The following is a 66687-nucleotide window of genomic DNA, read 5'->3' as shown; positions in this document are numbered from 1 at the left end:
GCCTCAGACACGTCCTGAGTGCAGTTAAAGCATCGCCATCAGCCCCCGGAGAACGGCGGCGGGGGGGGGGCTGCGCTGGCGGGGAGCGGACGGGCCCAAGCGCCCCGCTTGGCGCTTGAAGCCGGGTGGGGGACCGGGTCTAACCCCCCGCCCCAGGGGGCGGGCAGCGCGCAGAGGTCCCGAGCCCCGTGCCAGCCCTCGCGGGGAGGAGGGCAAAGGGTCTGCGCTTTGCCCACGGCAGTTTGGGACCTGGCTGAGGTGCCCCTCGGCCCCTCCACGCTGCAGATGCAGGGCCCAGGCTCGGCTCCCTCTGCCTGCGCTTGCGCTGCGCCCCCAGGAGCTCCTTTGCTTTCACCTGCCCGGGCAGTTCCTCCCAGAAAGAAATGCCTCCTGCTGGAGCCGTTTCGGAGCCAGGCTGCAGCCCCGGGCCAGAGGGCTCTTCGCAGCCTTGTCTTTAATGAGCCTTTTCCTCAGCATCCCATCCTTCCTGCCCAGGGGAGCTTCTCTGCCAGAGGGAGGGGGAGAGACTGGGGGGCAGCTGCCCTCCCTTCCCCTGAGCCCTTCTCTAAGGATCACCTTTCATTTCACCTCCTCTTTGCCTCCATCCCCTACGTCTTCACCTTACGTGGGCTCAGAGAGATCCAAGAGCTCTGCTGAATTCCCCAGGGGCAAGGTCCGGGGGAAACCCAGCCTTCTTGTCCACCAAGTCACTTTCCTCGGGCACTTGAAAAATGGGCTTGCCGGTCACAGATTCCTAGCCCTGCCCTTGCCTACGTCACTCCTCCCTCAGAAGAGGAGACAAACCTCACTCACCGGCAACCACCAAGAAGGTATCTGGGAGCTGACCCATCACTCCACCACCTTTCCGACCAAGGCGTATCCCCTCGGCATCAGCCCTTGCAACATCACCCCCAAAGGACTGCCCATTCCCCCATCCTAGCGTGAAAACTGCAAGCCAGGGACCCAGCTTCCCACGTTACACCACGGCCAGGGGGGGACTGGGGCCAAGGTCAGCCCATCGCAAGAACCGATGGGGGGGTATGGCCATAGGCCTTGTCAAGCTATCTTGGTCACTTACGGTTCCAGGAGATCTCCAAGTCGGCTAACGAAGGAAAGAGCTTTCCAACAGTCATACAGTCCCGCAAGGGATCTGCATCGGGACCGTGACCTTGAAACCAGAAGGATATCAAAACTGGACGATGCTCAGGAAGTCCAGAGAAAAACAAGCCTTAAAATACAATGGCAAATAGGGAATCCACCATGCAAGGGACCCTAGGGGAGGAAATTGTGGAGACACCTTCAAATCTCGGTGATGAAGCCTGCGAGGATGTTCATTTGGGGAAGCTCTGTGACCCCTGCTACGCGGGAAGCGAGACTAGCTGATCGCAGTGACAGAAACACATGCATCAGGCTGAGAAAGAGCTGCTGCCCCTGAAGCGTGGAGACAAACTCTCTAACTCGCAGAGAGTTCCAAAGCAGGTCTGTTTAGCACGGCGCTGGGTGCAAGGGGGGGTCGCTCCTCCTAGCTGGCACACGGGTCACATTCTACAACTCTATGTATTACCTCAAAACATGCATATTCATGAGCGTCTGCAATTAGTTCCGAGAATAGCTGGGGATATTATAATTGTTTCTCAGAAAGTATTATAACACGTTTCCTCCTCTTGGCGCGCGCGTGCTGTCATCTGGTGGTCGTCCTTTGGGGACTTTCGGAGGAAGGCTCAGAGTCTTCTTCATCGTGTACTTTCTCATCCAAGCTCTTCCTACTGTCTCAAACATTTCAAGGCTGCTTCTGCTCCCTTATCCTGTGCTGGGTCTAGCTAGCTAATTGCTGCTCACTACTAAGCTATGCTAAATTCACTCTTTACTCCCCAGATCAAGCCTGGAGCCAGCAATACGCTGCTTTCCCTCAGGAAAAAGTACAGTGAATTTGGGTACCCGCCTCAGCAGTGCAAACCTCAGCACTGCAGCTGGCAGGCAGAGCTCCCCCGAGCCGCCTGCAGCCAAGCTCCTGCCTCAGCAGCCCCCCAGGGAAGGGCCATCTGGACACATTTCCCGAGCAGCACCGGCAGCCCAGCCTCTCTCTTTTTGGTCACCTCTATTTCACAGCTGTCACCAGCTTCCAGTTTGCTCCTCGCTCTTGGGAATCTTTAACCCTCCTCCCACAGGAGAGACCCCTCTGGAAAGCGTTCTCGGGGCTGCAGAGGAAAGGGACGGTGTGCTTTGTGTTTCTTTCATCACCTGGGATTCTGCAGGTACAAGCAGGCGAGATGCCTCGGGCTGGACAGAAGTGAGCACGAGTGACTTCAGGAGCTGTGCAGCCCCAGGAATGGAGACCTGGAAATCCCGACAGCCGGAGCCTGCTTCAAGGACTTCAAACAGCCCCGAGACAACAGAGCACACCAAAGCCCGCCTGCAGGATCTGTCCTCCAGCACATCAGCGCTTGCCACCTCGCGCTGGGTAACGCCCAAGCAAAGGGCGCGGCCCGCACCTCCCCAAGACAGCCCCACACAACACACTCCTGCTGCCCGAGGAGCGGCGGGACGTCCCCGGGCGGTATGAAGCGCCTGCAGGTGACAGAACAGGCTTTGTCCCAGCTCCCTTACGTTTTCATCTGCCGGATGAGGAAACTCACGCCGTAGCCCAGCCCCCCCGAGGGGCGCTTGCGTGTCCCCCAGCAGGTAGGTCAGCTTGCAACCCAATTCTGGAAGGAGAAAGTCAGTTTTTCCACCGACCGGCAGCCTCAGCTGCGCCCTCGGTAACCGTGCAGGATAAGGAGGCCCAATTTCTGCTCCTAAAGCATAAGCATTCTTGGCTTCCCAGCCCAAAGCCCTGCCCTAACACCCACGTCGCACCCAGGTAAATTCCTCTAACGCCCGTGCCACACGACAGCCCGACGGCCTCGTGCCGCCACGCGCCAGGGGAGGTTTTACAAACGCTTGTTTACAACACGACTCGCCCCAGAGCCCAGCAAACTCACGGGGATGAAGCCTGCGCCGCGCCAATTCCTTCTGCTTCAGCAAGGCTGCGTGTAGAAAGGCTCTGGCTGTTCCCAAGACGCCAAGAACCTCTCTGCCAGGCAGCCCGACTTACCTGCCCAGTAAAGGAGCTGCTGTAGGACGGCACTGCCGTGCTCTGCCATGCTCCCTTCACCCCTTCTTGCCCATTTCGCAATCGCCCAGCAGCAGGGCCCGGCACCACCACGCCCAGTAGAAGCTCCCTGCTGAACCAGCTAGGGACAACACACGTTGCTGAAGACTCTGCAGTCCTCCTCACCTGAAGAAGAATCTCTTCCCGAGCACGTCAACTGATGCGCTCTGCACGCATATTTAACAAAATTCTTTATTTACATTTCAAAATGAGAGAAAACCCAAAAAAGGTAAGATGCCAATGATGAAGTAATTTCAGGAGAACGTCAAGAGCGCGGATCTGGCCTGCAGAGAGGACTGGGGCAGTGGGGGAACCGGCTGGAGATGGAACGGCATGGAGCCAGCACAGGCCTAAGCACCGGCAAAGGAACGCTGAAACGCAGAAGAAACAGGTCCGAAACGCTGGACGGTCATTCCCGACTCATCCTACAACAGCAAGACCGTGCAGTGACACTGGGTGCCGCCTCAGCGGTTTTCACGGGAGCGCTACTTGCTGCACGCATCAGCTCACCCTGAGCCAGAGAACGCGGGCGTCCTCCTGGGTCTCCATGCCGGGCCTCTGCACCCGCCTCCGAACCCAAACCCACCAGCGCCTCTTTCTCCCGGCTGATTTTAAAGGGTCTGGACAAGTAACTGACTCAGCTGGCTGAAGCTGGGCAAGGCAGATGCCCTCCTTGTCTCCAGCAGCTGAGAGGCAGCAGGCTGCAGAAAGGCAGTTCCTAAAACCTGGCTGGGAAGTCAGCGAGGTGGCACCGGCCTCGTCCCTAGAAGGGAAAAGCTGCCGGTCTCAAGCTGGATCTTGGCCAGAGATCATGTGCTCCAAGCAGAAATGATGAACAAGCCTGGGCCTGAGGACAGCCCTAAAGGGGACCCCACCCATCAGCACGGGTCTGCCCATCTGCAAGAAAGCCTGGGAACAAGGTGGTCCCTCTCTTCAAAAGCCTATCGACGCCACCAGAAGTACCAGGGAAACGAAAGAACAATTACATCCCCTGTTGTCACTTCATCAAGCAGGAGGAGCTCCCCAGAGTCTGGAGTGCCACAGATCTGAAAGACTCTGTTATGGAAGCGGGGACAAAGTGTCTTCGTGGGCAATTCCAGACCTCTCTGGAAATCATCGAATGGAAGGCCAAAAACGGTGGGGATTTGCTGGCGCTTCACTGAGCTGAGTCAGCTCTCTACAGACTCAAAGGACTGCGAAACTAAGTCAAGAGAAAAGGAAAGGAGCAGAGCAGCCCAGAGGCTGATTGCACTGGCGGCCTGCGAAGACACACTTACCCCATTTCTGTTTCACTGCTCTACATTTCCCCGCACTGGGAGATCACAACTGGCAGCTTGGGTTTGTTGTTTGGACCCGTCGGCACATTCTGAGGACAGACAAACGTATAGCGTTAAACCTCATAAAAGCTCGGCAAATCCCGCGAGTGACAGGTACTCCAAGACCGGCTGAGAGAGAGATGCCTACAGCATCAGGAACCGGGAAATCCAGACACAGCTCCGAGTCACACAGAAGCACCATCACGCATTTGGGCAACGGATCCAGCCATAAGCTGCTGCACTCTCTCTGCGGGCAGAGGTTTGGGATACAGACCAGACCCCGATCCCTCCAAGGGGAGGGAAGGCACAGAGCTAAAGCCAGAGAGCTCCTCCTGAGATACAGCAGGCATCACGTCGCTTGAGGCTGCTCTGGCCTAAAGCTTGAAAGTTACTAATTACAGCTGCAACACGCGAAGCAAACTTGCCTTTGTACGGCCTTTGCGGAATCCAAACACCAGACAGTCCCACAGCAACCCTCATTCTGAACCTCTCCTTCTGCTGGACTCAGCTGCTCCTTTCTGAGTCTCTTACTTATTTCCCTCAACTCGCCCCTCGCTGCAGTGACGCACAAGGCAGGCACACCGCAACCCTGCCATCGGTGCTCCTGGCAAAGAGGGTCAGCAACACGTGCATCACACCGCGCCGTACCCTTCCTTGCACGGGACCTTTTCTCAACACCGGACGGGGGTCAGCTCTGTGCTCGCCCCGCTTCCCAGACCGAGGGTGGAGGCCCTTGCGCACATTAGCCAGGCGCGGGCCAGGGAGTTAAGTTTCGCCCGTCTCGAACTCACCGCTGTTTGTTACATCTCCTCATCTACTCAGACACCAAGTCACGACGCTGGAAGCCCTTCAGGAGATGACTTTCATTTTTCTTATCAAACACGCTGATCACGGATCAGCAGAACTGATCATTCAGCATCCACGGAATAATCCCGGGCAACGGCACAGAAGTGATCTGCTTCACACCCTCGTCTGGGTTGCTGACGGAACAGCTTTTCAATTCAGCTTCCCCAACAAATGCAAAGCGTCGCAAATAAAGCCACAGGAACACAATCCCCGCTCAAAGACCAACCAGCAACCACGACAGCACAGCATTTCTAAAGTCAATCTATAGGACAGCATTTGCCTCAACGCCTTTCCTGCCATTTTATAACAACGACAACCGGTAATACCAGTTATCAACGCTGCTGTTCCCTGGTACCCTGTAAACAGACAGCGGCAGAGAACAGAACCACCCTTGTCAATCCTCTGTACCACTTGCCCAAGGGGACGTTCGCGGAGAAATGGGCAAATTCAACTTACTTCCATTTTTCTCATGACCAACAGCCCATCGACGATTTTACTTAGAATGAGAAAATTCTTCCATCTCAATACGGCCGGATTTACCTTTGCTCCCCGCCACTCATCACAGGTACATGCACTTTTGTTCCCGCTGGAAAGTCTGGTGCAGTGTAAAGCTACTGGCCACGTCAGGGCTGGCTTCTGAGCTCTAAACGGGCAAAGGAAACGATCCCTCTTAAAACGTGCTCCACAAGCGAGGGGCGAAGAACAAGCAGTCCCCGGCTGTTTCTTCGAGCAGCTGCGCCACAGGCAGTGTCCCTCAGCCGGGACGCCAGGCTGCCGCTGCCGGTACTCACCGAACACGACGGGTTTCCCATCCAACCAGTCACATTTGGAGCACGTAACGAAAAACTGACAGCCGTTGGTACTGGGACCACTGTTTGCCTGGGGGGAGAATGGCAAAATACCAACAGTGTACAATCAAAGACTTGCCAAAACCGAAGGCAGACGCGCCTCACGTAGGAAAAAGCTGTTGCTCTAGACCCAGCCTAGCTTCTTTTTAGCTTGTGGCTACACAAACCACGGGCAGCAGATACGCATCCGCAGGAGAGCACCCCGGGCTGGGACGCGGCACGCCACCCAGTCTGGTCATGCCGCTCTCACCAACTTCCCACCGTACTTCTACGCAGGCACGTTCAGCACAAGATCGCGCTGAAATCTGGGCTCTAGGGCACGCTCCTGAAAAAAGGCCAAACTTTTTGGTGGCGAGTCCTTCCTGGCTGCAGTATTGTCCCGGGGAAAACTGAAGAGACAGAAACCAGGGCAGAAAAAAAAAAGCAGCTTTCTGCTAGTTGGAAGGTTTCCTCAGGACAAACCAACCCAAACGTGTCTGTTCTGACGACCAGGATGAGAAAGGCAACGATCCCAGCGGCACAGGGCTCACGGAACAGCGCGATGCGGACGGCAAATTGAATTCACGCCTGAGCGCAGCACCCGGAGCGTGCGCGCTCTGCTAAGAACACGGCTCTGCCACGCTTAAGTCCATTCCGGTTTTTCAAAGCTCTTTGGACACCCAGGAGATACTAAAGCCCGTTTCTGGGCCGGCAAGTGAACTGGGCACGTTTTGCAGCTGCAGGGCTGCACGGGACACAGTCCCGTGGCATTTTTACTTATCGCTAGCCAGCTGCGGAAGGACCCAGCTGGGAGGGACCACGGCTTGGCCCGGCAGAGCGACTCCGGAGCCACGCCGCTTTCACACAAAGCTGCCGAGACCAGCGCGGGATCCCTCGTCCCACGCCACGGCACACTGCTCGCTTAGCTGTGTCGTGACACCTCTTTCTGGGCCGTGCTTGGAACGGGAGGAGTAACTAATGCACATGGCGAATGCTCTAAGCAAGTGCTTTAAGGGCAGGGCAGCTGAAAGAGCTGGGCGAGAAGCAGCTGCGGACAGGAACGCTGCAGCACCGGCTCCGCTTGCTGTCTGTGGCCAAAGTCAGGGTACTGTTCCTACCAGGCAACGGGCAACGCTTGCAGTTTTTCCTACAGCGTGGAACAGGAAGCCTATGTTAGCAAAGGCACCCTGGGAACGCTGCTACGGCTTCGGAACGCCCCACCTCTTTGCCTCCCCCTTGCTGAGGTCAGTGCTCGGTAACAGCATCGGGGAGGAAGAAAACCCCACCGCTTGCCACCCTACACAAACCGCAAGAGCCACCAAGCTCTTCTCAAAGCTCATCGAGCAAAGCCTGCCCCAGCCCTCCAACGGGGGAAAAGAAAGGATGCTGCAGGATCATCATCGGGACTTCGCTGTTCCTCCACGCATTAACCCACGAGCAGCCTTCTGACGAGCACTTACACAGCCGGTCTTTCAGCCCTTGGGTCCAGCGGTGGAGATGTCTGTTGCCTGGCAAATACCCGATACACCCAGGAAAAGGGCACAGAGAAAGTACCTAAAGCTTTTCCGTCTTACAACGGCAGTGTTTTCTACTCACCATAGAGAGCAGCCCAGGAGCAGAGTGTTTCAGCTTGAAGTTTTCGTCGGCAAAAGGACCCCTGTATATACTGGCTACTCCGGTGCCGTCTCCCTGGGTGACAGAGGTGCCCCGTCAGCCTCAGCGCTTGTTCTGAGCCAGCGCTACCCAACGGTTCAGTTTATTAAAACACAAATTTAAAAGCCCCACGCAAAAGGACAGGGCTCAACTCTGCCCCAAATGGATGCTCCCCTGCCCTCCATACGCACCAGGAGCCAACACATTCAATGTCTGGTGCAAGCCCTAATGCTTGAGCAGCTCCAGGGGAAGGAATAAAGCCCGCGGGGGCATCGGAGCAGCATCGCAATTAGCGACCACCTAAAGTCTGCTGCGGCTGAGCCGCCCGCCGTGCGGTCACTCCCCTCAGTGACTTTCAGACAACCAAGTTTTAGGAAGTTTGGATTAAAAAAGCTTCATCACGCCCCCTCACGTTTTGAAACACTTCCAGAAATGAAATCATTTTACTGGGTCCTAGGACAGCCAAGAGACCCCGCGGTCCTCCAGCCTTCCCCACACACTCTGCTTCTCCCCAACTCAGAGCACGACCACCACTGCCGGCACAAACTCTGTCCTCTTTTGGCACAATTCACTGACAAAATTGCACAGAAACGATCTCTTGCACCACATGCTTCTCGGTTCTCTACTTAAGGTCTCTCTCCGCAAAGCAAACTCGCAGGGTTTCTTGTTCGGGGGGACAGGAGAAGGCGGGGAAGGACAACAGGGTAAAAAAAAAAAAATCTTTGCCAATTTGAAAAGCCTCGAGCTGTACTGCCACGGGGCTTTTTAGAGAGGAACTCTTTGGGGGAGGAGAGGGTATGTGCACACAAGACTCACGATTCCTTTCCAAGTACATTACAGCCTGCTGCAGTGAGATGGCAGCAAAGCTACAAGGAAACCTCCAGTGACTACTGGGGACCTCAAAAGAGAGCCAACAGAGCCCCCAAATCAGCACGCACCCTTGGAAACAGTGCCTATTACACCACGCAGGAGAAGCCCCAAAGGAATACAGAGGTACATACGTTTACAAAGTCACCTCCTTGGATCATGAAATCCTTTATTACCCTAAACAAGGAAAAGAATACTTAGTTCTCAGCAGACAAATGCCTCAAGAAGAATACTACGTGGTAAAAAGGAGTTTGGCCTCGCAGCAGCACCACGGAAGTTATCAGGGCCTACGAACGCTACAGTCTCAAGTCTACCACAAATATTAACTACTGGTTGCTATCAGGTGATTTGGGAGCCACTGCTCTTCGACCAGGGACAGCGATTAGGTGACAGATGCCAGAAAATGATCTCTGACCTGGCCCACCAGGAACGGGGGATCCCTCCCAGTGACCCCAGCGTACACGTCTGACAGCGCCCCCAAATCCCCCACAGCTACAGAAGGACAATTAGCTGCCACCCACAAAGGCCTCCCAGACCAGTAACGCCTTGAAGGCGCGTCTCAAAACCCCAGCTGGCTCAGGCTGCTATTTAGGTGCCTGAACAAAAGCAGGGGAATTACCTGTGGAAAGTGCTTCCTTTATAACCCACAGGGACACCATCTTTCCTGCAAGGAAATAAACAGGAACATCACTGCGACTCACTGGACAGCCCACGCAAAACCCTCCCAGGGATCCGGAGCCCCAAAGGGCTGCCCTGTACCTCAGCAGCTGCCTTGATACACAACCAAGCGCTGCAGCCTGGCTCTCAGCTGGTGCTCTCGGAGGCACAGGGAAACCTCCGGTGGGCCCTGCACATGAACTGACGTCGTTCCCTACAACCTCCACACCATCACCTTGACGGGATCCCGCGGCAAGCTGCAGCACGGGCGGCTGCAAGTTGCAGACAGGCCGTTCTAGAGCGACCTGAGCACGAACACAGTCATGCCCAAATGGCAAAGTCTGCCACCTCCGCGACTCACCGACGAGCCCGGCACAACTTCATCCCAGCAGGTTTCTCTCCCTCTTTCCTTTTGTACTGGGACAGTGAGAGAAAATCCCAAGTGACCCTTCTTCCTACTTGCCCAGCCCTCTTTCTCGCAGTAGCCTACTTAAAAAGACCCACTAGAACCCACTCACCTGAATTCCCCCGTACAAAACTGCCTGGAAAACAAAAAAGAGAGCAGAGCGTGAGGCACATCCGTCGGCCCGTGGCAAAATAACCGGGCGGCGAGGAGAGCCCTACCGTGACCTTAAGGCAGCCCCCTTCATAGATGCACCGGGCCTATCGGAAGCTCCACCGAGGGAGCAGAGAGGGACCGGAGGCCTTCACCTTCCAGCCAGACGGGCTCCCCCGGGGATCAGCATGCTGCACCGTCACATCTCTCTGGCAACGCAGAGAGGAGCAAAGCAGGTGCAGCAGTTCGCGGGGGCAGGCAGTCACTCTGCCACCAGAGACGTTCCTGCACCGAAAACCCTTCGCAGGCCGGCTCCAGGCTGAGCCGCAGGAACGCCGGCCGCTCCTCACCTGAAGTTCTCTGCCGTTTTGGGGACAACGTCGGCGAACAGCTCCATCTTCATGCGGCCGACCTCCTGGGCAAGACGGCGGCCACATGAGCCTTCTGGGCCCCACTCGCACCCACCGGCCTCCCCACCGCTGCACCCAGGCAACTCCCGCCAAGTCAGCCTCCTGCTGCAACCCCAGCCCTGCAAGCCCCCTCCCGATGCAGCCCTGCACCTCCACACCCCTCCCCCGCAGCACTGCCCCAAGCCCCTGCCCACGCGCCCCTGCAACCCCACAGCCCCCGCTGAACCCCGACGCGCCCCTCCAACCACTTGCGCCCCTCACAGCCCCACGACGGACCCTGCGACCGCCCCCTCCCAGCGCACCCCCACCCTTGCGCTCCTACACTCCCAACGAGACCCAACAGCCCCCCCCGCACCCCGGCCAACCCCCTCCCGCACCACCAACAAAAAGACCCCGCCCTGCACCCCTGGCCGCTCCCCTCCCCTCCCCAACAAGCCCCCCCCGCCCTCCCGCTGCACCCCCGCAACACCCCACCGCACCCCCGCCGGCCCCTCCCGCTGCACCCGCGGCCCCCGGCCCCGCCGCGCGGCTCCCGAGAGCCCCAGGGGCCGGGGCCGGGGCCGGGGCCGGGGCCGGGGCCGGGGCGGCGGCGCCCTCGCCCACCTGCCCGCCGATGGCGACATCGAAGAAGACCACGGGGTTGTTGGGGTTGGACGCCAGCACCGCCATCGCGGCCGCCTCTCCCGGCAGCGGCCGCGGCAGCGGGAGGCGGGGCGCGCACGCGCCTTCCCTCGGCTGCCCTCCCTGCCTGCCGGCGGGCAGCGGCGGGGGCTGGCGGCCCCGCAGCCGGGGCTCTGTGGCCCCGGCCCGCCCCGGAGTCGACCCGCCAGGCCGGGCGGCGCCGGGAGGGTGCCAGGGGCCTGCGGAGGGCTTGAGGAGATTGGCGTTCCCCTGGGCTTTGTCCCTCGTGGGCAGCTCTCGGCTCCCTTCTTGGCAGGGCCGGGCTGCTGCCCTCTGGCCCTTGGCGCCGGCCCCGCCGGGGGAGACCCCAGCCTGCTGCCTCCAGGATGGCTCCTGCCCCCGGGGCTTTCCTGGGCAGCTTGGCAGGGCCGGGCTTCAGCAGGGGGCAGGGCCTGGCCTTCAAGCACGTCTCCTCCTGCCTTAGTGCGGGCCTGCTGCAGCGCAGAGGGTAGACAGGCCAGCTCCAGTGCCCCACGGGAGACTTCAGGGAGCGCTGGCGAGCGGCACTGCTGCGGCCATCACCAGATTGAGGATTTGGGGCTACTGCTTAGCGACCCCCTTGCTCTTCCCACCTTGCCTTGAAGAGCAAGAATTCTAATTGGCGAATAGCAGTAGGAGAGACGAATGATTATGCTGGGAAAGTAAGTCTCAAAGGGAATAAATGATCAAATACGAAATACAATCTCTATTGCCAATGCTGCTAGCACGCCCCTGTAAAATCCCAGACCGAAGGTCTTCATTAACCAATGCTCTGTTCGTAGTTAGAAACAAGGACAGTCTGTTGTAGTCCAAGATGTCTGCCAGACAGGATTTATTACGGTACCCGCTGTGTGTAATCCTTGAATCATGACCAAAGCAGCTGCGAGCCCCCGGAGACCCAGCAGGAGCATCGACACCGTTCGAGGCCGTCTGCCCCCAAGCCCAACGGGACGCAGCGGAAACGAAGGAAGAGCGACAGCAGGGAACTGCAGCCTCCGGCAGCCTTCAGCAGAGGTGGCTCCAGGGCAGCAGCCAGGGGGTTGTGGGTGCTCCAGAAGGAAGCCCGAGCGGTCCGGACTGTCCCAAACGGCACGTCATGGTGACCGGGTTGCCCCGACAGGTACACGGAGGAGTCGTGAAAGGCACAGCAAAGGAGACGGGGTGCAGGAGAAAGTGCAGCAAGGGAGATGGGGTGCAGGAGAAAGCACACAGCGGGGCCTGGAGATGCAGCCAAAGGCACAGCAAGGAGTTGGGGGAGCCCGAAAGGCACACCGCGGGGCCTTGGGCTGCTCAGAAAGGCGTCCTTAGGGGCTTTATCGTCCTGAATGGCAGTGCAATTGCCGTGGAGATCACTGAAATTCACACCTGGGGGGCTGGGGCACCCTGAAAAGCACAGCCGCGGGCGGCAGGAGCAGCTAAAGGCTAAGTGAGACGTGCAGGGGAAGCCCAAAAAGCCGAGCAAGGGTCTCGGAGCAGCCCAAAATATACCCTGGGGGCCTGGGGTAGCCCTCTGGCAGACAGACAGAAGGCTCTACGGTGTACCAAAGGGCACCCCCACACACCCAGGGGTTTTGGGCGCACTGAAAGGCACGTTGAGGGGCGCGGGGAGACCCAGCATCACACCCAGGGGTGCAGCGTGTGCCCAAATCCATGCGCAGGGGGGCTGGGCACACCAGTCGCTTCCCCTTGGCCCCGTGGGCTGTGTGTGTGCAGAGAGGCTCTGAGCGTGCGGGCCCCTCTGCCCCGCCCAGCCCCCAGAGCCTTATGATGTCACTCAGCCGTTCATGACGTCAGCGCACAGGTCCACTAGACCTGGGGCGCTGGCACAGTCCCTGCACACACCGTACCTGCTGGAGCTGCTGGTGCTGTGCCAGTGGCTCTGGCGGTGCTGGTGCTGCCAGTGCAGCCAGTGCTGTTGCTGCTGGTGGAGCTGGTGGAAGCGGTGCTGCCGGTGCCGGCGGTGCTGGTGCTGGTGTCACTGGTGGAGCTGGTGCTGGCGGTGGAGCTCAGCCCGTAGGCAGCTGCCCGTGCCCTGCCGATCCTCGGGGCTCGGCTCCGCCGCTCGCAGCCGGCCCCCGGCAGCGCCCGCCGAGTCCTGCCGGCCCCTGCTGCCCGGGGAGAGGGGAGGCGAGGCCGTGCAGTGCCCGTTCCCACGGGGCCATGAAGAGCATCTGGCGGTTCCTGCGGCGCAGGACGGCGCGGGTGGTGCCCGAGCCCTCCGGGAGCCGTCGTGCCGATGAGCTCCGGCCGCACGGCCGGGACCAGCTGCACCCTGCGGCCGCCACCATCGACTGCGCCCCGTTGCGGCCGGTGCAGGAGCCCGACACTGGCCGCTGGGGCAAGGAGTCTGCCCTCTGTAAGGCGCCACCAGACCAAGAAGCCGTCGAGGAGAGCAACAGCTCTGGGGGGGCGGTACGTAAACCCAAACATTTTAAATTGCCGTCCTCCTCGTAGGACGGCGCTACACGCCAGCGTGAAATCAGACCTTTCCTCGAGTCATGTCCGATGCAGAGTTGTTGACAACTCTTTTCTAAGCTGACGTCAAGCTGGTGGGAGTCCTGGTTCTCGGAAATGCTGCCCCTCTCCCCTCTTCTGAGCTGCTTTCCTAAGTTCTGCCAATCTGTGCTCTTTATCTCTGAACAGACAGGGTCGGGTTCATCCCCTTCCCACCCGAGCCCTGGAAGCCATCAGCCGTCAGATATCGTTGATGCGGAAGTGCGTCAAATAATTGTCCGATTGCTCAGCGTGCGTGAGCACATGTCTCTGGTGCAAGAAACCAACCAGAGCTTGTCTCAGCAGCTGAGCAGAGCTGAAAGAGAAGTGGAAGAACTGAGAAAAGCCCTCTCGGAAAAGACATTGGCTTTACACGTAACACAAAGAGAATTACTTCAGGTCCAGAATCAAGCAAAGGAGCAGCATGCTGTACTCCTTGAGACAGACCAGGAGACGAAAGACACCATCGAGGAGGCAGAAGAGCTGCAGGAGGAACTGGCCAAGCTGAGAAGTGAAAACCTTTTCCTCCGTCGGCAGCTGGGAGAGGCGCAGGAGACCGCCCAAGCACAAGCGGTGAGTGATGCCTTAGGAAGCGAGGCCGTCAGAGTAGAAGAAGGGGTGAGGTGAGCACTGCCCCCTTTTGATGGAATTGCAAAGGTTTTGGCAAGCCCTGAGACGCGCTTAGACATCTGTATGTACGCGTATGCACTGACTGGCTTTACCCCGCTTCCTACTTAAACGCCCTTAAGATTCCTAAAATATTTCAGAAAAAGGTCTGTTATTTGTGGGAGCATACCCAAGATAATAGAAGCCAAATCTGATGGCTCCACTCTTGTCTCTAAAACTCGGGGTCTCTGAAAATACTGGCAGTAGGGCTGGCAGGCCAGGAAGCCCAGACCACCTTCTTGCCGAGGAGATGTGCTGCAGTTTGCTACCTGGTAAATGGCAAAAGCTTGTGTTTTCCGTGGCATCACTTCTGCCGTGTTCTTGCACTAATCAGTGGGTTGGGTTCTGAAGTGTGCAGGATCAAATGAGGTGCAGAAAAGGATTATTATTGCTAATTCCTGATAAAGTGTCTGGTAGCCATTGGAGAGGTGGTGCTTCTCATGGGCTTTGACACCAAGACGTGCAGAAGTGCTTTGAGTAGAAGCATGGAAACCTTTTGTTCCTGTGACTCAGACAGGGAGGGATCAAAGGGATCCGTATCAGATCCTGGCCTATACATTCAGAAGGTTTTTAATCCATGTCCAAATTCAGTCCGAGATTTCAAAGCTGCAGCAAAAGCTAAAGGATTCAGAACACCAACTCCTGCTGGCAGAGGCCCATGTTTCAGACAAGAAACTTCTGGAGGGCGAACTGAAGGGGACCCGAGCAAATGAAGCTTGTGCGCAGCAAGAACTTCACGAGGAGCGGCTGAACAGGTACCCAGAGCTGGGGAAGGGCTGTGCTGGGTGCGGAGGGGAGGCGTGTGCCAGCAAATGCTGCTGGGCCAGCCTGCAGCTCCCTGCTGCAGCTCCACGGCTGGCCCTAGGCGGGCTCAAGGAGTCAGGGCAGCACGGGTTTTACCTCCTTTGTGTCCTTTGGACCTGCCAGTGTCCCTGGCAGAGCTCCCCACATCCCCTCTGTGTCAGATTTGAAAGAGCTTTGGAGGCTTCAGCTGCCTCAGAAGGTGAGTGGCCCCTCCTGCCAGCCCAGTGATTTGGTTTACCCTCCAGCTGCCGGCAGGGCCCTTTCTTGTGCCGCTGGCATTGAGGATCCCGGACACAGCACGCACCTTTCACGTGCCACTGGGAGGTGGGGACAGCCAGGACGTCCTGATTTCTTTCTGCCCTCGCTGTTGCCCAGGGCAGGTGCAGAGCAGCGTGGTGTTGGGTTTAGATCCCAGCCAGCCTTAAATTCACGGAGGCAGGCCTCCACGTCAGTGTCTCACTGTCAGCCCAACGTGCTTTTAGGAAGCCCCTGGAGCAGCAGGTGGAGGAGCTGCAGCAGCAGCTCCAGCATTTGGGGGACGGAGACGTCGCTGGCCAAGACCCAGACGGAGCTGCCAGCCAAGACCGACTGGAGCGAGGTGAGCTGCCGCACAGACGGGTCCTCCTCAGCCGGGGAGATGCCGTGCTGGCGGCTGACTCCGTTTCTAAAGACTGTGTTTAAAGACTGAAGCTAATGGGACGGAGGAGTGACATTTTCAAACTCTGTCGGGGCCCACGGTGGGATTTAGAGATCAGCTTGGTGCCCAGGCTTTTTGGAAGCGTGTCTTCACACAAGAGGTGATGAGCCGTAGAGGACCGCTGCTGCCCAGGACTGCGTGACTCACGTCCCAGGCTATGGGGCAGGAGGGAGCTCGAGCTGTTTCTCTGCTGGTGTAGCCGGGATCCCCACGATCCGCGCCAGATGGGCAAGGGAAGGCAGAGGGGCTCTGCAGCTCCGCTCCCTGCCTGCTGGAGACCCAGCCCAGTGGACTCGGTGACGGCCTGCGGGTGCCATGGAGGGTGACGGACCGTCTGAGGAGGCTCTGGGGTAGATGAGGGCCGCCAGCTCCTTGGCTGGAGGAGGAGTATCCCAGACTTGGTCCAAGCGAAAGGCACCGACTGTCGCCCTGCGCTGCCTCACAGAGAGGCTGGGAGGAGCGTTGGGGCCGTGCGGGTGGCGGAGGCTCAGATGGAGTTTGCAGAATGACTCAGGAGAGGAACTTTGTTTTGTTTTCAGCTCCCCATCACGAGAACCACCAGGCTCTCTCAGCACCCTGCAGGCCACGCGAGACGTGAAGCCTGAAGGAGAAGCCGCAAGCCAAGACTCATCCTCAGGCTTGTCCCCCTCGCAAGCTTCTGAGATTGGGTACTTGAACGTAGCTTTGCCCGGAGAGACCACAGCCTCCAGCTGCAGGAGAGCCAGAGCATCAGCACTCGTTTGTAAATATAGGAGTGTTTTTAACAGTGGCGTGTTTTGGAGAGCATTACTGTCTGTGAATTGTTCAAGGAAGAGTCCTCTACTACCAGCCTACATTTGGACAGTACAGAATTGTTTGGATTACCAAGTGCAATGCCTGTTACCTAGTAGTCAGAGCGGGGAAATATTTGAAAGCTGGGTTAAAACAGGTCGGTCGTTTGACTGCTTGTTGCTTTTATCTTAGGAGAGCAAAAGTTTTCCAAAACTGAAATTTCAATTACATGTGCTTTACCAGAAGTTCTTTCCTTTTACATCTGACCGCTTGGAGGAATTACAGGGGATGGATGTTAACCTGACAGAAGATTCTACAGTGATTCCCTTTTCTAATCACCCTGATGGCGCAGCTGCACGGGGAAAGAGGTTTGTGAAATCTTGGCTTTTGGGCTCTTGGGGCAATCGCCAAATCGGCTGACCTGGCGATTTCTGTCATATAGTTCAACCACAGGATTCGACAGCTTTTTTGCAACTCGCCCAAGCGTCAGGGTGTGCGTGCGTCACCCCAGATCCCCCCGGAGGCTGGCATTTGTAGATAAACTCCGTAAAATGGAAGAGGGGTGGAAGGGGGTGAAGCCACCGGATCTCCCCCTGAACCCCAGTTCCTTGTCCAGTCCAAAATTACAAGGTTTGGAAACGAAACTGGGAGAAGTTGCCTTCCAGCACGTGCCCACTTTTCTGTGCTCCCCTCTATCTGTACTCGGACCCAGTCGTTCCCCTTTGCTCCTGCTCTTCCCCCTTCCACTTTGCTTCGTGCAAGCCTGCGGAGGGGAGCGGGAGGTACCCGAGCACTGAGGGAGGGGACGAGAACGTGCGGAGAAGGAAGATGGGGGGCAAAAGGAGGGGCTCCGAGCGCAAGGATGACGGGTCCAGGGGCCAGAAGGGAGATGGAGGGGGCGAGGGAAATGGAATAGGCACAGCAGCAAGGAGGGGACCTGGACATCCAGAGGAGCAAAGAGGGGAGATCCTGAACGCTCGCTAGGAGTGACGGAGGGGCCTCAAGGCCCCTTCCCCAGCCGGGGGCAATCCCAACCACAGCCCTGGAGCCACGGGGCAGAGCGGCCGCGCGGGCGGCCCCCGCCTGCGGCCCCGCTCCCAGGGCTGGGTGCAGCCCCGGCGCTCCCGGCTGCCGGGAGAGAAGCGGGAGTCAGCAGGCGGGAGCCCGGCAGCGTTAATCCCCGCGGCGGGGCGGGGCGGGGCGGGGCGGGGAGGCCGGGGGGGGGGACGTGGCGGAGCTGCCTCAGACACGTCCTGAGTGCAGTTAAAGCATCGCCATCAGCCCCCGGAGAACGGCGGCGGGGGGGGGGCTGCGCTGGCGGGGAGCGGACGGGCCCAAGCGCCCCGCTTGGCGCTTGAAGCCGGGTGGGGGACCGGGTCTAACCCCCCGCCCCAGGGGGCGGGCAGCGCGCAGAGGTCCCGAGCCCCGTGCCAGCCCTCGCGGGGAGGAGGGCAAAGGGTCTGCGCTTTGCCCACGGCAGTTTGGGACCTGGCTGAGGTGCCCCTCGGCCCCTCCACGCTGCAGATGCAGGGCCCAGGCTCGGCTCCCTCTGCCTGCGCTTGCGCTGCGCCCCCAGGAGCTCCTTTGCTTTCACCTGCCCGGGCAGTTCCTCCCAGAAAGAAATGCCTCCTGCTGGAGCCGTTTCGGAGCCAGGCTGCAGCCCCGGGCCAGAGGGCTCTTCGCAGCCTTGTCTTTAATGAGCCTTTTCCTCAGCATCCCATCCTTCCTGCCCAGGGGAGCTTCTCTGCCAGAGGGAGGGGGAGAGACTGGGGGGCAGCTGCCCTCCCTTCCCCTGAGCCCTTCTCTAAGGATCACCTTTCATTTCACCTCCTCTTTGCCTCCATCCCCTACGTCTTCACCTTACGTGGGCTCAGAGAGATCCAAGAGCTCTGCTGAATTCCCCAGGGGCAAGGTCCGGGGGAAACCCAGCCTTCTTGTCCACCAAGTCACTTTCCTCGGGCACTTGAAAAATGGGCTTGCCGGTCACAGATTCCTAGCCCTGCCCTTGCCTACGTCACTCCTCCCTCAGAAGAGGAGACAAACCTCACTCACCGGCAACCACCAAGAAGGTATCTGGGAGCTGACCCATCACTCCACCACCTTTCCGACCAAGGCGTATCCCCTCGGCATCAGCCCTTGCAACATCACCCCCAAAGGACTGCCCATTCCCCCATCCTAGCGTGAAAACTGGAAGCCAGGGACCCAGCTTCCCACGTTACACCACGGCCAGGGGGGGACTGGGGCCAAGGTCAGCCCATCGCAAGAACCGATGGGGGGGTATGGCCATAGGCCTTGTCAAGCTATCTTGGTCACTTACGGTTCCAGGAGATCTCCAAGTCGGCTAACGAAGGAAAGAGCTTTCCAACAGTCATACAGTCCCGCAAGGGATCTGCATCGGGACCGTGACCTTGAAACCAGAAGGATATCAAAACTGGACGATGCTCAGGAAGTCCAGAGAAAAACAAGCCTTAAAATACAATGGCAAATAGGGAATCCACCATGCAAGGGACCCTAGGGGAGGAAATTGTGGAGACACCTTCAAATCTCGGTGATGAAGCCTGCGAGGATGTTCATTTGGGGAAGCTCTGTGACCCCTGCTACGCGGGAAGCGAGACTAGCTGATCGCAGTGACAGAAACACATGCATCAGGCTGAGAAAGAGCTGCTGCCCCTGAAGCGTGGAGACAAACTCTCTAACTCGCAGAGAGTTCCAAAGCAGGTCTGTTTAGCACGGCGCTGGGTGCAAGGGGGGGTCGCTCCTCCTAGCTGGCACACGGGTCACATTCTACAACTCTATGTATTACCTCAAAACATGCATATTCATGAGCGTCTGCAATTAGTTCCGAGAATAGCTGGGGATATTATAATTGTTTCTCAGAAAGTATTATAACACGTTTCCTCCTCTTGGCGCGCGCGTGCTGTCATCTGGTGGTCGTCCTTTGGGGACTTTCGGAGGAAGGCTCAGAGTCTTCTTCATCGTGTACTTTCTCATCCAAGCTCTTCCTACTGTCTCAAACATTTCAAGGCTGCTTCTGCTCCCTTATCCTGTGCTGGGTCTAGCTAGCTAATTGCTGCTCACTACTAAGCTATGCTAAATTCACTCTTTACTCCCCAGATCAAGCCTGGAGCCAGCAATACGCTGCTTTCCCTCAGGAAAAAGTACAGTGAATTTGGGTACCCGCCTCAGCAGTGCAAACCTCAGCACTGCAGCTGGCAGGCAGAGCTCCCCCGAGCCGCCTGCAGCCAAGCTCCTGCCTCAGCAGCCCCCCAGGGAAGGGCCATCTGGACACATTTCCCGAGCAGCACCGGCAGCCCAGCCTCTCTCTTTTTGGTCACCTCTATTTCACAGCTGTCACCAGCTTCCAGTTTGCTCCTCGCTCTTGGGAATCTTTAACCCTCCTCCCACAGGAGAGACCCCTCTGGAAAGCGTTCTCGGGGCTGCAGAGGAAAGGGACGGTGTGCTTTGTGTTTCTTTCATCACCTGGGATTCTGCAGGTACAAGCAGGCGAGATGCCTCGGGCTGGACAGAAGTGAGCACGAGTGACTTCAGGAGCTGTGCAGCCCCAGGAATGGAGACCTGGAAATCCCGACAGCCGGAGCCTGCTTCAAGGACTTCAAACAGCCCCGAGACAACAGAGCACACCAAAGCCCGCCTGCAGGATCTGTCCTCCAGCACATCAGCGCTTGCCACCTCGCGCTGGGTAACGCCCAAGCAAAGGGCGCGGCCCGCACCTCCCCAAGACAGCCCCACACAACACACTCCTGCTGCCCGAGGAGCGGCGGGACGTCCCCGGGCGGTATGAAGCGCCTGCAGGTGACAGAACAGGCTTTGTCCCAGCTCCCTTACGTTTTCATCTGCCGGATGAGGAAACTCACGCCGTAGCCCAGCCCCCCCGAGGGGCGCTTGCGTGTCCCCCAGCAGGTAGGTCAGCTTGCAACCCAATTCTGGAAGGAGAAAGTCAGTTTTTCCACCGACCGGCAGCCTCAGCTGCGCCCTCGGTAACCGTGCAGGATAAGGAGGCCCAATTTCTGCTCCTAAAGCATAAGCATTCTTGGCTTCCCAGCCCAAAGCCCTGCCCTAACACCCACGTCGCACCCAGGTAAATTCCTCTAACGCCCGTGCCACACGACAGCCCGACGGCCTCGTGCCGCCACGCGCCAGGGGAGGTTTTACAAACGCTTGTTTACAACACGACTCGCCCCAGAGCCCAGCAAACTCACGGGGATGAAGCCTGCGCCGCGCCAATTCCTTCTGCTTCAGCAAGGCTGCGTGTAGAAAGGCTCTGGCTGTTCCCAAGACGCCAAGAACCTCTCTGCCAGGCAGCCCGACTTACCTGCCCAGTAAAGGAGCTGCTGTAGGACGGCACTGCCGTGCTCTGCCATGCTCCCTTCACCCCTTCTTGCCCATTTCGCAATCGCCCAGCAGCAGGGCCCCGCACCACCACGCCCAGTAGAAGCTCCCTGCTGAACCAGCTAGGGACAACACACGTTGCTGAAGACTCTGCAGTCCTCCTCACCTGAAGAAGAATCTCTTCCCGAGCACGTCAACTGATGCGCTCTGCACGCATATTTAACAAAATTCTTTATTTACATTTCAAAATGAGAGAAAACCCAAAAAAGGTAAGATGCCAATGATGAAGTAATTTCAGGAGAACGTCAAGAGCGCGGATCTGGCCTGCAGAGAGGACTGGGGCAGTGGGGGAACCGGCTGGAGATGGAACGGCATGGAGCCAGCACAGGCCTAAGCACCGGCAAAGGAACGCTGAAACGCAGAAGAAACAGGTCCGAAACGCTGGACGGTCATTCCCGACTCATCCTACAACAGCAAGACCGTGCAGTGACACTGGGTGCCGCCTCAGCGGTTTTCACGGGAGCGCTACTTGCTGCACGCATCAGCTCACCCTGAGCCAGAGAACGCGGGCGTCCTCCTGGGTCTCCATGCCGGGCCTCTGCACCCGCCTCCGAACCCAAACCCACCAGCGCCTCTTTCTCCCGGCTGATTTTAAAGGGTCTGGACAAGTAACTGACTCAGCTGGCTGAAGCTGGGCAAGGCAGATGCCCTCCTTGTCTCCAGCAGCTGAGAGGCAGCAGGCTGCAGAAAGGCAGTTCCTAAAACCTGGCTGGGAAGTCAGCGAGGTGGCACCGGCCTCGTCCCTAGAAGGGAAAAGCTGCCGGTCTCAAGCTGGATCTTGGCCAGAGATCATGTGCTCCAAGCAGAAATGATGAACAAGCCTGGGCCTGAGGACAGCCCTATAGGGGACCCCACCCATCAGCACGGGTCTGCCCATCTGCAAGAAAGCCTGGGAACAAGGTGGTCCCTCTCTTCAAAAGCCTATCGACGCCACCAGAAGTACCAGGGAAACGAAAGAACAATTACATCCCCTGTTGTCACTTCATCAAGCAGGAGGAGCTCCCCAGAGTCTGGAGTGCCACAGATCTGAAAGACTCTGTTATGGAAGCGGGGACAAAGTGTCTTCGTGGGCAATTCCAGACCTCTCTGGAAATCATCGAATGGAAGGCCAAAAACGGTGGGGATTTGCTGGCGCTTCACTGAGCTGAGTCAGCTCTCTACAGACTCAAAGGACTGCGAAACTAAGTCAAGAGAAAAGGAAAGGAGCAGAGCAGCCCAGAGGCTGATTGCACTGGCGGCCTGCGAAGACACACTTACCCCATTTCTGTTTCACTGCTCTACATTTCCCCGCACTGGGAGATCACAACTGGCAGCTTGGGTTTGTTGTTTGGACCCGTCGGCACATTCTGAGGACAGACAAACGTATAGCGTTAAACCTCATAAAAGCTCGGCAAATCCCGCGAGTGACAGGTACTCCAAGACCGGCTGAGAGAGAGATGCCTACAGCATCAGGAACTGGGAAATCCAGACACAGCTCCGAGTCACACAGAAGCACCATCACGCATTTGGGCAACGGATCCAGCCATAAGCTGCTGCACTCTCTCTGCGGGCAGAGGTTTGGGATACAGACCAGACCCCGATCCCTCCAAGGGGAGGGAAGGCACAGAGCTAAAGCCAGAGAGCTCCTCCTGAGATACAGCAGGCATCACGTCGCTTGAGGCTGCTCTGGCCTAAAGCTTGAAAGTTACTAATTACAGCTGCAACACGCGAAGCAAACTTGCCTTTGTACGGCCTTTGCGGAATCCAAACACCAGACAGTCCCACAGCAACCCTCATTCTGAACCTCTCCTTCTGCTGGACTCAGCTGCTCCTTTCTGAGTCTCTTACTTATTTCCCTCAACTCGCCCCTCGCTGCAGTGACGCACAAGGCAGGCACACCGCAACCCTGCCATCGGTGCTCCTGGCAAAGAGGGTCAGCAACACGTGCATCACACCGCGCCGTACCCTTCCTTGCACGGGACCTTTTCTCAACACCGGACGGGGGTCAGCTCTGTGCTCGCCCCGCTTCCCAGACCGAGGGTGGAGGCCCTTGCGCACATTAGCCAGGCGCGGGCCAGGGAGTTAAGTTTCGCCCGTCTCGAACTCACCGCTGTTTGTTACATCTCCTCATCTACTCAGACACCAAGTCACGACGCTGGAAGCCCTTCAGGAGATGACTTTCATTTTTCTTATCAAACACGCTGATCACGGATCAGCAGAACTGATCATTCAGCATCCACGGAATAATCCCGGGCAACGGCACAGAAGTGATCTGCTTCACACCCTCGTCTGGGTTGCTGACGGAACAGCTTTTCAATTCAGCTTCCCCAACAAATGCAAAGCGTCGCACATAAAGCCACAGGAACACAATCCCCGCTCAAAGACCAACCAGCAACCACGACAGCACAGCATTTCTAAAGTCAATCTATAGCACAGCATTTGCCTCAACGCCTTTCCTGCCATTTTATAACAACGACAACCGGTAATACCAGTTATCAACGCTGCTGTTCCCTGGTACCCTGTAAACAGACAGCGGCAGAGAACAGAACCACCCTTGTCAATCCTCTGTACCACTTGCCCAAGGGGACGTTCGCGGAGAAATGGGCAAATTCAACTTACTTCCATTTTTCTCATGACCAACAGCCCATCGACGATTTTACTTAGAATGAGAAAATTCTTCCATCTCAATACGGCCGGATTTACCTTTGCTCCCCGCCACTCATCACAGGTACATGCACTTTTGTTCCCGCTGGAAAGTCTGGTGCAGTGTAAAGCTACTGGCCACGTCAGGGCTGGCTTCCGAGCTCTAAACCGGCAAAGGAAACGATCCCTCTTAAAACGTGCTCCACAAGCGAGGGGCGAAGAACAAGCAGTCCCCGGCTGTTTCTTCGAGCAGCTGCGCCACAGGCAGTGTCCCTCAGCCGGGACGCCAGGCTGCCGCTGCCGGTACTCACCGAACACGACGGGTTTCCCATCCAACCAGTCACATTTGGAGCACGTAACGAAAAACTGACAGCCGTTGGTACTGGGACCACTGTTTGCCTGGGGGGAGAATGGCAAAATACCAACAGTGTACAATCAAAGACTTGCCAAAACCGAAGGCAGACGCGCCTCACGTAGGAAAAAGCTGTTGCTCTAGACCCAGCCTAGCTTCTTTTTAGCTTGTGGCTACACAAACCACGGGCAGCAGATACGCATCCGCAGGAGAGCACCCCGGGCTGGGACGCGGCACGCCACCCAGTCTGGTCATGCCGCTCTCACCAACTTCCCACCGTACTTCTACGCAGGCACGTTCAGCACAAGATCGCGCTGAAATCTGGGCTCTAGGGCACGCTCCTGAAAAAAGGCCAAACTTTTTGGTGGCGAGTCCTTCCTGGCTGCAGTATTGTCCCGGGGAAAACTGAAGAGACAGAAACCAGGGCAGAAAAAAAAAAGCAGCTTTCTGCTAGTTGGAAGGTTTCCTCAGGACAAACCAACCCAAACGTGTCTGTTCTGACGACCAGGATGAGAAAGGCAACGATCCCAGCGGCACAGGGCTCACGGAACAGCGCGATGCGGACGGCAAATTGAATTCACGCCTGAGCGCAGCACCCGGAGCGTGCGCGCTCTGCTAAGAACACGGCTCTGCCACGCTTAAGTCCATTCCGGTTTTTCAAAGCTCTTTGGACACCCAGGAGATACTAAAGCCCGTTTCTGGGCCGGCAAGTGAACTGGGCACGTTTTGCAGCTGCAGGGCTGCACGGGACACAGTCCCGTGGCATTTTTACTTATCGCTAGCCAGCTGCGGAAGGACCCAGCTGGGAGGGACCACGGCTTGGCCCGGCAGAGCGACTCCGGAGCCACGCCGCTTTCACACAAAGCTGCCGAGACCAGCGCGGGATCCCTCGTCCCACGCCACGGCACACTGCTCGCTTAGCTGTGTCGTGACACCTCTTTCTGGGCCGTGCTTGGAACGGGAGGAGTAACTAATGCACATGGCGAATGCTCTAAGCAAGTGCTTTAAGGGCAGGGCAGCTGAAAGAGCTGGGCGAGAAGCAGCTGCGGACAGGAACGCTGCAGCACCGGCTCCGCTTGCTGTCTGTGGCCAAAGTCAGGGTACTGTTCCTACCAGGCAACGGGCAACGCTTGCAGTTTTTCCTACAGCGTGGAACAGGAAGCCTATGTTAGCAAAGGCACCCTGGGAACGCTGCTACGGCTTCGGAACGCCCCACCTCTTTGCCTCCCCCTTGCTGAGGTCAGTGCTCGGTAACAGCATCGGGGAGGAAGAAAACCCCACCGCTTGCCACCCTACACAAACCGCAAGAGCCACCAAGCTCTTCTCAAAGCTCATCGAGCAAAGCCTGCCCCAGCCCTCCAACGGGGGAAAAGAAAGGATGCTGCAGGATCATCATCGGGACTTCGCTGTTCCTCCACGCATTAACCCACGAGCAGCCTTCTGACGAGCACTTACACAGCCGGTCTTTCAGCCCTTGGGTCCAGCGGTGGAGATGTCTGTTGCCTGGCAAATACCCGATACACCCAGGAAAAGGGCACAGAGAAAGTACCTAAAGCTTTTCCGTCTTACAACGGCAGTGTTTTCTACTCACCATAGAGAGCAGCCCAGGAGCAGAGTGTTTCAGCTTGAAGTTTTCGTCGGCAAAAGGACCCCTGTATATACTGGCTACTCCGGTGCCGTCTCCCTGGGTGACAGAGGTGCCCCGTCAGCCTCAGCGCTTGTTCTGAGCCAGCGCTACCCAACGGTTCAGTTTATTAAAACACAAATTTAAAAGCCCCACGCAAAAGGACAGGGCTCAACTCTGCCCCAAATGGATGCTCCCCTGCCCTCCATACGCACCAGGAGCCAACACATTCAATGTCTGGTGCAAGCCCTAATGCTTGAGCAGCTCCAGGGGAAGGAATAAAGCCCGCGGGGGCATCGCAGCAGCATCGCAATTAGCGACCACCTAAAGTCTGCTGCGGCTGAGCCGCCCGCCGTGCGGTCACTCCCCTCAGTGACTTTCAGACAACCAAGTTTTAGGAAGTTTGGATTAAAAAAGCTTCATCACGCCCCCTCACGTTTTGAAACACTTCCAGAAATGAAATCATTTTACTGGGTCCTAGGACAGCCAAGAGACCCCGCGGTCCTCCAGCCTTCCCCACACACTCTGCTTCTCCCCAACTCAGAGCACGACCACCACTGCCGGCACAAACTCTGTCCTCTTTTGGCACAATTCACTGACAAAATTGCACAGAAACGATCTCTTGCACCACATGCTTCTCGGTTCTCTACTTAAGGTCTCTCTCCGCAAAGCAAACTCGCAGGGTTTCTTGTTCGGGGGGACAGGAGAAGGCGGGGAAGGACAACAGGGTAAAAAAAAAAAAATCTTTGCCAATTTGAAAAGCCTCGAGCTGTACTGCCACGGGGCTTTTTAGAGAGGAACTCTTTGGGGGAGGAGAGGGTATGTGCACACAAGACTCACGATTCCTTTCCAAGTACATTACAGCCTGCTGCAGTGAGATGGCAGCAAAGCTACAAGGAAACCTCCAGTGACTACTGGGGACCTCAAAAGAGAGCCAACAGAGCCCCCAAATCAGCACGCACCCTTGGAAACAGTGCCTATTACACCACGCAGGAGAAGCCCCAAAGGAATACAGAGGTACATACGTTTACAAAGTCACCTCCTTGGATCATGAAATCCTTTATTACCCTAAATAAGGAAAAGAATACTTAGTTCTCAGCAGACAAATGCCTCAAGAAGAATACTACGTGGTAAAAAGGAGTTTGGCCTCGCAGCAGCACCACGGAAGTTATCAGGGCCTACGAACGCTACAGTCTCAAGTCTACCACAAATATTAACTACTGGTTGCTATCAGGTGATTTGGGAGCCACTGCTCTTCGACCAGGGACAGCGATTAGGTGACAGATGCCAGAAAATGATCTCTGACCTGGCCCACCAGGAACGGGGGATCCCTCCCAGTGACCCCAGCGTACACGTCTGACAGCGCCCCCAAATCCCCCACAGCTACAGAAGGACAATTAGCTGCCACCCACAAAGGCCTCCCAGACCAGTAACGCCTTGAAGGCGCGTCTCAAAACCCCAGCTGGCTCAGGCTGCTATTTAGGTGCCTGAACAAAAGCAGGGGAATTACCTGTGGAAAGTGCTTCCTTTATAACCCACAGGGACACCATCTTTCCTGCAAGGAAATAAACAGGAACATCACTGCGACTCACTGGACAGCCCACGCAAAACCCTCCCAGGGATCCGGAGCCCCAAAGGGCTGCCCTGTACCTCAGCAGCTGCCTTGATACACAACCAAGCGCTGCAGCCTGGCTCTCAGCTGGTGCTCTCGGAGGCACAGGGAAACCTCCGGTGGGCCCTGCACATGAACTGACGTCGTTCCCTACAACCTCCACACCATCACCTTGACGGGATCCCGCGGCAAGCTGCAGCACGGGCGGCTGCAAGTTGCAGACAGGCCGTTCTAGAGCGACCTGAGCACGAACACAGTCATGCCCAAATGGCAAAGTCTGCCACCTCCGCGACTCACCGACGAGCCCGGCACAACTTCATCCCAGCAGGTTTCTCTCCCTCTTTCCTTTTGTACTGGGACAGTGAGAGAAAATCCCAAGTGACCCTTCTTCCTACTTGCCCAGCCCTCTTTCTCGCAGTAGCCTACTTAAAAAGACCCACTAGAACCCACTCACCTGAATTCCCCCGTACAAAACTGCCTGGAAAACAAAAAAGAGAGCAGAGCGTGAGGCACATCCGTCGGCCCGTGGCAAAATAACCGGGCGGCGAGGAGAGCCCTACCGTGACCTTAAGGCAGCCCCCTTCATAGATGCACCGGGCCTATCGGAAGCTCCACCGAGGGAGCAGAGAGGGACCGGAGGCCTTCACCTTCCAGCCAGACGGGCTCCCCCGGGGATCAGCATGCTGCACCGTCACATCTCTCTGGCAACGCAGAGAGGAGCAAAGCAGGTGCAGCAGTTCGCGGGGGCAGGCAGTCACTCTGCCACCAGAGACGTTCCTGCACCGAAAACCCTTCGCAGGCCGGCTCCAGGCTGAGCCGCAGGAACGCCGGCCGCTCCTCACCTGAAGTTCTCTGCCGTTTTGGGGACAACGTCGGCGAACAGCTCCATCTTCATGCGGCCGACCTCCTGGGCAAGACGGCGGCCACATGAGCCTTCTGGGCCCCACTCGCACCCACCGGCCTCCCCACCGCTGCACCCAGGCAACTCCCGCCAAGTCAGCCTCCTGCTGCAACCCCAGCCCTGCAAGCCCCCTCCCGATGCAGCCCTGCACCTCCACACCCCTCCCCCGCAGCACTGCCCCAAGCCCCTGCCCACGCGCCCCTGCAACCCCACAGCCCCCGCTGAACCCCGACGCGCCCCTCCAACCACTTGCGCCCCTCACAGCCCCACGACGGACCCTGCGACCGCCCCCTCCCAGCGCACCCCCACCCTTGCGCTCCTACACTCCCAACGAGACCCAACAGCCCCCCCCGCACCCCGGCCAACCCCCTCCCGCACCACCAACAAAAAGACCCCGCCCTGCACCCCTGGCCGCTCCCCTCCCCTCCCCAACAAGCCCCCCCCGCCCTCCCGCTGCACCCCCGCAACACCCCACCGCACCCCCGCCGGCCCCTCCCGCTGCACCCGCGGCCCCCGGCCCCGCCGCGCGGCTCCCGAGAGCCCCAGGGGCCGGGGCCGGGGCCGGGGCCGGGGCCGGGGCGGCGGCGCCCTCGCCCACCTGCCCGCCGATGGCGACATCGAAGAAGACCACGGGGTTGTTGGGGTTGGACGCCAGCACCGCCATCGCGGCCGCCTCTCCCGGCAGCGGCCGCGGCAGCGGGAGGCGGGGCGCGCACGCGCCTTCCCTCGGCTGCCCTCCCTGCCTGCCGGCGGGCAGCGGCGGGGGCTGGCGGCCCCGCAGCCGGGGCTCTGTGGCCCCGGCCCGCCCCGGAGTCGACCCGCCAGGCCGGGCGGCGCCGGGAGGGTGCCAGGGGCCTGCGGAGGGCTTGAGGAGATTGGCGTTCCCCTGGGCTTTGTCCCTCGTGGGCAGCTCTCGGCTCCCTTCTTGGCAGGGCCGGGCTGCTGCCCTCTGGCCCTTGGCGCCGGCCCCGCCGGGGGAGACCCCAGCCTGCTGCCTCCAGGATGGCTCCTGCCCCCGGGGCTTTCCTGGGCAGCTTGGCAGGGCCGGGCTTCAGCAGGGGGCAGGGCCTGGCCTTCAAGCACGTCTCCTCCTGCCTTAGTGCGGGCCTGCTGCAGCGCAGAGGGTAGACAGGCCAGCTCCAGTGCCCCACGGGAGACTTCAGGGAGCGCTGGCGAGCGGCACTGCTGCGGCCATCACCAGATTGAGGATTTGGGGCTACTGCTTAGCGACCCCCTTGCTCTTCCCACCTTGCCTTGAAGAGCAAGAATTCTAATTGGCGAATAGCAGTAGGAGAGACGAATGATTATGCTGGGAAAGTAAGTCTCAAAGGGAATAAATGATCAAATACGAAATACAATCTCTATTGCCAATGCTGCTAGCACGCCCCTGTAAAATCCCAGACCGAAGGTCTTCATTAACCAATGCTCTGTTCGTAGTTAGAAACAAGGACAGTCTGTTGTAGTCCAAGATGTCTGCCAGACAGGATTTATTACGGTACCCGCTGTGTGTAATCCTTGAATCATGACCAAAGCAGCTGCGAGCCCCCGGAGACCCAGCAGGAGCATCGACACCGTTCGAGGCCGTCTGCCCCCAAGCCCAACGGGACGCAGCGGAAACGAAGGAAGAGCGACAGCAGGGAACTGCAGCCTCCGGCAGCCTTCAGCAGAGGTGGCTCCAGGGCAGCAGCCAGGGGGTTGTGGGTGCTCCAGAAGGAAGCCCGAGCGGTCCGGACTGTCCCAAACGGCACGTCATGGTGACCGGGTTGCCCCGACAGGTACACGGAGGAGTCGTGAAAGGCACAGCAAAGGAGACGGGGTGCAGGAGAAAGTGCAGCAAGGGAGATGGGGTGCAGGAGAAAGCACACAGCGGGGCCTGGAGATGCAGCCAAAGGCACAGCAAGGAGTTGGGGGAGCCCGAAAGGCACACCGCGGGGCCTTGGGCTGCTCAGAAAGGCGTCCTTAGGGGCTTTATCGTCCTGAATGGCAGTGCAATTGCCGTGGAGATCACTGAAATTCACACCTGGGGGGCTGGGGCACCCTGAAAAGCACAGCCGCGGGCGGCAGGAGCAGCTAAAGGCTAAGTGAGACGTGCAGGGGAAGCCCAAAAAGCCGAGCAAGGGTCTCGGAGCAGCCCAAAATATACCCTGGGGGCCTGGGGTAGCCCTCTGGCAGACAGACAGAAGGCTCTACGGTGTACCAAAGGGCACCCCCACACACCCAGGGGTTTTGGGCGCACTGAAAGGCACGTTGAGGGGCGCGGGGAGACCCAGCATCACACCCAGGGGTGCAGCGTGTGCCCAAATCCATGCGCAGGGGGGCTGGGCACACCAGTCGCTTCCCCTTGGCCCCGTGGGCTGTGTGTGTGCAGAGAGGCTCTGAGCGTGCGGGCGCCTCTGCCCCGCCCAGCCCCCAGAGCCTTATGATGTCACTCAGCCGTTCATGACGTCAGCACACAGGTCCACTAGACCTGGGGCGCTGGCACAGTCCCTGCACACACCGTACCTGCTGGAGCTGCTGGTGCTGTGCCAGTGGCTCTGGCGGTGCTGGTGCTGCCAGTGCAGCCAGTGCTGTTGCTGCTGGTGGAGCTGGTGGAAGCGGTGCTGCCGGTGCCGGCGGTGCTGGTGCTGGTGTCACTGGTGGAGCTGGTGCTGGCGGTGGAGCTCAGCCCGTAGGCAGCTGCCCGTGCCCTGCCGATCCTCGGGGCTCGGCTCCGCCGCTCGCAGCCGGTCCCCGGCAGCGCCCGCCGAGTCCTGCCGGCCCCTGCTGCCCGGGGAGAGGGGAGGCGAGGCCGTGCAGTGCCCGTTCCCACGGGGCCATGAAGAGCATCTGGCGGTTCCTGCGGCGCAGGACGGCGCGGGTGGTGCCCGAGCCCTCCGGGAGCCGTCGTGCCGATGAGCTCCGGCCGCACGGCCGGGACCAGCTGCACCCTGCGGCCGCCACCATCGACTGCGCCCCGTTGCGGCCGGTGCAGGAGCCCGACACTGGCCGCTGGGGCAAGGAGTCTGCCCTCCGTAAGGCGCCACCAGACCAAGAAGCCGTCGAGGAGAGCAACAGCTCTGGGGGGGCGGTACGTAAACCCAAACATTTTAAATTGCCGTCCTCCTCGTAGGACGGCGCTACACGCCAGCGTGAAATCAGACCTTTCCTCGAGTCATGTCCGATGCAGAGTTGTTGACAACTCTTTTCTAAGCTGACGTCAAGCTGGTGGGAGTCCTGGTTCTCGGAAATGCTGCCCCTCTCCCCTCTTCTGAGCTGCTTTCCTAAGTTCTGCCAATCTGTGCTCTTTATCTCTGAACAGACAGGGTCGTGTTCATCCCCTTCCCACCCGAGCCCTGGAAGCCATCAGCCGTCAGATATCGTTGATGCGGAAGTGCGTCAAATAATTGTCCGATTGCTCAGCGTGCGTGAGCACATGTCTCTGGTGCAAGAAACCAACCAGAGCTTGTCTCAGCAGCTGAGCAGAGCTGAAAGAGAAGTGGAAGAACTGAGAAAAGCCCTCTCGGAAAAGACATTGGCTTTACACGTAACACAAAGAGAATTACTTCAGGTCCAGAATCAAGCAAAGGAGCAGCATGCTGTACTCCTTGAGACAGACCAGGAGACGAAAGACACCATCGAGGAGGCAGAAGAGCTGCAGGAGGAACTGGCCAAGCTGAGAAGTGAAAACCTTTTCCTCCGTCGGCAGCTGGGAGAGGCGCAGGAGACCGCCCAAGCACAAGCGGTGAGTGATGCCTTAGGAAGCGAGGCCGTCAGAGTAGAAGAAGGGGTGAGGTGAGCACTGCCCCCTTTTGATGGAATTGCAAAGGTTTTGGCAAGCCCTGAGACGCGCTTAGACATCTGTATGTACGCGTATGCACTGACTGGCTTTACCCCGCTTCCTACTTAAACGCCCTTAAGATTCCTAAAATATTTCAGAAAAAGGTCTGTTATTTGTGGGAGCATACCCAAGATAATAGAAGCCAAATCTGATGGCTCCACTCTTGTCTCTAAAACTCGGGGTCTCTGAAAATACTGGCAGTAGGGCTGGCAGGCCAGGAAGCCCAGACCACCTTCTTGCCGAGGAGATGTGCTGCAGTTTGCTACCTGGTAAATGGCAAAAGCTTGTGTTTTCCGTGGCATCACTTCTGCCGTGTTCTTGCACTAATCAGTGGGTTGGGTTCTGAAGTGTGCAGGATCAAATGAGGTGCAGAAAAGGATTATTATTGCTAATTCCTGATAAAGTGTCTGGTAGCCATTGGAGAGGTGGTGCTTCTCATGGGCTTTGACACCAAGACGTGCAGAAGTGCTTTGAGTAGAAGCATGGAAACCTTTTGTTCCTGTGACTCAGACAGGGAGGGATCAAAGGGATCCGTATCAGATCCTGGCCTATACATTCAGAAGGTTTTTAATCCATGTCCAAATTCAGTCCGAGATTTCAAAGCTGCAGCAAAAGCTAAAGGATTCAGAACACCAACTCCTGCTGGCAGAGGCCCATGTTTCAGACAAGAAACTTCTGGAGGGCGAACTGAAGGGGACCCGAGCAAATGAAGCTTGTGCGCAGCAAGAACTTCACGAGGAGCGGCTGAACAGGTACCCAGAGCTGGGGAAGGGCTGTGCTGGGTGCGGAGGGGAGGCGTGTGCCAGCAAATGCTGCTGGGCCAGCCTGCAGCTCCCTGCTGCAGCTCCACGGCTGGCCCTAGGCGGGCTCAAGGAGTCAGGGCAGCACGGGTTTTACCTCCTTTGTGTCCTTTGGACCTGCCAGTGTCCCTGGCAGAGCTCCCCACATCCCCTCTGTGTCAGATTTGAAAGAGCTTTGGAGGCTTCAGCTGCCTCAGAAGGTGAGTGGCCCCTCCTGCCAGCCCAGTGATTTGGTTTACCCTCCAGCTGCCGGCAGGGCCCTTTCTTGTGCCGCTGGCATTGAGGATCCCGGACACAGCACGCACCTTTCACGTGCCACTGGGAGGTGGGGACAGCCAGGACGTCCTGATTTCTTTCTGCCCTCGCTGTTGCCCAGGGCAGGTGCAGAGCAGCGTGGTGTTGGGTTTAGATCCCAGCCAGCCTTAAATTCACGGAGGCAGGCCTCCACGTCAGTGTCTCACTGTCAGCCCAACGTGCTTTTAGGAAGCCCCTGGAGCAGCAGGTGGAGGAGCTGCAGCAGCAGCTCCAGCATTTGGGGGACGGAGACGTCGCTGGCCAAGACCCAGACGGAGCTGCCAGCCAAGACCGACTGGAGCGAGGTGAGCTGCCGCACAGACGGGTCCTCCTCAGCCGGGGAGATGCCGTGCTGGCGGCTGACTCCGTTTCTAAAGACTGTGTTTAAAGACTGAAGCTAATGGGACGGAGGAGTGACATTTTCAAACTCTGTCGGGGCCCACGGTGGGATTTAGAGATCAGCTTGGTGCCCAGGCTTTTTGGAAGCGTGTCTTCACACAAGAGGTGATGAGCCGTAGAGGACCGCTGCTGCCCAGGACTGCGTGACTCACGTCCCAGGCTATGGGGCAGGAGGGAGCTCGAGCTGTTTCTCTGCTGGTGTAGCCGGGATCCCCACGATCCGCGCCAGATGGGCAAGGGAAGGCAGAGGGGCTCTGCAGCTCCGCTCCCTGCCTGCTGGAGACCCAGCCCAGTGGACTCGGTGACGGCCTGCGGGTGCCATGGAGGGTGACGGACCATCTGAGGAGGCTCTGGGGTAGATGAGGGCCGCCAGCTCCTTGGCTGGAGGAGGAGTATCCCAGACTTGGTCCAAGCGAAAGGCACCGACTGTCGCCCTGCGCTGCCTCACAGAGAGGCTGGGAGGAGCGTTGGGGCCGTGCGGGTGGCGGAGGCTCAGATGGAGTTTGCAGAATGACTCAGGAGAGGAACTTTGTTTTGTTTTCAGCTCCCCATCACGAGAACCACCAGGCTCTCTCAGCACCCTGCAGGCCACGCGAGACGTGAAGCCTGAAGGAGAAGCCGCAAGCCAAGACTCATCCTCAGGCTTGTCCCCCTCGCAAGCTTCTGAGATTGGGTACTTGAACGTAGCTTTGCCCGGAGAGACCACAGCCTCCAGCTGCAGGAGAGCCAGAGCATCAGCACTCGTTTGTAAATATAGGAGTGTTTTTAACAGTGGCGTGTTTTGGAGAGCATTACTGTCTGTGAATTGTTCAAGGAAGAGTCCTCTACTACCAGCCTACATTTGGACAGTACAGAATTGTTTGGATTACCAAGTGCAATGCCTGTTACCTAGTAGTCAGAGCGGGGAAATATTTGAAAGCTGGGTTAAAACAGGTCGGTCGTTTGACTGCTTGTTGCTTTTATCTTAGGAGAGCAAAAGTTTTCCAAAACTGAAATTTCAATTACATGTGCTTTACCAGAAGTTCTTTCCTTTTACATCTGACCGCTTGGAGGAATTACAGGGGATGGATGTTAACCTGACAGAAGATTCTACAGTGATTCCCTTTTCTAATCACCCTGATGGCGCAGCTGCACGGGGAAAGAGGTTTGTGAAATCTTGGCTTTTGGGCTCTTGGGGCAATCGCCAAATCGGCTGACCTGGCGATTTCTGTCATATAGTTCAACCACAGGATTCGACAGCTTTTTTGCAACTCGCCCAAGCGTCAGGGTGTGCGTGCGTCACCCCAGATCCCCCCGGAGGCTGGCATTTGTAGATAAACTCCGTAAAATGGAAGAGGGGTGGAAGGGGGTGAAGCCACCGGATCTCCCCCTGAACCCCAGTTCCTTGTCCAGTCCAAAATTACAAGGTTTGGAAACGAAACTGGGAGAAGTTGCCTTCCAGCACGTGCCCACTTTTCTGTGCTCCCCTCTATCTGTACTCGGACCCAGTCGTTCCCCTTTGCTCCTGCTCTTCCCCCTTCCACTTTGCTTCGTGCAAGCCTGCGGAGGGGAGCGGGAGGTACCCGAGCACTGAGGGAGGGGACGAGAACGTGCGGAGAAGGAAGATGGGGGGCAAAAGGAGGGGCTCCGAGCGCAAGGATGACGGGTCCAGGGGCCAGAAGGGAGATGGAGGGGGCGAGGGAAATGGAATAGGCACAGCAGCAAGGAGGGGACCTGGACATCCAAAGAGGGGAGATCCTGAACGCTCGCTAGGAGTGACGGAGGGGCCTCAAGGCCCCTTCCCCAGCCGGGGGCAATCCCAACCACAGCCCTGGAGCCACGGGGCAGAGCGGCCGCGCGGGCGGCCCCCGCCTGCGGCCCCGCTCCCAGGGCTGGGTGCAGCCCCGGCGCTCCCGGCTGCCGGGAGAGAAGCGGGAGTCAGCAGGCGGGAGCCCGGCAGCGTTAATCCCCGCGGCGGGGCGGGGCGGGGCGGGGCGGGGCGGCCGGGGGGGGGGACGTGGCGGAGCTGCCTCAGACACGTCCTGAGTGCAGTTAAAGCATCGCCATCAGCCCCCGGAGAACGGCGGCGGGGGGGGGGCTGCGCTGGCGGGGAGCGGACGGGCCCAAGCGCCCCGCTTGGCGCTTGAAGCCGGGTGGGGGACCGGGTCTAACCCCCCGCCCCAGGGGGCGGGCAGCGCGCAGAGGTCCCGAGCCCCGTGCCAGCCCTCGCGGGGAGGAGGGCAAAGGGTCTGCGCTTTGCCCACGGCAGTTTGGGACCTGGCTGAGGTGCCCCTCGGCCCCTCCACGCTGCAGATGCAGGGCCCAGGCTCGGCTCCCTCTGCCTGCGCTTGCGCTGCGCCCCCAGGAGCTCCTTTGCTTTCACCTGCCCGGGCAGTTCCTCCCAGAAAGAAATGCCTCCTGCTGGAGCCGTTTCGGAGCCAGGCTGCAGCCCCGGGCCAGAGGGCTCTTCGCAGCCTTGTCTTTAATGAGCCTTTTCCTCAGCATCCCATCCTTCCTGCCCAGGGGAGCTTCTCTGCCAGAGGGAGGGGGAGAGACTGGGGGGCAGCTGCCCTCCCTTCCCCTGAGCCCTTCTCTAAGGATCACCTTTCATTTCACCTCCTCTTTGCCTCCATCCCCTACGTCTTCACCTTACGTGGGCTCAGAGAGATCCAAGAGCTCTGCTGAATTCCCCAGGGGCAAGGTCCGGGGGAAACCCAGCCTTCTTGTCCACCAAGTCACTTTCCTCGGGCACTTGAAAAATGGGCTTGCCGGTCACAGATTCCTAGCCCTGCCCTTGCCTACGTCACTCCTCCCTCAGAAGAGGAGACAAACCTCACTCACCGGCAACCACCAAGAAGGTATCTGGGAGCTGACCCATCACTCCACCACCTTTCCGACCAAGGCGTATCCCCTCGGCATCAGCCCTTGCAACATCACCCCCAAAGGACTGCCCATTCCCCCATCCTAGCGTGAAAACTGGAAGCCAGGGACCCAGCTTCCCACGTTACACCACGGCCAGGGGGGGACTGGGGCCAAGGTCAGCCCATCGCAAGAACCGATGGGGGGGTATGGCCATAGGCCTTGTCAAGCTATCTTGGTCACTTACGGTTCCAGGAGATCTCCAAGTCGGCTAACGAAGGAAAGAGCTTTCCAACAGTCATACAGTCCCACAAGGGATCTGCATCGGGACCGTGACCTTGAAACCAGAAGGATATCAAAACTGGACGATGCTCAGGAAGTCCAGAGAAAAACAAGCCTTAAAATACAATGGCAAATAGGGAATCCACCATGCAAGGGACCCTAGGGGAGGAAATTGTGGAGACACCTTCAAATCTCGGTGATGAAGCCTGCGAGGATGTTCATTTGGGGAAGCTCTGTGACCCCTGCTACGCGGGAAGCGAGACTAGCTGATCGCAGTGACAGAAACACATGCATCAGGCTGAGAAAGAGCTGCTGCCCCTGAAGCGTGGAGACAAACTCTCTAACTCGCAGAGAGTTCCAAAGCAGGTCTGTTTAGCACGGCGCTGGGTGCAAGGGGGGGTCGCTCCTCCTAGCTGGCACACGGGTCACATTCTACAACTCTATGTATTACCTCAAAACATGCATATTCATGAGCGTCTGCAATTAGTTCCGAGAATAGCTGGGGATATTATAATTGTTTCTCAGAAAGTATTATAACACGTTTCCTCCTCTTGGCGCGCGCGTGCTGTCATCTGGTGGTCGTCCTTTGGGGACTTTCGGAGGAAGGCTCAGAGTCTTCTTCATCGTGTACTTTCTCATCCAAGCTCTTCCTACTGTCTCAAACATTTCAAGGCTGCTTCTGCTCCCTTATCCTGTGCTGGGTCTAGCTAGCTAATTGCTGCTCACTACTAAGCTATGCTAAATTCACTCTTTACTCCCCAGATCAAGCCTGGAGCCAGCAATACGCTGCTTTCCCTCAGGAAAAAGTACAGTGAATTTGGGTACCCGCCTCAGCAGTGCAAACCTCAGCACTGCAGCTGGCAGGCAGAGCTCCCCCGAGCCGCCTGCAGCCAAGCTCCTGCCTCAGCAGCCCCCCAGGGAAGGGCCATCTGGACACATTTCCCGAGCAGCACCGGCAGCCCAGCCTCTCTCTTTTTGGTCACCTCTATTTCACAGCTGTCACCAGCTTCCAGTTTGCTCCTCGCTCTTGGGAATCTTTAACCCTCCTCCCACAGGAGAGACCCCTCTGGAAAGCGTTCTCGGGGCTGCAGAGGAAAGGGGCGGTGTGCTTTGTGTTTCTTTCATCACCTGGGATTCTGCAGGTACAAGCAGGCGAGATGCCTCGGGCTGGACAGAAGTGAGCACGAGTGACTTCAGGAGCTGTGCAGCCCCAGGAATGGAGACCTGGAAATCCCGACAGCCGGAGCCTGCTTCAAGGACTTCAAACAGCCCCGAGACAACAGAGCACACCAAAGCCCGCCTGCAGGATCTGTCCTCCAGCACATCAGCGCTTGCCACCTCGCGCTGGGTAACGCCCAAGCAAAGGGCGCGGCCCGCACCTCCCCAAGACAGCCCCACACAACACACTCCTGCTGCCCGAGGAGCGGCGGGACGTCCCCGGGCGGTATGAAGCGCCTGCAGGTGACAGAACAGGCTTTGTCCCAGCTCCCTTACGTTTTCATCTGCCGGATGAGGAAACTCACGCCGTAGCCCAGCCCCCCCGAGGGGCGCTTGCGTGTCCCCCAGCAGGTAGGTCAGCTTGCAACCCAATTCTGGAAGGAGAAAGTCAGTTTTTCCACCGACCGGCAGCCTCAGCTGCGCCCTCGGTAACCGTGCAGGATAAGGAGGCCCAATTTCTGCTCCTAAAGCATAAGCATTCTTGGCTTCCCAGCCCAAAGCCCTGCCCTAACACCCACGTCGCACCCAGGTAAATTCCTCTAACGCCCGTGCCACACGACAGCCCGACGGCCTCGTGCCGCCACGCGCCAGGGGAGGTTTTACAAACGCTTGTTTACAACACGACTCGCCCCAGAGCCCAGCAAACTCACGGGGATGAAGCCTGCGCCGCGCCAATTCCTTCTGCTTCAGCAAGGCTGCGTGTAGAAAGGCTCTGGCTGTTCCCAAGACGCCAAGAACCTCTCTGCCAGGCAGCCCGACTTACCTGCCCAGTAAAGGAGCTGCTGTAGGACGGCACTGCCGTGCTCTGCCATGCTCCCTTCACCCCTTCTTGCCCATTTCGCAATCGCCCAGCAGCAGGGCCCCGCACCACCACGCCCAGTAGAAGCTCCCTGCTGAACCAGCTAGGGACAACACACGTTGCTGAAGACTCTGCAGTCCTCCTCACCTGAAGAAGAATCTCTTCCCGAGCACGTCAACTGATGCGCTCTGCACGCATATTTAACAAAATTCTTTATTTACATTTCAAAATGAGAGAAAACCCAAAAAAGGTAAGATGCCAATGATGAAGTAATTTCAGGAGAACGTCAAGAGCGCGGATCTGGCCTGCAGAGAGGACTGGGGCAGTGGGGGAACCGGCTGGAGATGGAACGGCATGGAGCCAGCACAGGCCTAAGCACCGGCAAAGGAACGCTGAAACGCAGAAGAAACAGGTCCGAAACGCTGGACGGTCATTCCCGACTCATCCTACAACAGCAAGACCGTGCAGTGACACTGGGTGCCGCCTCAGCGGTTTTCACGGGAGCGCTACTTGCTGCACGCATCAGCTCACCCTGAGCCAGAGAACGCGGGCGTCCTCCTGGGTCTCCATGCCGGGCCTCTGCACCCGCCTCCGAACCCAAACCCACCAGCGCCTCTTTCTCCCGGCTGATTTTAAAGGGTCTGGACAAGTAACTGACTCAGCTGGCTGAAGCTGGGCAAGGCAGATGCCCTCCTTGTCTCCAGCAGCTGAGAGGCAGCAGGCTGCAGAAAGGCAGTTCCTAAAACCTGGCTGGGAAGTCAGCGAGGTGGCACCGGCCTCGTCCCTAGAAGGGAAAAGCTGCCGGTCTCAAGCTGGATCTTGGCCAGAGATCATGTGCTCCAAGCAGAAATGATGAACAAGCCTGGGCCTGAGGACAGCCCTAAAGGGGACCCCACCCATCAGCACGGGTCTGCCCATCTGCAAGAAAGCCTGGGAACAAGGTGGTCCCTCTCTTCAAAAGCCTATCGACGCCACCAGAAGTACCAGGGAAACGAAAGAACAATTACATCCCCTGTTGTCACTTCATCAAGCAGGAGGAGCTCCCCAGAGTCTGGAGTGCCACAGATCTGAAAGACTCTGTTATGGAAGCGGGGACAAAGTGTCTTCGTGGGCAATTCCAGACCTCTCTGGAAATCATCGAATGGAAGGCCAAAAACGGTGGGGATTTGCTGGCGCTTCACTGAGCTGAGTCAGCTCTCTACAGACTCAAAGGACTGCGAAACTAAGTCAAGAGAAAAGGAAAGGAGCAGAGCAGCCCAGAGGCTGATTGCACTGGCGGCCTGCGAAGACACACTTACCCCATTTCTGTTTCACTGCTCTACATTTCCCCGCACTGGGAGATCACAACTGGCAGCTTGGGTTTGTTGTTTGGACCCGTCGGCACATTCTGAGGACAGACAAACGTATAGCGTTAAACCTCATAAAAGCTCGGCAAATCCCGCGAGTGACAGGTACTCCAAGACCGGCTGAGAGAGAGATGCCTACAGCATCAGGAACCGGGAAATCCAGACACAGCTCCGAGTCACACAGAAGCACCATCACGCATTTGGGCAACGGATCCAGCCATAAGCTGCTGCACTCTCTCTGCGGGCAGAGGTTTGGGATACAGACCAGACCCCGATCCCTCCAAGGGGAGGGAAGGCACAGAGCTAAAGCCAGAGAGCTCCTCCTGAGATACAGCAGGCATCACGTCGCTTGAGGCTGCTCTGGCCTAAAGCTTGAAAGTTACTAATTACAGCTGCAACACGCGAAGCAAACTTGCCTTTGTACGGCCTTTGCGGAATCCAAACACCAGACAGTCCCACAGCAACCCTCATTCTGAACCTCTCCTTCTGCTGGACTCAGCTGCTCCTTTCTGAGTCTCTTACTTATTTCCCTCAACTCGCCCCTCGCTGCAGTGACGCACAAGGCAGGCACACCGCAACCCTGCCATCGGTGCTCCTGGCAAAGAGGGTCAGCAACACGTGCATCACACCGCGCCGTACCCTTCCTTGCACGGGACCTTTTCTCAACACCGGACGGGGGTCAGCTCTGTGCTCGCCCCGCTTCCCAGACCGAGGGTGGAGGCCCTTGCGCACATTAGCCAGGCGCGGGCCAGGGAGTTAAGTTTCGCCCGTCTCGAACTCACCGCTGTTTGTTACATCTCCTCATCTACTCAGACACCAAGTCACGACGCTGGAAGCCCTTCAGGAGATGACTTTCATTTTTCTTATCAAACACGCTGATCACGGATCAGCAGAACTGATCATTCAGCATCCACGGAATAATCCCGGGCAACGGCACAGAAGTGATCTGCTTCACACCCTCGTCTGGGTTGCTGACGGAACAGCTTTTCAATTCAGCTTCCCCAACAAATGCAAAGCGTCGCACATAAAGCCACAGGAACACAATCCCCGCTCAAAGACCAACCAGCAACCACGACAGCACAGCATTTCTAAAGTCAATCTATAGCACAGCATTTGCCTCAACGCCTTTCCTGCCATTTTATAACAACGACAACCGGTAATACCAGTTATCAACGCTGCTGTTCCCTGGTACCCTGTAAACAGACAGCGGCAGAGAACAGAACCACCCTTGTCAATCCTCTGTACCACTTGCCCAAGGGGACGTTCGCGGAGAAATGGGCAAATTCAACTTACTTCCATTTTTCTCATGACCAACAGCCCATCGACGATTTTACTTAGAATGAGAAAATTCTTCCATCTCAATACGGCCGGATTTACCTTTGCTCCCCGCCACTCATCACAGGTACATGCACTTTTGTTCCCGCTGGAAAGTCTGGTGCAGTGTAAAGCTACTGGCCACGTCAGGGCTGGCTTCCGAGCTCTAAACGGGCAAAGGAAACGATCCCTCTTAAAACGTGCTCCACAAGCGAGGGGCGAAGAACAAGCAGTCCCCGGCTGTTTCTTCGAGCAGCTGCGCCACAGGCAGTGTCCCTCAGCCGGGACGCCAGGCTGCCGCTGCCGGTACTCACCGAACACGACGGGTTTCCCATCCAACCAGTCACATTTGGAGCACGTAACGAAAAACTGACAGCCGTTGGTACTGGGACCACTGTTTGCCTGGGGGGAGAATGGCAAAATACCAACAGTGTACAATCAAAGACTTGCCAAAACCGAAGGCAGACGCGCCTCACGTAGGAAAAAGCTGTTGCTCTAGACCCAGCCTAGCTTCTTTTTAGCTTGTGGCTACACAAACCACGGGCAGCAGATACACATCCGCAGGAGAGCACCCCGGGCTGGGACGCGGCACGCCACCCAGTCTGGTCATGCCGCTCTCACCAACTTCCCACCGTACTTCTACGCAGGCACGTTCAGCACAAGATCGCGCTGAAATCTGGGCTCTAGGGCACGCTCCTGAAAAAAGGCCAAACTTTTTGGTGGCGAGTCCTTCCTGGCTGCAGTATTGTCCCGGGGAAAACTGAAGAGACAGAAACCAGGGCAGAAAAAAAAAAAGCAGCTTTCTGCTAGTTGGAAGGTTTCCTCAGGACAAACCAACCCAAACGTGTCTGTTCTGACGACCAGGATGAGAAAGGCAACGATCCCAGCGGCACAGGGCTCACGGAACAGCGCGATGCGGACGGCAAATTGAATTCACGCCTGAGCGCAGCACCCGGAGCGTGCGCGCTCTGCTAAGAACACGGCTCTGCCACGCTTAAGTCCATTCCGGTTTTTCAAAGCTCTTTGGACACCCAGGAGATACTAAAGCCCGTTTCTGGGCCGGCAAGTGAACTGGGCACGTTTTGCAGCTGCAGGGCTGCACGGGACACAGTCCCGTGGCATTTTTACTTATCGCTAGCCAGCTGCGGAAGGACCCAGCTGGGAGGGACCACGGCTTGGCCCGGCAGAGCGACTCCGGAGCCACGCCGCTTTCACACAAAGCTGCCGAGACCAGCGCGGGATCCCTCGTCCCACGCCACGGCACACTGCTCGCTTAGCTGTGTCGTGACACCTCTTTCTGGGCCGTGCTTGGAACGGGAGGAGTAACTAATGCACATGGCGAATGCTCTAAGCAAGTGCTTTAAGGGCAGGGCAGCTGAAAGAGCTGGGCGAGAAGCAGCTGCGGACAGGAACGCTGCAGCACCGGCTCCGCTTGCTGTCTGTGGCCAAAGTCAGGGTACTGTTCCTACCAGGCAACGGGCAACGCTTGCAGTTTTTCCTACAGCGTGGAACAGGAAGCCTATGTTAGCAAAGGCACCCTGGGAACGCTGCTACGGCTTCGGAACGCCCCACCTCTTTGCCTCCCCCTTGCTGAGGTCAGTGCTCGGTAACAGCATCGGGGAGGAAGAAAACCCCACCGCTTGCCACCCTACACAAACCGCAAGAGCCACCAAGCTCTTCTCAAAGCTCATCGAGCAAAGCCTGCCCCAGCCCTCCAACGGGGGAAAAGAAAGGATGCTGCAGGATCATCATCGGGACTTCGCTGTTCCTCCACGCATTAACCCACGAGCAGCCTTCTGACGAGCACTTACACAGCCGGTCTTTCAGCCCTTGGGTCCAGCGGTGGAGATGTCTGTTGCCTGGCAAATACCCGATACACCCAGGAAAAGGGCACAGAGAAAGTACCTAAAGCTTTTCCGTCTTACAACGGCAGTGTTTTCTACTCACCATAGAGAGCAGCCCAGGAGCAGAGTGTTTCAGCTTGAAGTTTTCGTCGGCAAAAGGACCCCTGTATATACTGGCTACTCCGGTGCCGTCTCCCTGGGTGACAGAGGTGCCCCGTCAGCCTCAGCGCTTGTTCTGAGCCAGCGCTACCCAACGGTTCAGTTTATTAAAACACAAATTTAAAAGCCCCACGCAAAAGGACAGGGCTCAACTCTGCCCCAAATGGATGCTCCCCTGCCCTCCATACGCACCAGGAGCCAACACATTCAATGTCTGGTGCAAGCCCTAATGCTTGAGCAGCTCCAGGGGAAGGAATAAAGCCCGCGGGGGCATCGCAGCAGCATCGCAATTAGCGACCACCTAAAGTCTGCTGCGGCTGAGCCGCCCGCCGTGCGGTCACTCCCCTCAGTGACTTTCAGACAACCAAGTTTTAGGAAGTTTGGATTAAAAAAGCTTCATCACGCCCCCTCACGTTTTGAAACACTTCCAGAAATGAAATCATTTTACTGGGTCCTAGGACAGCCAAGAGACCCCGCGGTCCTCCAGCCTTCCCCACACACTCTGCTTCTCCCCAACTCAGAGCACGACCACCACTGCCGGCACAAACTCTGTCCTCTTTTGGCACAATTCACTGACAAAATTGCACAGAAACGATCTCTTGCACCACATGCTTCTCGGTTCTCTACTTAAGGTCTCTCTCCGCAAAGCAAACTCGCAGGGTTTCTTGTTCGGGGGGACAGGAGAAGGCGGGGAAGGACAACAGGGTAAAAAAAAAAAAATCTTTGCCAATTTGAAAAGCCTCGAGCTGTACTGCCACGGGGCTTTTTAGAGAGGAACTCTTTGGGGGAGGAGAGGGTATGTGCACACAAGACTCACGATTCCTTTCCAAGTACATTACAGCCTGCTGCAGTGAGATGGCAGCAAAGCTACAAGGAAACCTCCAGTGACTACTGGGGACCTCAAAAGAGAGCCAACAGAGCCCCCAAATCAGCACGCACCCTTGGAAACAGTGCCTATTACACCACGCAGGAGAAGCCCCAAAGGAATACAGAGGTACATACGTTTACAAAGTCACCTCCTTGGATCATGAAATCCTTTATTACCCTAAACAAGGAAAAGAATACTTAGTTCTCAGCAGACAAATGCCTCAAGAAGAATACTACGTGGTAAAAAGGAGTTTGGCCTCGCAGCAGCACCACGGAAGTTATCAGGGCCTACGAACGCTACAGTCTCAAGTCTACCACAAATATTAACTACTGGTTGCTATCGGGTGATTTGGGAGCCACTGCTCTTCGACCAGGGACAGCGATTAGGTGACAGATGCCAGAAAATGATCTCTGACCTGGCCCACCAGGAACGGGGGATCCCTCCCAGTGACCCCAGCGTACACGTCTGACAGCGCCCCCAAATCCCCCACAGCTACAGAAGGACAATTAGCTGCCACCCACAAAGGCCTCCCAGACCAGTAACGCCTTGAAGGCGCGTCTCAAAACCCCAGCTGGCTCAGGCTGCTATTTAGGTGCCTGAACAAAAGCAGGGGAATTACCTGTGGAAAGTGCTTCCTTTATAACCCACAGGGACACCATCTTTCCTGCAAGGAAATAAACAGGAACATCACTGCGACTCACTGGACAGCCCACGCAAAACCCTCCCAGGGATCCGGAGCCCCAAAGGGCTGCCCTGTACCTCAGCAGCTGCCTTGATACACAACCAAGCGCTGCAGCCTGGCTCTCAGCTGGTGCTCTCGGAGGCACAGGGAAACCTCCGGTGGGCCCTGCACATGAACTGACGTCGTTCCCTACAACCTCCACACCATCACCTTGACGGGATCCCGCGGCAAGCTGCAGCACGGGCGGCTGCAAGTTGCAGACAGGCCGTTCTAGAGCGACCTGAGCACGAACACAGTCATGCCCAAATGGCAAAGTCTGCCACCTCCGCGACTCACCGACGAGCCCGGCACAACTTCATCCCAGCAGGTTTCTCTCCCTCTTTCCTTTTGTACTGGGACAGTGAGAGAAAATCCCAAGTGACCCTTCTTCCTACTTGCCCAGCCCTCTTTCTCGCAGTAGCCTACTTAAAAAGACCCACTAGAACCCACTCACCTGAATTCCCCCGTACAAAACTGCCTGGAAAACAAAAAAGAGAGCAGAGCGTGAGGCACATCCGTCGGCCCGTGGCAAAATAACCGGGCGGCGAGGAGAGCCCTACCGTGACCTTAAGGCAGCCCCCTTCATAGATGCACCGGGCCTATCGGAAGCTCCACCGAGGGAGCAGAGAGGGACCGGAGGCCTTCACCTTCCAGCCAGACGGGCTCCCCCGGGGATCAGCATGCTGCACCGTCACATCTCTCTGGCAACGCAGAGAGGAGCAAAGCAGGTGCAGCAGTTCGCGGGGGCAGGCAGTCACTCTGCCACCAGAGACGTTCCTGCACCGAAAACCCTTCGCAGGCCGGCTCCAGGCTGAGCCGCAGGAACGCCGGCCGCTCCTCACCTGAAGTTCTCTGCCGTTTTGGGGACAACGTCGGCGAACAGCTCCATCTTCATGCGGCCGACCTCCTGGGCAAGACGGCGGCCACATGAGCCTTCTGGGCCCCACTCGCACCCACCGGCCTCCCCACCGCTGCACCCAGGCAACTCCCGCCAAGTCAGCCTCCTGCTGCAACCCCAGCCCTGCAAGCCCCCTCCCGATGCAGCCCTGCACCTCCACACCCCTCCCCCGCAGCACTGCCCCAAGCCCCTGCCCACGCGCCCCTGCAACCCCACAGCCCCCGCTGAACCCCGACGCGCCCCTCCAACCACTTGCGCCCCTCACAGCCCCACGACGGACCCTGCGACCGCCCCCTCCCAGCGCACCCCCACCCTTGCGCTCCTACACTCCCAACGAGACCCAACAGCCCCCCCCGCACCCCGGCCAACCCCCTCCCGCACCACCAACAAAAAGACCCCGCCCTGCACCCCTGGCCGCTCCCCTCCCCTCCCCAACAAGCCCCCCCCGCCCTCCCGCTGCACCCCCGCAACACCCCACCGCACCCCCGCCGGCCCCTCCCGCTGCACCCGCGGCCCCCGGCCCCGCCGCGCGGCTCCCGAGAGCCCCAGGGGCCGGGGCCGGGGCCGGGGCCGGGGCCGGGGCCGGGGCGGCGGCGCCCTCGCCCACCTGCCCGCCGATGGCGACATCGAAGAAGACCACGGGGTTGTTGGGGTTGGACGCCAGCACCGCCATCGCGGCCGCCTCTCCCGGCAGCGGCCGCGGCAGCGGGAGGCGGGGCGCGCACGCGCCTTCCCTCGGCTGCCCTCCCTGCCTGCCGGCGGGCAGCGGCGGGGGCTGGCGGCCCCGCAGCCGGGGCTCTGTGGCCCCGGCCCGCCCCGGAGTCGACCCGCCAGGCCGGGCGGCGCCGGGAGGGTGCCAGGGGCCTGCGGAGGGCTTGAGGAGATTGGCGTTCCCCTGGGCTTTGTCCCTCGTGGGCAGCTCTCGGCTCCCTTCTTGGCAGGGCCGGGCTGCTGCCCTCTGGCCCTTGGCGCCGGCCCCGCCGGGGGAGACCCCAGCCTGCTGCCTCCAGGATGGCTCCTGCCCCCGGGGCTTTCCTGGGCAGCTTGGCAGGGCCGGGCTTCAGCAGGGGGCAGGGCCTGGCCTTCAAGCACGTCTCCTCCTGCCTTAGTGCGGGCCTGCTGCAGCGCAGAGGGTAGACAGGCCAGCTCCAGTGCCCCACGGGAGACTTCAGGGAGCGCTGGCGAGCGGCACTGCTGCGGCCATCACCAGATTGAGGATTTGGGGCTACTGCTTAGCGACCCCCTTGCTCTTCCCACCTTGCCTTGAAGAGCAAGAATTCTAATTGGCGAATAGCAGTAGGAGAGACGAATGATTATGCTGGGAAAGTAAGTCTCAAAGGGAATAAATGATCAAATACGAAATACAATCTCTATTGCCAATGCTGCTAGCACGCCCCTGTAAAATCCCAGACCGAAGGTCTTCATTAACCAATGCTCTGTTCGTAGTTAGAAACAAGGACAGTCTGTTGTAGTCCAAGATGTCTGCCAGACAGGATTTATTACGGTACCCGCTGTGTGTAATCCTTGAATCATGACCAAAGCAGCTGCGAGCCCCCGGAGACCCAGCAGGAGCATCGACACCGTTCGAGGCCGTCTGCCCCCAAGCCCAACGGGACGCAGCGGAAACGAAGGAAGAGCGACAGCAGGGAACTGCAGCCTCCGGCAGCCTTCAGCAGAGGTGGCTCCAGGGCAGCAGCCAGGGGGTTGTGGGTGCTCCAGAAGGAAGCCCGAGCGGTCCGGACTGTCCCAAACGGCACGTCATGGTGACCGGGTTGCCCCGACAGGTACACGGAGGAGTCGTGAAAGGCACAGCAAAGGAGACGGGGTGCAGGAGAAAGTGCAGCAAGGGAGATGGGGTGCAGGAGAAAGCACACAGCGGGGCCTGGAGATGCAGCCAAAGGCACAGCAAGGAGTTGGGGGAGCCCGAAAGGCACACCGCGGGGCCTTGGGCTGCTCAGAAAGGCGTCCTTAGGGGCTTTATCGTCCTGAATGGCAGTGCAATTGCCGTGGAGATCACTGAAATTCACACCTGGGGGGCTGGGGCACCCTGAAAAGCACAGCCGCGGGCGGCAGGAGCAGCTAAAGGCTAAGTGAGACGTGCAGGGGAAGCCCAAAAAGCCGAGCAAGGGTCTCGGAGCAGCCCAAAATATACCCTGGGGGCCTGGGGTAGCCCTCTGGCAGACAGACAGAAGGCTCTACGGTGTACCAAAGGGCACCCCCACACACCCAGGGGTTTTGGGCGCACTGAAAGGCACGTTGAGGGGCGCGGGGAGACCCAGCATCACACCCAGGGGTGCAGCGTGTGCCCAAATCCATGCGCAGGGGGGCTGGGCACACCAGTCGCTTCCCCTTGGCCCCGTGGGCTGTGTGTGTGCAGAGAGGCTCTGAGCGTGCGGGCGCCTCTGCCCCGCCCAGCCCCCAGAGCCTTATGATGTCACTCAGCCGTTCATGACGTCAGCACACAGGTCCACTAGACCTGGGGCGCTGGCACAGTCCCTGCACACACCGTACCTGCTGGAGCTGCTGGTGCTGTGCCAGTGGCTCTGGCGGTGCTGGTGCTGCCAGTGCAGCCAGTGCTGTTGCTGCTGGTGGAGCTGGTGGAAGCGGTGCTGCCGGTGCCGGCGGTGCTGGTGCTGGTGTCACTGGTGGAGCTGGTGCTGGCGGTGGAGCTCAGCCCGTAGGCAGCTGCCCGTGCCCTGCCGATCCTCGGGGCTCGGCTCCGCCGCTCGCAGCCGGTCCCCGGCAGCGCCCGCCGAGTCCTGCCGGCCCCTGCTGCCCGGGGAGAGGGGAGGCGAGGCCGTGCAGTGCCCGTTCCCACGGGGCCATGAAGAGCATCTGGCGGTTCCTGCGGCGCAGGACGGCGCGGGTGGTGCCCGAGCCCTCCGGGAGCCGTCGTGCCGATGAGCTCCGGCCGCACGGCCGGGACCAGCTGCACCCTGCGGCCGCCACCATCGACTGCGCCCCGTTGCGGCCGGTGCAGGAGCCCGACACTGGCCGCTGGGGCAAGGAGTCTGCCCTCCGTAAGGCGCCACCAGACCAAGAAGCCGTCGAGGAGAGCAACAGCTCTGGGGGGGCGGTACGTAAACCCAAACATTTTAAATTGCCGTCCTCCTCGTAGGACGGCGCTACACGCCAGCGTGAAATCAGACCTTTCCTCGAGTCATGTCCGATGCAGAGTTGTTGACAACTCTTTTCTAAGCTGACGTCAAGCTGGTGGGAGTCCTGGTTCTCGGAAATGCTGCCCCTCTCCCCTCTTCTGAGCTGCTTTCCTAAGTTCTGCCAATCTGTGCTCTTTATCTCTGAACAGACAGGGTCGGGTTCATCCCCTTCCCACCCGAGCCCTGGAAGCCATCAGCCGTCAGATATCGTTGATGCGGAAGTGCGTCAAATAATTGTCCGATTGCTCAGCGTGCGTGAGCACATGTCTCTGGTGCAAGAAACCAACCAGAGCTTGTCTCAGCAGCTGAGCAGAGCTGAAAGAGAAGTGGAAGAACTGAGAAAAGCCCTCTCGGAAAAGACATTGGCTTTACACGTAACACAAAGAGAATTACTTCAGGTCCAGAATCAAGCAAAGGAGCAGCATGCTGTACTCCTTGAGACAGACCAGGAGACGAAAGACACCATCGAGGAGGCAGAAGAGCTGCAGGAGGAACTGGCCAAGCTGAGAAGTGAAAACCTTTTCCTCCGTCGGCAGCTGGGAGAGGCGCAGGAGACCGCCCAAGCACAAGCGGTGAGTGATGCCTTAGGAAGCGAGGCCGTCAGAGTAGAAGAAGGGGTGAGGTGAGCACTGCCCCCTTTTGATGGAATTGCAAAGGTTTTGGCAAGCCCTGAGACGCGCTTAGACATCTGTATGTACGCGTATGCACTGACTGGCTTTACCCCGCTTCCTACTTAAACGCCCTTAAGATTCCTAAAATATTTCAGAAAAAGGTCTGTTATTTGTGGGAGCATACCCAAGATAATAGAAGCCAAATCTGATGGCTCCACTCTTGTCTCTAAAACTCGGGGTCTCTGAAAATACTGGCAGTAGGGCTGGCAGGCCAGGAAGCCCAGACCACCTTCTTGCCGAGGAGATGTGCTGCAGTTTGCTACCTGGTAAATGGCAAAAGCTTGTGTTTTCCGTGGCATCACTTCTGCCGTGTTCTTGCACTAATCAGTGGGTTGGGTTCTGAAGTGTGCAGGATCAAATGAGGTGCAGAAAAGGATTATTATTGCTAATTCCTGATAAAGTGTCTGGTAGCCATTGGAGAGGTGGTGCTTCTCATGGGCTTTGACACCAAGACGTGCAGAAGTGCTTTGAGTAGAAGCATGGAAACCTTTTGTTCCTGTGACTCAGACAGGGAGGGATCAAAGGGATCCGTATCAGATCCTGGCCTATACATTCAGAAGGTTTTTAATCCATGTCCAAATTCAGTCCGAGATTTCAAAGCTGCAGCAAAAGCTAAAGGATTCAGAACACCAACTCCTGCTGGCAGAGGCCCATGTTTCAGACAAGAAACTTCTGGAGGGCGAACTGAAGGGGACCCGAGCAAATGAAGCTTGTGCGCAGCAAGAACTTCACGAGGAGCGGCTGAACAGGTACCCAGAGCTGGGGAAGGGCTGTGCTGGGTGCGGAGGGGAGGCGTGTGCCAGCAAATGCTGCTGGGCCAGCCTGCAGCTCCCTGCTGCAGCTCCACGGCTGGCCCTAGGCGGGCTCAAGGAGTCAGGGCAGCACGGGTTTTACCTCCTTTGTGTCCTTTGGACCTGCCAGTGTCCCTGGCAGAGCTCCCCACATCCCCTCTGTGTCAGATTTGAAAGAGCTTTGGAGGCTTCAGCTGCCTCAGAAGGTGAGTGGCCCCTCCTGCCAGCCCAGTGATTTGGTTTACCCTCCAGCTGCCGGCAGGGCCCTTTCTTGTGCCGCTGGCATTGAGGATCCCGGACACAGCACGCACCTTTCACGTGCCACTGGGAGGTGGGGACAGCCAGGACGTCCTGATTTCTTTCTGCCCTCGCTGTTGCCCAGGGCAGGTGCAGAGCAGCGTGGTGTTGGGTTTAGATCCCAGCCAGCCTTAAATTCACGGAGGCAGGCCTCCACGTCAGTGTCTCACTGTCAGCCCAACGTGCTTTTAGGAAGCCCCTGGAGCAGCAGGTGGAGGAGCTGCAGCAGCAGCTCCAGCATTTGGGGGACGGAGACGTCGCTGGCCAAGACCCAGACGGAGCTGCCAGCCAAGACCGACTGGAGCGAGGTGAGCTGCCGCACAGACGGGTCCTCCTCAGCCGGGGAGATGCCGTGCTGGCGGCTGACTCCGTTTCTAAAGACTGTGTTTAAAGACTGAAGCTAATGGGACGGAGGAGTGACATTTTCAAACTCTGTCGGGGCCCACGGTGGGATTTAGAGATCAGCTTGGTGCCCAGGCTTTTTGGAAGCGTGTCTTCACACAAGAGGTGATGAGCCGTAGAGGACCGCTGCTGCCCAGGACTGCGTGACTCACGTCCCAGGCTATGGGGCAGGAGGGAGCTCGAGCTGTTTCTCTGCTGGTGTAGCCGGGATCCCCACGATCCGCGCCAGATGGGCAAGGGAAGGCAGAGGGGCTCTGCAGCTCCGCTCCCTGCCTGCTGGAGACCCAGCCCAGTGGACTCGGTGACGGCCTGCGGGTGCCATGGAGGGTGACGGACCGTCTGAGGAGGCTCTGGGGTAGATGAGGGCCGCCAGCTCCTTGGCTGGAGGAGGAGTATCCCAGACTTGGTCCAAGCGAAAGGCACCGACTGTCGCCCTGCGCTGCCTCACAGAGAGGCTGGGAGGAGCGTTGGGGCCGTGCGGGTGGCGGAGGCTCAGATGGAGTTTGCAGAATGACTCAGGAGAGGAACTTTGTTTTGTTTTCAGCTCCCCATCACGAGAACCACCAGGCTCTCTCAGCACCCTGCAGGCCACGCGAGACGTGAAGCCTGAAGGAGAAGCCGCAAGCCAAGACTCATCCTCAGGCTTGTCCCCCTCGCAAGCTTCCGAGATTGGGTACTTGAACGTAGCTTTGCCCGGAGAGACCACAGCCTCCAGCTGCAGGAGAGCCAGAGCATCAGCACTCGTTTGTAAATATAGGAGTGTTTTTAACAGTGGCGTGTTTTGGAGAGCATTACTGTCTGTGAATTGTTCAAGGAAGAGTCCTCTACTACCAGCCTACATTTGGACAGTACAGAATTGTTTGGATTACCAAGTGCAATGCCTGTTACCTAGTAGTCAGAGCGGGGAAATATTTGAAAGCTGGGTTAAAACAGGTCGGTCGTTTGACTGCTTGTTGCTTTTATCTTAGGAGAGCAAAAGTTTTCCAAAACTGAAATTTCAATTACATGTGCTTTACCAGAAGTTCTTTCCTTTTACATCTGACCGCTTGGAGGAATTACAGGGGATGGATGTTAACCTGACAGAAGATTCTACAGTGATTCCCTTTTCTAATCACCCTGATGGCGCAGCTGCACGGGGAAAGAGGTTTGTGAAATCTTGGCTTTTGGGCTCTTGGGGCAATCGCCAAATCGGCTGACCTGGCGATTTCTGTCATATAGTTCAACCACAGGATTCGACAGCTTTTTTGCAACTCGCCCAAGCGTCAGGGTGTGCGTGCGTCACCCCAGATCCCCCCGGAGGCTGGCATTTGTAGATAAACTCCGTAAAATGGAAGAGGGGTGGAAGGGGGTGAAGCCACCGGATCTCCCCCTGAACCCCAGTTCCTTGTCCAGTCCAAAATTACAAGGTTTGGAAACGAAACTGGGAGAAGTTGCCTTCCAGCACGTGCCCACTTTTCTGTGCTCCCCTCTATCTGTACTCGGACCCAGTCGTTCCCCTTTGCTCCTGCTCTTCCCCCTTCCACTTTGCTTCGTGCAAGCCTGCGGAGGGGAGCGGGAGGTACCCGAGCACTGAGGGAGGGGACGAGAACGTGCGGAGAAGGAAGATGGGGGGCAAAAGGAGGGGCTCCGAGCGCAAGGATGACGGGTCCAGGGGCCAGAAGGGAGATGGAGGGGGCGAGGGAAATGGAATAGGCACAGCAGCAAGGAGGGGACCTGGACATCCAAAGAGGGGAGATCCTGAACGCTCGCTAGGAGTGACGGAGGGGCCTCAAGGCCCCTTCCCCAGCCGGGGGCAATCCCAACCACAGCCCTGGAGCCACGGGGCAGAGCGGCCGCGCGGGCGGCCCCCGCCTGCGGCCCCGCTCCCAGGGCTGGGTGCAGCCCCGGCGCTCCCGGCTGCCGGGAGAGAAGCGGGAGTCAGCAGGCGGGAGCCCGGCAGCGTTAATCCCCGCGGCGGGGCGGGGCGGGGCGGGGCGGGGCGGCCGGGGGGGGGGACGTGGCGGAGCTGCCTCAGACACGTCCTGAGTGCAGTTAAAGCATCGCCATCAGCCCCCGGAGAACGGCGGCGGGGGGGGGGCTGCGCTGGCGGGGAGCGGACGGGCCCAAGCGCCCCGCTTGGCGCTTGAAGCCGGGTGGGGGACCGGGTCTAACCCCCCGCCCCAGGGGGCGGGCAGCGCGCAGAGGTCCCGAGCCCCGTGCCAGCCCTCGCGGGGAGGAGGGCAAAGGGTCTGCGCTTTGCCCACGGCAGTTTGGGACCTGGCTGAGGTGCCCCTCGGCCCCTCCACGCTGCAGATGCAGGGCCCAGGCTCGGCTCCCTCTGCCTGCGCTTGCGCTGCGCCCCCAGGAGCTCCTTTGCTTTCACCTGCCCGGGCAGTTCCTCCCAGAAAGAAATGCCTCCTGCTGGAGCCGTTTCGGAGCCAGGCTGCAGCCCCGGGCCAGAGGGCTCTTCGCAGCCTTGTCTTTAATGAGCCTTTTCCTCAGCATCCCATCCTTCCTGCCCAGGGGAGCTTCTCTGCCAGAGGGAGGGGGAGAGACTGGGGGGCAGCTGCCCTCCCTTCCCCTGAGCCCTTCTCTAAGGATCACCTTTCATTTCACCTCCTCTTTGCCTCCATCCCCTACGTCTTCACCTTACGTGGGCTCAGAGAGATCCAAGAGCTCTGCTGAATTCCCCAGGGGCAAGGTCCGGGGGAAACCCAGCCTTCTTGTCCACCAAGTCACTTTCCTCGGGCACTTGAAAAATGGGCTTGCCGGTCACAGATTCCTAGCCCTGCCCTTGCCTACGTCACTCCTCCCTCAGAAGAGGAGACAAACCTCACTCACCGGCAACCACCAAGAAGGTATCTGGGAGCTGACCCATCACTCCACCACCTTTCCGACCAAGGCGTATCCCCTCGGCATCAGCCCTTGCAACATCACCCCCAAAGGACTGCCCATTCCCCCATCCTAGCGTGAAAACTGGAAGCCAGGGACCCAGCTTCCCACGTTACACCACGGCCAGGGGGGGACTGGGGCCAAGGTCAGCCCATCGCAAGAACCGATGGGGGGGTATGGCCATAGGCCTTGTCAAGCTATCTTGGTCACTTACGGTTCCAGGAGATCTCCAAGTCGGCTAACGAAGGAAAGAGCTTTCCAACAGTCATACAGTCCCACAAGGGATCTGCATCGGGACCGTGACCTTGAAACCAGAAGGATATCAAAACTGGACGATGCTCAGGAAGTCCAGAGAAAAACAAGCCTTAAAATACAATGGCAAATAGGGAATCCACCATGCAAGGGACCCTAGGGGAGGAAATTGTGGAGACACCTTCAAATCTCGGTGATGAAGCCTGCGAGGATGTTCATTTGGGGAAGCTCTGTGACCCCTGCTACGCGGGAAGCGAGACTAGCTGATCGCAGTGACAGAAACACATGCATCAGGCTGAGAAAGAGCTGCTGCCCCTGAAGCGTGGAGACAAACTCTCTAACTCGCAGAGAGTTCCAAAGCAGGTCTGTTTAGCACGGCGCTGGGTGCAAGGGGGGGTCGCTCCTCCTAGCTGGCACACGGGTCACATTCTACAACTCTATGTATTACCTCAAAACATGCATATTCATGAGCGTCTGCAATTAGTTCCGAGAATAGCTGGGGATATTATAATTGTTTCTCAGAAAGTATTATAACACGTTTCCTCCTCTTGGCGCGCGCGTGCTGTCATCTGGTGGTCGTCCTTTGGGGACTTTCGGAGGAAGGCTCAGAGTCTTCTTCATCGTGTACTTTCTCATCCAAGCTCTTCCTACTGTCTCAAACATTTCAAGGCTGCTTCTGCTCCCTTATCCTGTGCTGGGTCTAGCTAGCTAATTGCTGCTCACTACTAAGCTATGCTAAATTCACTCTTTACTCCCCAGATCAAGCCTGGAGCCAGCAATACGCTGCTTTCCCTCAGGAAAAAGTACAGTGAATTTGGGTACCCGCCTCAGCAGTGCAAACCTCAGCACTGCAGCTGGCAGGCAGAGCTCCCCCGAGCCGCCTGCAGCCAAGCTCCTGCCTCAGCAGCCCCCCAGGGAAGGGCCATCTGGACACATTTCCCGAGCAGCACCGGCAGCCCAGCCTCTCTCTTTTTGGTCACCTCTATTTCACAGCTGTCACCAGCTTCCAGTTTGCTCCTCGCTCTTGGGAATCTTTAACCCTCCTCCCACAGGAGAGACCCCTCTGGAAAGCGTTCTCGGGGCTGCAGAGGAAAGGGGCGGTGTGCTTTGTGTTTCTTTCATCACCTGGGATTCTGCAGGTACAAGCAGGCGAGATGCCTCGGGCTGGACAGAAGTGAGCACGAGTGACTTCAGGAGCTGTGCAGCCCCAGGAATGGAGACCTGGAAATCCCGACAGCCGGAGCCTGCTTCAAGGACTTCAAACAGCCCCGAGACAACAGAGCACACCAAAGCCCGCCTGCAGGATCTGTCCTCCAGCACATCAGCGCTTGCCACCTCGCGCTGGGTAACGCCCAAGCAAAGGGCGCGGCCCGCACCTCCCCAAGACAGCCCCACACAACACACTCCTGCTGCCCGAGGAGCGGCGGGACGTCCCCGGGCGGTATGAAGCGCCTGCAGGTGACAGAACAGGCTTTGTCCCAGCTCCCTTACGTTTTCATCTGCCGGATGAGGAAACTCACGCCGTAGCCCAGCCCCCCCGAGGGGCGCTTGCGTGTCCCCCAGCAGGTAGGTCAGCTTGCAACCCAATTCTGGAAGGAGAAAGTCAGTTTTTCCACCGACCGGCAGCCTCAGCTGCGCCCTCGGTAACCGTGCAGGATAAGGAGGCCCAATTTCTGCTCCTAAAGCATAAGCATTCTTGGCTTCCCAGCCCAAAGCCCTGCCCTAACACCCACGTCGCACCCAGGTAAATTCCTCTAACGCCCGTGCCACACGACAGCCCGACGGCCTCGTGCCGCCACGCGCCAGGGGAGGTTTTACAAACGCTTGTTTACAACACGACTCGCCCCAGAGCCCAGCAAACTCACGGGGATGAAGCCTGCGCCGCGCCAATTCCTTCTGCTTCAGCAAGGCTGCGTGTAGAAAGGCTCTGGCTGTTCCCAAGACGCCAAGAACCTCTCTGCCAGGCAGCCCGACTTACCTGCCCAGTAAAGGAGCTGCTGTAGGACGGCACTGCCGTGCTCTGCCATGCTCCCTTCACCCCTTCTTGCCCATTTCGCAATCGCCCAGCAGCAGGGCCCCGCACCACCACGCCCAGTAGAAGCTCCCTGCTGAACCAGCTAGGGACAACACACGTTGCTGAAGACTCTGCAGTCCTCCTCACCTGAAGAAGAATCTCTTCCCGAGCACGTCAACTGATGCGCTCTGCACGCATATTTAACAAAATTCTTTATTTACATTTCAAAATGAGAGAAAACCCAAAAAAGGTAAGATGCCAATGATGAAGTAATTTCAGGAGAACGTCAAGAGCGCGGATCTGGCCTGCAGAGAGGACTGGGGCAGTGGGGGAACCGGCTGGAGATGGAACGGCATGGAGCCAGCACAGGCCTAAGCACCGGCAAAGGAACGCTGAAACGCAGAAGAAACAGGTCCGAAACGCTGGACGGCCATTCCCGACTCATCCTACAACAGCAAGACCGTGCAGTGACACTGGGTGCCGCCTCAGCGGTTTTCACGGGAGCGCTACTTGCTGCACGCATCAGCTCACCCTGAGCCAGAGAACGCGGGCGTCCTCCTGGGTCTCCATGCCGGGCCTCTGCACCCGCCTCCGAACCCAAACCCACCAGCGCCTCTTTCTCCCGGCTGATTTTAAAGGGTCTGGACAAGTAACTGACTCAGCTGGCTGAAGCTGGGCAAGGCAGATGCCCTCCTTGTCTCCAGCAGCTGAGAGGCAGCAGGCTGCAGAAAGGCAGTTCCTAAAACCTGGCTGGGAAGTCAGCGAGGTGGCACTGGCCTCGTCCCTAGAAGGGAAAAGCTGCCGGTCTCAAGCTGGATCTTGGCCAGAGATCATGTGCTCCAAGCAGAAATGATGAACAAGCCTGGGCCTGAGGACAGCCCTAAAGGGGACCCCACCCATCAGCACGGGTCTGCCCATCTGCAAGAAAGCCTGGGAACAAGGTGGTCCCTCTCTTCAAAAGCCTATCGACGCCACCAGAAGTACCAGGGAAACGAAAGAACAATTACATCCCCTGTTGTCACTTCATCAAGCAGGAGGAGCTCCCCAGAGTCTGGAGTGCCACAGATCTGAAAGACTCTGTTATGGAAGCGGGGACAAAGTGTCTTCGTGGGCAATTCCAGACCTCTCTGGAAATCATCGAATGGAAGGCCAAAAACGGTGGGGATTTGCTGGCGCTTCACTGAGCTGAGTCAGCTCTCTACAGACTCAAAGGACTGCGAAACTAAGTCAAGAGAAAAGGAAAGGAGCAGAGCAGCCCAGAGGCTGATTGCACTGGCGGCCTGCGAAGACACACTTACCCCATTTCTGTTTCACTGCTCTACATTTCCCCGCACTGGGAGATCACAACTGGCAGCTTGGGTTTGTTGTTTGGACCCGTCGGCACATTCTGAGGACAGACAAACGTATAGCGTTAAACCTCATAAAAGCTCGGCAAATCCCGCGAGTGACAGGTACTCCAAGACCGGCTGAGAGAGAGATGCCTACAGCATCAGGAACCGGGAAATCCAGACACAGCTCCGAGTCACACAGAAGCACCATCACGCATTTGGGCAACGGATCCAGCCATAAGCTGCTGCACTCTCTCTGCGGGCAGAGGTTTGGGATACAGACCAGACCCCGATCCCTCCAAGGGGAGGGAAGGCACAGAGCTAAAGCCAGAGAGCTCCTCCTGAGATACAGCAGGCATCACGTCGCTTGAGGCTGCTCTGGCCTAAAGCTTGAAAGTTACTAATTACAGCTGCAACACGCGAAGCAAACTTGCCTTTGTACGGCCTTTGCGGAATCCAAACACCAGACAGTCCCACAGCAACCCTCATTCTGAACCTCTCCTTCTGCTGGACTCAGCTGCTCCTTTCTGAGTCTCTTACTTATTTCCCTCAACTCGCCCCTCGCTGCAGTGACGCACAAGGCAGGCACACCGCAACCCTGCCATCGGTGCTCCTGGCAAAGAGGGTCAGCAACACGTGCATCACACCGCGCCGTACCCTTCCTTGCACGGGACCTTTTCTCAACACCGGACGGGGGTCAGCTCTGTGCTCGCCCCGCTTCCCAGACCGAGGGTGGAGGCCCTTGCGCACATTAGCCAGGCGCGGGCCAGGGAGTTAAGTTTCGCCCGTCTCGAACTCACCGCTGTTTGTTACATCTCCTCATCTACTCAGACACCAAGTCACGACGCTGGAAGCCCTTCAGGAGATGACTTTCATTTTTCTTATCAAACACGCTGATCACGGATCAGCAGAACTGATCATTCAGCATCCACGGAATAATCCCGGGCAACGGCACAGAAGTGATCTGCTTCACACCCTCGTCTGGGTTGCTGACGGAACAGCTTTTCAATTCAGCTTCCCCAACAAATGCAAAGCGTCGCACATAAAGCCACAGGAACACAATCCCCGCTCAAAGACCAACCAGCAACCACGACAGCACAGCATTTCTAAAGTCAATCTATAGCACAGCATTTGCCTCAACGCCTTTCCTGCCATTTTATAACAACGACAACCGGTAATACCAGTTATCAACGCTGCTGTTCCCTGGTACCCTGTAAACAGACAGCGGCAGAGAACAGAACCACCCTTGTCAATCCTCTGTACCACTTGCCCAAGGGGACGTTCGCGGAGAAATGGGCAAATTCAACTTACTTCCATTTTTCTCATGACCAACAGCCCATCGACGATTTTACTTAGAATGAGAAAATTCTTCCATCTCAATACGGCCGGATTTACCTTTGCTCCCCGCCACTCATCACAGGTACATGCACTTTTGTTCCCGCTGGAAAGTCTGGTGCAGTGTAAAGCTACTGGCCACGTCAGGGCTGGCTTCCGAGCTCTAAACGGGCAAAGGAAACGATCCCTCTTAAAACGTGCTCCACAAGCGAGGGGCGAAGAACAAGCAGTCCCCGGCTGTTTCTTCGAGCAGCTGCGCCACAGGCAGTGTCCCTCAGCCGGGACGCCAGGCTGCCGCTGCCGGTACTCACCGAACACGACGGGTTTCCCATCCAACCAGTCACATTTGGAGCACGTAACGAAAAACTGACAGCCGTTGGTACTGGGACCACTGTTTGCCTGGGGGGAGAATGGCAAAATACCAACAGTGTACAATCAAAGACTTGCCAAAACCGAAGGCAGACGCGCCTCACGTAGGAAAAAGCTGTTGCTCTAGACCCAGCCTAGCTTCTTTTTAGCTTGTGGCTACACAAACCACGGGCAGCAGATACGCATCCGCAGGAGAGCACCCCGGGCTGGGACGCGGCACGCCACCCAGTCTGGTCATGCCGCTCTCACCAACTTCCCACCGTACTTCTACGCAGGCACGTTCAGCACAAGATCGCGCTGAAATCTGGGCTCTAGGGCACGCTCCTGAAAAAAGGCCAAACTTTTTGGTGGCGAGTCCTTCCTGGCTGCAGTATTGTCCCGGGGAAAACTGAAGAGACAGAAACCAGGGCAGAAAAAAAAAAAGCAGCTTTCTGCTAGTTGGAAGGTTTCCTCAGGACAAACCAACCCAAACGTGTCTGTTCTGACGACCAGGATGAGAAAGGCAACGATCCCAGTGGCACAGGGCTCACGGAACAGCGCGATGCGGACGGCAAATTGAATTCACACCTGAGCGCAGCACCCGGAGCGTGCGCGCTCTGCTAAGAACACGGCTCTGCCACGCTTAAGTCCATTCCGGTTTTTCAAAGCTCTTTGGACACCCAGGAGATACTAAAGCCCGTTTCTGGGCCGGCAAGTGAACTGGGCACGTTTTGCAGCTGCAGGGCTGCACGGGACACAGTCCCGTGGCATTTTTACTTATCGCTAGCCAGCTGCGGAAGGACCCAGCTGGGAGGGACCACGGCTTGGCCCGGCAGAGCGACTCCGGAGCCACGCCGCTTTCACACAAAGCTGCCGAGACCAGCGCGGGATCCCTCGTCCCACGCCACGGCACACTGCTCGCTTAGCTGTGTCGTGACACCTCTTTCTGGGCCGTGCTTGGAACGGGAGGAGTAACTAATGCACATGGCGAATGCTCTAAGCAAGTGCTTTAAGGGCAGGGCAGCTGAAAGAGCTGGGCGAGAAGCAGCTGCGGACAGGAACGCTGCAGCACCGGCTCCGCTTGCTGTCTGTGGCCAAAGTCAGGGTACTGTTCCTACCAGGCAACGGGCAACGCTTGCAGTTTTTCCTACAGCGTGGAACAGGAAGCCTATGTTAGCAAAGGCACCCTGGGAACGCTGCTACGGCTTCGGAACGCCCCACCTCTTTGCCTCCCCCTTGCTGAGGTCAGTGCTCGGTAACAGCATCGGGGAGGAAGAAAACCCCACCGCTTGCCACCCTACACAAACCGCAAGAGCCACCAAGCTCTTCTCAAAGCTCATCGAGCAAAGCCTGCCCCAGCCCTCCAACGGGGGAAAAGAAAGGATGCTGCAGGATCATCATCGGGACTTCGCTGTTCCTCCACGCATTAACCCACGAGCAGCCTTCTGACGAGCACTTACACAGCCGGTCTTTCAGCCCTTGGGTCCAGCGGTGGAGATGTCTGTTGCCTGGCAAATACCCGATACACCCAGGAAAAGGGCACAGAGAAAGTACCTAAAGCTTTTCCGTCTTACAACGGCAGTGTTTTCTACTCACCATAGAGAGCAGCCCAGGAGCAGAGTGTTTCAGCTTGAAGTTTTCGTCGGCAAAAGGACCCCTGTATATACTGGCTACTCCGGTGCCGTCTCCCTGGGTGACAGAGGTGCCCCGTCAGCCTCAGCGCTTGTTCTGAGCCAGCGCTACCCAACGGTTCAGTTTATTAAAACACAAATTTAAAAGCCCCACGCAAAAGGACAGGGCTCAACTCTGCCCCAAATGGATGCTCCCCTGCCCTCCATACGCACCAGGAGCCAACACATTCAATGTCTGGTGCAAGCCCTAATGCTTGAGCAGCTCCAGGGGAAGGAATAAAGCCCGCGGGGGCATCGCAGCAGCATCGCAATTAGCGACCACCTAAAGTCTGCTGCGGCTGAGCCGCCCGCCGTGCGGTCACTCCCCTCAGTGACTTTCAGACAACCAAGTTTTAGGAAGTTTGGATTAAAAAAGCTTCATCACGCCCCCTCACGTTTTGAAACACTTCCAGAAATGAAATCATTTTACTGGGTCCTAGGACAGCCAAGAGACCCCGCGGTCCTCCAGCCTTCCCCACACACTCTGCTTCTCCCCAACTCAGAGCACGACCACCACTGCCGGCACAAACTCTGTCCTCTTTTGGCACAATTCACTGACAAAATTGCACAGAAACGATCTCTTGCACCACATGCTTCTCGGTTCTCTACTTAAGGTCTCTCTCCGCAAAGCAAACTCGCAGGGTTTCTTGTTCGGGGGGACAGGAGAAGGCGGGGAAGGACAACAGGGTAAAAAAAAAAAAATCTTTGCCAATTTGAAAAGCCTCGAGCTGTACTGCCACGGGGCTTTTTAGAGAGGAACTCTTTGGGGGAGGAGAGGGTATGTGCACACAAGACTCACGATTCCTTTCCAAGTACATTACAGCCTGCTGCAGTGAGATGGCAGCAAAGCTACAAGGAAACCTCCAGTGACTACTGGGGACCTCAAAAGAGAGCCAACAGAGCCCCCAAATCAGCACGCACCCTTGGAAACAGTGCCTATTACACCACGCAGGAGAAGCCCCAAAGGAATACAGAGGTACATACGTTTACAAAGTCACCTCCTTGGATCATGAAATCCTTTATTACCCTAAACAAGGAAAAGAATACTTAGTTCTCAGCAGACAAATGCCTCAAGAAGAATACTACGTGGTAAAAAGGAGTTTGGCCTCGCAGCAGCACCACGGAAGTTATCAGGGCCTACGAACGCTACAGTCTCAAGTCTACCACAAATATTAACTACTGGTTGCTATCAGGTGATTTGGGAGCCACTGCTCTTCGACCAGGGACAGCGATTAGGTGACAGATGCCAGAAAATGATCTCTGACCTGGCCCACCAGGAACGGGGGATCCCTCCCAGTGACCCCAGCGTACACGTCTGACAGCGCCCCCAAATCCCCCACAGCTACAGAAGGACAATTAGCTGCCACCCACAAAGGCCTCCCAGACCAGTAACGCCTTGAAGGCGCGTCTCAAAACCCCAGCTGGCTCAGGCTGCTATTTAGGTGCCTGAACAAAAGCAGGGGAATTACCTGTGGAAAGTGCTTCCTTTATAACCCACAGGGACACCATCTTTCCTGCAAGGAAATAAACAGGAACATCACTGCGACTCACTGGACAGCCCACGCAAAACCCTCCCAGGGATCCGGAGCCCCAAAGGGCTGCCCTGTACCTCAGCAGCTGCCTTGATACACAACCAAGCGCTGCAGCCTGGCTCTCAGCTGGTGCTCTCGGAGGCACAGGGAAACCTCCGGTGGGCCCTGCACATGAACTGACGTCGTTCCCTACAACCTCCACACCATCACCTTGACGGGATCCCGCGGCAAGCTGCAGCACGGGCGGCTGCGAGTTGCAGACAGGCCGTTCTAGAGCGACCTGAGCACGAACACAGTCAGGCCCAAATGGCAAAGTCTGCCACCTCCGCGACTCACCGACGAGCCCGGCACAACTTCATCCCAGCAGGTTTCTCTCCCTCTTTCCTTTTGTACTGGGACAGTGAGAGAAAATCCCAAGTGACCCTTCTTCCTACTTGCCCAGCCCTCTTTCTCGCAGTAGCCTACTTAAAAAGACCCACTAGAACCCACTCACCTGAATTCCCCCGTACAAAACTGCCTGGAAAACAAAAAAGAGAGCAGAGCGTGAGGCACATCCGTCGGCCCGTGGCAAAATAACCGGGCGGCGAGGAGAGCCCTACCGTGACCTTAAGGCAGCCCCCTTCATAGATGCACCGGGCCTATCGGAAGCTCCACCGAGGGAGCAGAGAGGGACCGGAGGCCTTCACCTTCCAGCCAGACGGGCTCCCCCGGGGATCAGCATGCTGCACCGTCACATCTCTCTGGCAACGCAGAGAGGAGCAAAGCAGGTGCAGCAGTTCGCGGGGGCAGGCAGTCGCTCTGCCACCAGAGACGTTCCTGCACCGAAAACCCTTCGCAGGCCGGCTCCAGGCTGAGCCGCAGGAACGCCGGCCGCTCCTCACCTGAAGTTCTCCGCCGTTTTGGGGACAACGTCGGCGAACAGCTCCATCTTCATGCGGCTGACCTCCTGGGCAAGACGGCGGCCACATGAGCCTTCTGGGCCCCACTCGCACCCACCGGCCTCCCCACCGCTGCACCCAGGCAACTCCCGCCAAGTCAGCCTCCTGCTGCAACCCCAGCCCTGCAAGCCCCCTCCCGATGCAGCCCTGCACCTCCACACCCCTCCCCCGCAGCACTGCCCCAAGCCCCTGCCCACGCGCCCCTGCAACCCCACAGCCCCCGCTGAACCCCGACGCGCCCCTCCAACCACTTGCGCCCCTCACAGCCCCACGACGGACCCTGCGACCGCCCCCTCCCAGCGCACCCCCACCCTTGCGCTCCTACACTCCCAACGAGACCCAACAGCCCCCCCCGCACCCCGGCCAACCCCCTCCCGCACCACCAACAAAAAGACCCCGCCCTGCACCCCTGGCCGCTCCCCTCCCCTCCCCTCCCCAACAAGCCCCCCCCGCCCTCCCGCTGCACCCCCGCAACACCCCACCGCACCCCCGCCGGCCCCTCCCGCTGCACCCGCGGCCCCCGGCCCCGCCGCGCGGCTCCCGAGAGCCCCAGGGGCCGGGGCCGGGGCCGGGGCGGCGGCGCCCTCGCCCACCTGCCCGCCGATGGCGACATCGAAGAAGACCACGGGGTTGTTGGGGTTGGACGCCAGCACCGCCATCGCGGCCGCCTCTCCCGGCAGCGGCCGCGGCAGCGGGAGGCGGGGCGCGCACGCGCCTTCCCTCGGCTGCCCTCCCTGCCTGCCGGCGGGCAGCGGCGGGGGCTGGCGGCCCCGCAGCCGGGGCTCTGTGGCCCCGGCCCGCCCCGGAGTCGACCCGCCAGGCCGGGCGGCGCCGGGAGGGTGCCAGGGGCCTGCGGAGGGCTTGAGGAGATTGGCGTTCCCCTGGGCTTTGTCCCTCGTGGGCAGCTCTCGGCTCCCTTCTTGGCAGGGCCGGGCTGCTGCCCTCTGGCCCTTGGCGCCGGCCCCGCCGGGGGAGACCCCAGCCTGCTGCCTCCAGGATGGCTCCTGCCCCCGGGGCTTTCCTGGGCAGCTTGGCAGGGCCGGGCTTCAGCAGGGGGCAGGGCCTGGCCTTCAAGCACGTCTCCTCCTGCCTTAGTGCGGGCCTGCTGCAGCGCAGAGGGTAGACAGGCCAGCTCCAGTGCCCCACGGGAGACTTCAGGGAGCGCTGGCGAGCGGCACTGCTGCGGCCATCACCAGATTGAGGATTTGGGGCTACTGCTTAGCGACCCCCTTGCTCTTCCCACCTTGCCTTGAAGAGCAAGAATTCTAATTGGCGAATAGCAGTAGGAGAGACGAATGATTATGCTGGGAAAGTAAGTCTCAAAGGGAATAAATGATCAAATACGAAATACAATCTCTATTGCCAATGCTGCTAGCACGCCCCTGTAAAATCCCAGACCGAAGGTCTTCATTAACCAATGCTCTGTTCGTAGTTAGAAACAAGGACAGTCTGTTGTAGTCCAAGATGTCTGCCAGACAGGATTTATTACGGTACCCGCTGTGTGTAATCCTTGAATCATGACCAAAGCAGCTGCGAGCCCCCGGAGACCCAGCAGGAGCATCGACACCGTTCGAGGCCGTCTGCCCCCAAGCCCAACGGGACGCAGCGGAAACGAAGGAAGAGCGACAGCAGGGAACTGCAGCCTCCGGCAGCCTTCAGCAGAGGTGGCTCCAGGGCAGCAGCCAGGGGGTTGTGGGTGCTCCAGAAGGAAGCCCGAGCGGTCCGGACTGTCCCAAACGGCACGTCATGGTGACCGGGTTGCCCCGACAGGTACACGGAGGAGTCGTGAAAGGCACAGCAAAGGAGACGGGGTGCAGGAGAAAGTGCAGCAAGGGAGATGGGGTGCAGGAGAAAGCACACAGCGGGGCCTGGAGATGCAGCCAAAGGCACAGCAAGGAGTTGGGGGAGCCCGAAAGGCACACCGCGGGGCCTTGGGCTGCTCAGAAAGGCGTCCTTAGGGGCTTTATCGTCCTGAATGGCAGTGCAATTGCCGTGGAGATCACTGAAATTCACACCTGGGGGGCTGGGGCACCCTGAAAAGCACAGCCGCGGGCGGCAGGAGCAGCTAAAGGCTAAGTGAGACGTGCAGGGGAAGCCCAAAAAGCCGAGCAAGGGTCTCGGAGCAGCCCAAAATATACCCTGGGGGCCTGGGGTAGCCCTCTGGCAGACAGACAGAAGGCTCTACGGTGTACCAAAGGGCACCCCCACACACCCAGGGGTTTTGGGCGCACTGAAAGGCACGTTGAGGGGCGCGGGGAGACCCAGCATCACACCCAGGGGTGCAGCGTGTGCCCAAATCCATGCGCAGGGGGGCTGGGCACACCAGTCGCTTCCCCTTGGCCCCGTGGGCTGTGTGTGTGCAGAGAGGCTCTGAGCGTGCGGGCGCCTCTGCCCCGCCCAGCCCCCAGAGCCTTATGATGTCACTCAGCCGTTCATGACGTCAGCACACAGGTCCACTAGACCTGGGGCGCTGGCACAGTCCCTGCACACACCGTACCTGCTGGAGCTGCTGGTGCTGTGCCAGTGGCTCTGGCGGTGCTGGTGCTGCCAGTGCAGCCAGTGCTGTTGCTGCTGGTGGAGCTGGTGGAAGCGGTGCTGCCGGTGCCGGCGGTGCTGGTGCTGGTGTCACTGGTGGAGCTGGTGCTGGCGGTGGAGCTCAGCCCGTAGGCAGCTGCCCGTGCCCTGCCGATCCTCGGGGCTCGGCTCCGCCGCTCGCAGCCGGTCCCCGGCAGCGCCCGCCGAGTCCTGCCGGCCCCTGCTGCCCGGGGAGAGGGGAGGCGAGGCCGTGCAGTGCCCGTTCCCACGGGGCCATGAAGAGCATCTGGCGGTTCCTGCAGCGCAGGACGGCGCAGGTGGTGCCCGAGCCCTCCGGGAGCCGTCGTGCCGATGAGCTCCGGCCGCACGGCCGGGACCAGCTGCACCCTGCGGCCGCCACCATCGACTGCGCCCCGTTGCGGCCGGTGCAGGAGCCCGACACTGGCCGCTGGGGCAAGGAGTCTGCCCTCCGTAAGGCGCCACCAGACCAAGAAGCCGTCGAGGAGAGCAACAGCTCTGGGGGGGCGGTACGTAAACCCAAACATTTTAAATTGCCGTCCTCCTCGTAGGACGGCGCTACACGCCAGCGTGAAATCAGACCTTTCCTCGAGTCATGTCCGATGCAGAGTTGTTGACAACTCTTTTCTAAGCTGACGTCAAGCTGGTGGGAGTCCTGGTTCTCGGAAATGCTGCCCCTCTCCCCTCTTCTGAGCTGCTTTCCTAAGTTCTGCCAATCTGTGCTCTTTATCTCTGAACAGACAGGGTCGGGTTCATCCCCTTCCCACCCGAGCCCTGGAAGCCATCAGCCGTCAGATATCGTTGATGCGGAAGTGCGTCAAATAATTGTCCGATTGCTCAGCGTGCGTGAGCACATGTCTCTGGTGCAAGAAACCAACCAGAGCTTGTCTCAGCAGCTGAGCAGAGCTGAAAGAGAAGTGGAAGAACTGAGAAAAGCCCTCTCGGAAAAGACATTGGCTTTACACGTAACACAAAGAGAATTACTTCAGGTCCAGAATCAAGCAAAGGAGCAGCATGCTGTACTCCTTGAGACAG

General features: G+C 58.3%; 4 protein-coding genes across 17 annotated transcripts in view; all 4 read right to left on the bottom strand.

The window, feature by feature from the left end:
- The window catches only part of LOC147413060 (peptidyl-prolyl cis-trans isomerase H-like), a 19294-nt gene extending 8329 nt beyond the window's left edge, over window positions 1-10965 (bottom strand). For 8 of the 10 annotated variants that reach the window (XR_015184123.1, XR_015184126.1, XR_015184127.1 and 5 more), the window contains exons 1-8: window positions 9836-10119; window positions 9679-9734; window positions 9420-9589; window positions 9280-9324; window positions 8795-8837; window positions 7737-7829; window positions 6105-6192; window positions 5854-5956 (exon numbers count right to left, since the gene is read on the bottom strand). Coding sequence is in view for 1 of the 10 variants with exons in the window: in XM_086480733.1 (XP_086336859.1) it covers window positions 4449-4517; window positions 5770-5809; window positions 6101-6192; window positions 7737-7829; window positions 8795-8837; window positions 9280-9324; window positions 9836-9859; window positions 10224-10288; window positions 10887-10952 (537 nt within the window). In the remaining 9 variants the exon portion in view is untranslated. Of the gene's footprint in view, window positions 1-3551; window positions 3915-4428; window positions 4518-5769; window positions 5810-5853; window positions 5957-6100; window positions 6193-7736; window positions 7830-8794; window positions 8838-9279; window positions 9325-9419; window positions 9590-9678; window positions 9735-9835; window positions 10120-10223; window positions 10289-10886 lie in introns of those variants that run through there. The other 2 variants (XM_086480733.1, XR_015184128.1) reach the window with 2 other exon arrangements.
- Window positions 10966-21182: 10217 nt separating this feature from the next.
- Window positions 21183-28572, bottom strand: LOC147413059 (peptidyl-prolyl cis-trans isomerase H-like). Of its 2 annotated transcripts, XM_086480738.1 has the most exons (10): window positions 28494-28572; window positions 27837-27901; window positions 27449-27472; window positions 26893-26937; window positions 26408-26450; window positions 25350-25442; window positions 23714-23805; window positions 23383-23422; window positions 22042-22130; window positions 21183-21527 (listed from the first exon to the last, which is right to left on the bottom strand). In XM_086480738.1, the coding sequence occupies exons 1-9, from the start codon at window positions 28557-28559 to the stop codon at window positions 22062-22064; spliced, it is 537 nt and encodes a 178-aa protein (XP_086336864.1). In that variant the 5' UTR covers window positions 28560-28572; the 3' UTR covers window positions 21183-21527; window positions 22042-22061. The 2 variants fall into 2 exon arrangements, with proteins under 2 accessions (XP_086336864.1, XP_086336863.1); XM_086480737.1 differs by lacking the exons at window positions 21183-21527; window positions 23383-23422; window positions 23714-23805; window positions 27837-27901; window positions 28494-28572 and adding exons at window positions 23467-23569; window positions 27033-27202; window positions 27292-27347 and having other exon boundaries at window positions 22093-22130; window positions 27449-27732.
- A 10209-nt stretch (window positions 28573-38781) lies between these two features.
- On the bottom strand, window positions 38782-46178 carry LOC147413058 (peptidyl-prolyl cis-trans isomerase H-like). 2 transcript variants are annotated; one of them, XM_086480736.1, is made up of 10 exons: window positions 46100-46178; window positions 45437-45501; window positions 45049-45072; window positions 44493-44537; window positions 44008-44050; window positions 42950-43042; window positions 41313-41404; window positions 40982-41021; window positions 39641-39729; window positions 38782-39126 (listed from the first exon to the last, which is right to left on the bottom strand). In XM_086480736.1, the coding sequence occupies exons 1-9, from the start codon at window positions 46163-46165 to the stop codon at window positions 39661-39663; spliced, it is 537 nt and encodes a 178-aa protein (XP_086336862.1). In that variant the 5' UTR covers window positions 46166-46178; the 3' UTR covers window positions 38782-39126; window positions 39641-39660. The 2 variants fall into 2 exon arrangements, with proteins under 2 accessions (XP_086336862.1, XP_086336861.1); XM_086480735.1 differs by lacking the exons at window positions 38782-39126; window positions 40982-41021; window positions 41313-41404; window positions 45437-45501; window positions 46100-46178 and adding exons at window positions 41066-41168; window positions 44633-44802; window positions 44892-44947 and having other exon boundaries at window positions 39692-39729; window positions 45049-45332.
- Window positions 46179-56122: 9944 nt separating this feature from the next.
- Window positions 56123-63776, bottom strand: LOC147413057 (peptidyl-prolyl cis-trans isomerase H-like). Of its 3 annotated transcripts, XM_086480741.1 has the most exons (10): window positions 63693-63776; window positions 63043-63107; window positions 62655-62678; window positions 62099-62143; window positions 61614-61656; window positions 60556-60648; window positions 58919-59010; window positions 58588-58627; window positions 57247-57335; window positions 56123-56394 (listed from the first exon to the last, which is right to left on the bottom strand). In XM_086480741.1, the coding sequence occupies exons 1-9, from the start codon at window positions 63756-63758 to the stop codon at window positions 57267-57269; spliced, it is 537 nt and encodes a 178-aa protein (XP_086336867.1). In that variant the 5' UTR covers window positions 63759-63776; the 3' UTR covers window positions 56123-56394; window positions 57247-57266. The 3 variants fall into 3 exon arrangements, with proteins under 3 accessions (XP_086336867.1, XP_086336866.1, XP_086336865.1); XM_086480740.1 differs by lacking the exons at window positions 56123-56394; window positions 57247-57335; window positions 58588-58627; ... (1 more) ...; window positions 63043-63107; window positions 63693-63776 and adding exons at window positions 59719-60467; window positions 62239-62408; window positions 62498-62553 and having other exon boundaries at window positions 62655-63034; XM_086480739.1 differs by lacking the exons at window positions 56123-56394; window positions 57247-57335; window positions 58588-58627; ... (1 more) ...; window positions 63043-63107; window positions 63693-63776 and adding exons at window positions 62239-62408; window positions 62498-62553 and having other exon boundaries at window positions 60475-60648; window positions 62655-63034.
- Between the last annotated feature and the right edge of the window lie 2911 nt (window positions 63777-66687).

The sequence above is a fragment of the Leptosomus discolor genome, unplaced genomic scaffold, assembly GCF_034619465.1.
Source record: "Leptosomus discolor isolate bLepDis1 unplaced genomic scaffold, bLepDis1.hap2 HAP2_SCAFFOLD_136, whole genome shotgun sequence".
NCBI classification, from domain to species: Eukaryota; Metazoa; Chordata; class Aves; order Leptosomiformes; family Leptosomidae; genus Leptosomus; species Leptosomus discolor.
This window is presented reverse-complemented; position numbering and strand designations above follow the sequence as displayed.

Coding starts and splice junctions, on each gene's coding strand:
- LOC147413059 (XM_086480737.1), bottom strand. CDS start 27,509: ATGTGCCTCACGCTCTGCTCTCTTTTTTGTTTTCCAGGCAGTTTTGTA. Junction 27,348..27,448: donor TTTTGTACGGGGGAATTCAG/GTGAGTGGGTTC, acceptor TCACTGTCCCAG/TACAAAAGGAAAGAGGGAGA. Junction 25,443..26,407: donor AAGGAGGTGACTTTGTAAAC/GTATGTACCTCT, acceptor TCTGTCACCCAG/GGAGACGGCACCGGAGTAGC.
- LOC147413058 (XM_086480735.1), bottom strand. CDS start 45,109: ATGTGCCTCACGCTCTGCTCTCTTTTTTGTTTTCCAGGCAGTTTTGTA. Junction 44,538..44,632: donor GTATCAAGGCAGCTGCTGAG/GTACAGGGCAGC, acceptor ATTTCCTTGCAG/GAAAGATGGTGTCCCTGTGG. Junction 44,051..44,492: donor AAAGGAAGCACTTTCCACAG/GTAATTCCCCTG, acceptor TTCCTTGTTTAG/GGTAATAAAGGATTTCATGA.
- LOC147413057 (XM_086480741.1), bottom strand. CDS start 63,758: ATGGCGGTGCTGGCGTCCAACCCCAACAACCCCGTGGTCTTCTTCGAT. Junction 62,679..63,042: donor AAAACGGCGGAGAACTTCAG/GTGAGGAGCGGC, acceptor TTTGTTTTCCAG/GCAGTTTTGTACGGGGGAAT. Junction 57,336..58,587: donor TGGTCATGAGAAAAATGGAA/GTAAGTTGAATT, acceptor GTCTGTCCTCAG/AATGTGCCGACGGGTCCAAA.